The sequence below is a fragment of the Symsagittifera roscoffensis genome, chromosome 7 (assembly GCF_963678635.1).
Source record: "Symsagittifera roscoffensis chromosome 7, txSymRosc1.1, whole genome shotgun sequence".
Lineage (NCBI taxonomy): Eukaryota > Metazoa > Xenacoelomorpha > Acoela > Convolutidae > Symsagittifera > Symsagittifera roscoffensis.
Genome location: NC_087068.1, coordinates 7,760,268 through 7,832,356, shown reverse-complemented (window position 1 = coordinate 7,832,356; position 72,089 = coordinate 7,760,268). Strand labels below are relative to the sequence as shown.

General features: G+C 33.0%; 2 protein-coding genes and 2 long non-coding RNA genes across 4 annotated transcripts in view; 1 reads left to right on the top strand and 3 right to left on the bottom strand.

Annotated features, from left to right (window-relative positions):
* Window positions 1-22,477, top strand: part of LOC134851877 (galanin receptor 2a-like) — a gene marked incomplete in the record, with an annotated part of 66,385 nt that extends 43,908 nt beyond the window's left edge. The window contains 2 exon segments of the mRNA XM_063868151.1: window positions 15,929-16,135; window positions 21,778-22,477. Coding sequence (XP_063724221.1) covers window positions 15,929-16,135; window positions 21,778-22,125 — 555 coding nt within the window.
* A 6,604-nt stretch (window positions 22,478-29,081) lies between these two features.
* On the bottom strand, window positions 29,082-37,264 carry LOC134851876 (dentin sialophosphoprotein-like; the record flags this gene model as incomplete). Its single annotated transcript, XM_063868150.1, has 2 exons — window positions 29,082-32,095; window positions 37,150-37,264. Coding segments are annotated over 2 exons (3,129 nt in total), but the record flags the coding sequence as incomplete, so codon positions are not given.
* Window positions 37,265-37,332: 68 nt separating this feature from the next.
* LOC134851035 (uncharacterized) lies at window positions 37,333-42,617 on the bottom strand. Its single transcript, XR_010164211.1, has 3 exons — window positions 42,505-42,617; window positions 42,052-42,174; window positions 37,333-37,413 (listed from the first exon to the last, which is right to left on the bottom strand). It is a non-coding gene; the product is annotated as an uncharacterized LOC134851035 (long non-coding RNA).
* A 537-nt stretch (window positions 42,618-43,154) lies between these two features.
* On the bottom strand, window positions 43,155-70,847 carry LOC134850909 (uncharacterized). The gene is made up of 3 exons (XR_010164210.1): window positions 70,688-70,847; window positions 70,560-70,611; window positions 43,155-43,313 (listed from the first exon to the last, which is right to left on the bottom strand). It is a non-coding gene; the product is annotated as an uncharacterized LOC134850909 (long non-coding RNA).
* Between the last annotated feature and the right edge of the window lie 1,242 nt (window positions 70,848-72,089).

Here is a 72,089-nt window from a genome sequence, read left to right as displayed (position 1 = left end):
CTGACAATGGGTAAGTCCTTGCCTTTAATTTCCGCATTGCTATCGATAAGAATTCCAGCTCTACTTTTTAATTGTTCCGATGCAAGTTCAGTGATAAACAAAATTCTGAATCCACTTGTAGTTTGCGGAATCCGCTTACATTTGCTTATAATGTAACAAAATAATGTAACTTATTTGACAAAATTTACTTGTACGCGTTATTTGTACGCGGAATCCACGGAAGTGTTGTGAGTGGAATCCACTGACATTTTGAAACTTATTTAAAGGTTTGTCTATGTAATCTAAGAACATACAGATACGAAATTGTGCGCCCATCCAGTGCACAGTTTGGCCTCGTAATGTGTGTGCTTGTCAATTGGTTTCTTTTCTTACTGTTTACTGTTTACTGTTTACTTCCCTACTGCATGGACGGATTTAGGGGGTAGACGCCTTTTATCGGGGATTCGATCTCCTGCCTACCCAAAGGGTTACCCTTTGTAGTGTTTTGAAATATCCATATTTGGTGACTGACCCTATGGCCTTTGGCGATATAAAAATTAACTTTGAGGGGGAGCACGCGCCAAAAAAAGGCAATTTTTTGGGGAAATTTTTCCTAAAAATGACCAAAAAACCGTTTTTGGCCTTTTTGTTCGAAAGTTTGCCTACGGCGCACAAAATTTGGCTAAAACAGGCTCTTTTGAATTGTTTGGAAGAGCTCGGAAAACCATTTAGGTCGACCTAAAAAAAGATCGATAAAATTTTTCGGAAATTTTTTGAAGTTCCGCCTCCACCCGTCGAGAAAATCTCATATCCGCTCCTGGCTTACTGATTTCTTTCTTCGACCTGATTTTACTGTGTTTTCATGCAGAATAGCTAATTTATAATCCTTTAAATTTCATTTTTCTAGTAAAATAATATTTTGATACAAAAAGGGATTATAATCTATTATAATAGATTATAATAGATTACAATAGATTATAAAAGATTATAGAGATCATAAGAGATTTTCGGAAAAGTTTTATTCAATTATAATTGATTATAAGTTATTAAATTATCACCGAAAAGTTATCATTATAACGGATTATAAATGTTTTAAACATTAAAGTTAGCGCTTGAAATTAATTCTAATTTTGCTAAAAGTACGATTATTATTCTAATACAAGACTGCTCGTATCCAGGCAAAGCACTCAATGTTCCGAAAGCCTTTTAAAGTCTATGAAGCAGTAATAATATGAAAAAACTAAATGTAAAAAAAAAATGAAAAAAAATTCTAAAAAAAGTTGAGATTTTTTGTGAAAATCATCCCCCACACGCCATATTAGGTACAAACTGATAAATTTCGCTTCTAGTACTAAATCAATTATGGCAAATAAGCTTCTTTTAACCAATTTGCAACAATTTCTATGACGGATTAAATCTACGCTTACTTGTTAATAGCGCGAAATTTATCGCGCGTTAATTGTCGCAAATTGGCCAAAATGGCAATCTTTAAGCCCCCAAAACTTCACGAAAAATGATCACAGGTAAATTATCTTTGCAAATTTAAGTTCAAGACAACTATATTTTTAAAAATTCTTTCAAAAATTGCTAGTTAAAAAGAAATTTGTCTGAAGAAAAATTAGTCGAAATTTGTCTGAAGAAAAAAAAACCCACCCCAAGCACAAATATCGAAAGTCGGAACAATAATCGATTATTTTGTCTGTACAAGTATCAAAAATCGGAACAATAATGAATTTTTTTCGCTTTACTCAGTGCGGGAATCTTCTCAACTTTAGAAACCAACAGAAAATTGCATATCGCTCAAATGAAAATCTTACGAGTTCAATAACGTGACAAAACGTATTTAACCGCAACTGTGAAACAAAGACAACCATGGTTCTTGATCAACTCCGAAAAGGAAAATAGCAAAAAAAAATTAGAACAGTTTAAAGTTTTTAAGTCACTTTTTTTTCTAATTGCTTTGAAAACTATGATTAAAAAGTTTCAGCTACTATTATAGTAATAGTTCCCCCTCTGCTGATTTTTTTTCTGAAATTGATGTTCAATATAACTTCAAGTGACAACATATGCTTCATTGTAAGCTTTCAACATTTGTAAATAATGACTTTTTGAAGAAAAAAAACGTCTAATAATTATTTCCTGCTGGCGTTTTTTTTTCGTGTTACCAACAGCCAGGTTGAATCAATTGAGCAATCTCCCCCCCCCCCCATTCTCACTTGGGGGGATAAAGCGCAATAGGTCAATTGATCCGCCAGGTTTTTTTGTTCCAATGATCAGCGAGAAAAATAGGCGGCGGAAAGCTTTCTAAAACTCTTATCGTAAACGCTTTTTAGTAAAAATTTTTAAGCCACAAATAATTTATTGCGCTGGTAAAAGATGCAATAAAAATGGAAGAGTGATTTCATAGCTGTCGTCAATCAAGCGTGCATTTCCGGCTTTGAAATGAAGGCGACACTTAGAAGAATTATGAAATTCATGAATGAATTTCAATTGCGTCTCGTAATTTCAATGAGACTTCATTTTTAGTCTGTTTTTTGATTCGGTTACGCAGATTAATAATCTTTTCTCAATTTGGCGTCTTAAATTAAAAACGAGCTTTGTTTTTGAACCTTTAACCAATTGGTTATAACCTGAACATGGACTAAAAGCCAAAAAAAAATACAAAAAAAGCTCAATAATTTCAAGGAAAAAAGGCTAATTATAAGGGGTTCGTCTGAGAAGATGAAGAAGAAAAAAATCTTAGCAGTCAGATTTTTCTTTGAAATCTTCCTCCACATATTTAATTAGTTTTTGACAAAAAAGGGTCTTTTGTTAATTTTTCTTTTTTCAGCCTCATTAACACGGCTTTCAAACAAAAATTCACAAAAACCAAAAACTGATTCAGATGCGTATTAGAGGAGCAAATATATTAAATGAAAATTGTTTATAGATCGGTTTCTAATTTTCGATTTTTTTTCTTTCGCTCAGACTGATTAGCTGCTTTGGACGTGATTCAAATAAGGCAGAAATTTAGGTAAATTATTTTAAATTGCGGGAAAAGGCGGATATTTATATTAAAGTATGAGTGAAATGCAGTTTTCAGCAAATTACAAAAATGTTTCAAAGTACGTTAGTTACTTTTTGACTGAAAAAAATGGCCAAAAGTAAAGTATATGTCATTATTTCAAAACTGATAGCAGCAGATGGCTGAATTTTGTTCCATTTCCTTATTTTCTCGATTAATACGGATTTTGGGGGTTCAATTTTGATCCTTTTTAAAAAATTTAATGCAGTTTTGCATAAATTTTCCCCCTTTTGAATTGATTGACATCATAAGTGGAAAGTCATTTGCAACCATTTTGACTAAACGGATCTAAATTGAACCTTGAAAAAAAATAAGTATAAACACCCCAACCTCCTACCTCTCAAAAGACATAAACTAAATGGACAAAAAACGAAAAAGGGCTGCACATTTTTTTACAACCTGCAATCGCATTCCTTTTATAATTTGAAAATTTGAAGTACGATTTGGCCAAAACTAAATTCAAAATTAAGTAGAAATTTTAAAACTTTTATGAGCTGAAAACCGTTTCGGTTTAACTTTATCGTACACCAAACCAACATTCTGATTATCTAATGACGCTTTTATAGTTTAAACTCAAAACTTCATCAATTATCTTTTTTTCTGACAGTGATTGATGGTGAAAAGAACCACCTCTCATTCAAATCAGATTAAGATAACACTCCATCGATAATGTCAAATTATTCGACGATTATTTCCGAAATGGCTTTTTTCAATGCTGACTTATCAGGAACTCTCATTTCGTCGAAACACAATCTCAATGACGGGAAAACGCATTAGATGTTGACAAAATAAAGCAATATCTGTGATTTAATCTGAACAAGACTACTCGTATCAGGTCGAAGCCCTGAATGATCCGACTGCATTTTAAGGTCTATGGAGCAGTAATAACATAAAAAAGCTAAATATAATAAAAAAATGATTTTTTTTTCAAAAGCTTGAATTTTTCATGAAAATCATTCCCCACACGCCATATAAAGTAGAAAAGAAAAGATATCGCTCCTTGTAACATATCAGTTATGGCAAAAAAGCTTCTTTCAAACAATTTGGAACAATTTCCAAGACGAATTAAATCTCCGCTAAAGTCGAAACTTGTCTGAAGAAAAAAAACCCACCCCGAGCACAAATATTTCGTTACTTTCGTATCGAAAGTCGGAACAACAACAAAACTGCTCGTATCAGGGCGAAGCTCTGAAGGTTCCGACTACCTATTAAGGTTTATGGAGCAGTAATAATATCAAATTTAAAGGATTTCTAGGACGGATTAAATCTCGCTTACGCGTTAATAGCGCGAAATATATCGCGCGTTAATTGTCCCAAATTGGCCAAAATGTCAATCTTTAAACCCCCATAACTTCACGAAAAATGATCACAGGCAAAATATCTTTACAAATTTAAGCTCACAACAATACCTTTTGAATGATATAAAAAACTGTCAAAAATGGCTAGTTAAAAAGTCGAAATTTGTCTGAAGAAAAAAACCCACACCGAGCGCAAATATTCAGTTACTTTCGTATCGAAAGTCGGAACAAAAACTTTGATAACATTTTTTCTCTCTCTTAATTTTTTAAAATTTTACTAATGCTACTGAAACCTAACAGCCGTTTTTCGTTCTTATCTTTTTAGTTATTGAATTCAGCTGTTTTCGATTATTTTTCACTTGTCAGATTAAGTTTGATTGGAAAAGGGCAATTAGCCGATATGTCAAACATCCCCTATGTAAAACATCCGAAGTTACGATTCAATTGAGTAATAAGATGACGTTAAAATTTCAGAAACAAGACAAAAATCAATTATCCTGTTCCAAATTAGCCGATTGTTGATTTAAGTTTGATGAAGTACACATTTTTGATAACATTTTTTTAACCTTTATTTCTGTAGTGTGATAGAAAGTGGGAATTGTAGTGTGAATAATGCAGGCTTTAATTTTTGTAAAAAATCCAGCCCTCGGTCGGCAAGCTTTTCAATATGTCATCGCGACTGCGGTGGTCACCACTAATTAGGGCAACGCAGCATGCTTTCAGCAACGGGTAGCAGCCCGGGTTGACCTCCATAGACCGAAAATGCAAATCATACATTTCAGACCCAAAATCTACAAAAAATACTAATCAAACAAATTTCAAACATTTTGATGAAATGGTGTCATCGATTTTTTAAAGCACTTTTTTCTTCTTTGGACATAAAAATCAATGTATTTTAAAAAATTGTCAAAAAAAGCTAATTATTCAATTTCCATTAGAGGAAATTGCATGATTAGCATTTTTTGGTGGCGACAATTAAAGTTTTTCCCCATAATTTTTTTGTTTTTTTTTTCAACCGCAAAACGAATTTTGTAGTTCACAAAACAAACATTTTCCACGAAAAAGTTAAAAATCTGAGCTCAAATTTGAAAGGACATTTCACCTGTGATCATTTTTTGTAAAGTCATGGGAGTTTAATTATTGCCATATTTTTCGCGCTATTAACGCGTAAGCGGAGAGTTAATCTGTCTTAAAAGTCGTTCCAAATTGGTTGAAAGAAGCCTATTTGCCATAACTGAATTGATACAACGAGCAAAATCTATCCTTTTGTGTTTTATCTGGCGTGTGGGGGGATGATTTTTATTTAAAAATTCAAATTTTAGAAAAAAAAAGTTTTCATTTTATTTTATTTCATGTAGTTTTTTAATGTTAAAAGGCAGTCGGAACATTCAGGGCTTCACCCTGATACAAGCAGTCTTGTCTAATTTTGTATTTTATACTTTTTGGCGGTTAGAAAAAAGCAAAAAAGCCATTAACTGTTTCTTTTAATCACTCAGAAATTCATCGCAACCATCTCAAAATAGTTCATTAAAGCATTCAGCGAATAAAATTTTGTTTCGGTTTTTCTAATCTAATTTGATTTCCTGAAAGCTTTAATATATTTGGTCCCTTCATCATGAGAATAATCTCCTATGTAGTTGATTAAAGATATAGTATGAACCCTCTAGCTTCACTAAATTATCAGATACTGCACTCTAACAACTCATCCGTATATCAAAACAGTCAAAAGCGGTTATTTTTGTTATAGTTCATAGCGGTATTTCTGAGGCATATTCAAAACAAAATAGAAAAGATTTACATGACGAAGTTTCTATTCGGTTTAAAATGTGCTGAAGAGCTTTGGATCTCGCAATTTTGCGAAATGAGTCGAACAAGTCGCGACGCACAACTCGCGCAAAATTTAAACATGGCATTTCATATTCAAAATTTTGTCATGACATAAGTCGCGCAACGTCGCAATATAAGTCGTGTATACATGATTTGGGTCGTTCAAAGTCGTACAAAATTTTTAGTTTTTGTGAAACAATACCCATTTTGAATTACGTGATCGCAACATAACCATTTTAAGCAGCAATGGTCGCGACATTTCAGGTCGCGATGGGTCGCATAGGCGGTAAATTGGGTACATCGACTGGGGTTGTACTTCGAGAGCTTATTGTAAATTTTAAGCTCCAGCGTTGTAAACAATTTATTTTGAGCTTTAATGCCTTCCCTAACAGCTTCACTCAAACAAAAATTCAAACTAATTACGTACTTTAATTTCACAGCCAAGGTCGTAGTTTTATGATGAGATCTTCTAAGTTTGAAACCAAATCTCTTCGTTCCACGAAATTCAAACTCAAATGCCAAAACAACGTCTCAGTGCAAACCCAAACAAACATTTTAGTTTTATTTTGGTACTGTATTATAACATTTCGGTACTGTTGAACGCCTTTACATTGATATTTTTTATTCGAATTTTAAACCCTGTTTTATTTTATTATCTTAGCTTACTGCTTCGACTTTCGAAGACACATAGAGGGTGTATTTTTATTCAGACCATTTTCCAACAGAAAGTTATTCACTCTGGGGATTGAGCTAATATTGACCGATTAAAAAATTTGAAAAAAAAACATGACATTTGAAGTACTGCAAATTTGAGGTCGGGTATTGAAAAAATCATAAACCGATTTCAAAAAATGAACAAAAAAAATAAAAAATATTGTAAGTCAGCACAAACTGTACAGCAAACTTATGCTGTGCTGCTATGATTTCTTTTCTGTTAAGAATGACTTTGGTTTTATGCAAAAGCCCTTTAGCCTATACAAGCATCTAATGATTTTGATAGGTTGACAATTTTCCACCATTCGGTCTCTCCATCATGAGAACACCACTGCGCTAATAGCAGCAGTTTAAGCGGCACGCATACAAGGTGGCCGGTTTCAACAAAATCGCTATTGAAGCAAGCTAGTCGGTTTTTCTAACTCCATATACGACTCAAAATTTTTCCAATTTTTCCCCATATACGACGAGTCCCCAAACGCGTTAATTCATTTTGCTAGCAGCTAGCCATCAGAGCGCTGAAAATCAATATTGTTTCCTCTACATTAGTCAAAGCGCCTGGCGACTATCACAACGAGGACTTTAAGTTTTGTGATTTGATTCTAATACTTCTCTCAAAAATATTTCTGCCCCTAGAAAACGTCCCCACAGCTTTGTGTTTCTTCAAGGTGTTGCAATTGAAGAAAGCCAATCGATAATCAATTATTTTGAGGCTACATATATTTGTAGACTGACTTCTCAAGAAAGACAAAAACCAGATATGTTAAGAAAGCAAAATCCATTTTGTGAAATTAGTCACCAGCAAATACCGTTCATTTCCGAAACTCATGGACATGTTCATGGTCAAACAAAAAAACAGAGAAATTTTTTTGAAAAAGAAGTAGTCAGACCCAAAAAGATTAAATATTGAAAACTCAACTAGAAACTTGATCACTAACTATAATAAAGCCTGATCAACTCATCGATATCCTGAATTATATGAGGAACTGTAGTTTTAAAACTAAATTAACAAAATTCAATTTGTTTGTTTTCAATTATTATTTTTATTCATTATTGCCTAGCAGCAAAATCAATAACCCAAGTTCAAATCTTTTCTTTTGTTTTTTTAAACGGCAAACTGATTAAAATATAAACAGTGTGGTTTTTATAACTCGATCAAATTTTTGAGCTTGTGTCAAATTTTTGTATACTAAATAAACCCGATATCAAATATACTTAATTTTTTTTTCATTGCAAATTTGGAAAAAAATTTAATACTCCGGAGATTTAATTTTCTGACCTTTAGAGTTTGAATCTAAGGCATTAGCCAGTAAACCATGAGGCCAAGGATTTTGAGCTATTTTTCGTTGCGTTTTTGAATCGTTGATCTTTAATTAAAACGCTCATTGATATCTCAAATATTAAATCAATTCTGTCGGAGCTAAAATATCAAGTTCAAACATTTCGAATGATTTTAGAAGGACTTGTATAGGACTGTTTTGTATGGGACAATTTTGTATACGCAACGATGATAGTGTTTAAATAGGATCTTGTTGATTACTCAGAAAATCAATATAATCGACCTAAATCAAAGATAGACAAATTTTTTGTAATTTTTGTTGAGAATTCGACCCCTCCTAAAATCCGAGCCTGCTGTTGATTTTCTCCTCTAATTAATTTCAGTTGTAATTTATATTTCTGGCGTGCCAAGAAAAAGAAAAAAACATGAAGGTTAGTTTTTAGACTTTTACTCTTACAGCCAAACGGGACCAATTGATTGAATAATTGATTCAATCATTCTATACGGTAATTCAAGCGAAGCTGACGACTAGATTGTAATTGAGGCTCAACTTTTAAACGTTAGCTTCGAAAATAGTTCTGGATAACTTAACAAAGAAAAACAGTTTTTGAAAATATTTTGAGCAAATGTTTGCATCTTTAACTTTTTTGTGTTTTTTAAAATGTAGTTTGATTTTTATTGTTATCAAGCCCTCAAAATTTTAGTTTGCTGATGTTATCAACTTAGCGAGCTTTTGAATTCGATGCTCAATTTACATTATTGCAAGATGTATGAATTGTGACTAAAACGAGCGGAAAAATACTTTTCGTATTATCAATTCGGAGTCCTAAAAATTATAAGAATGCTTAGAGTTCTCTGAATTCGTATCGATAAATGAAAAAGTTTGACAAAATCTCAAAAGAAAAAAACCGTGGTGCATTTTTGCAAATTTCTAGGAAGTTAATTGCTCATACGCTATGTTGATGACATTTAGCATTTTTTACATCTATCAGTTTGAAAGTGTGCTGAAAATTAAGTGTCATGAAAATAATTGGGAAGAACTTCTGAGCATCATTGCATGTTTGAAAATGTCTAAGCTGAGAAGTTGACAAACGGTCTCAGGAACATATTATTCCTGCAATTTGTATAGCTTTGAATAGTGTCCCGTACTAATTCTCTAAAGGCAACATGAGTTTATAAATGAGTGACGAGAGAACTAGAAGGGGGACAGTGAGGAGTGTTGGGGTACAGTTACCGTACCAAATCCTAAGTATCTCACAGGAGATGAGAGAGAGCGAGATTGAGAGTTCTTATAATGGTGTACGTATCATTTTTTACCCAAAATGCTTGTCTACCTGGGACATGTGAATTATTACCTAAACATACAAAGGCTAATTAGCTGAATGAATAATTAGCTGAATGAATCTATTTGGTAAGGTAATTCAAATTGTCTTTTTGGGAATTGGTTTTAAATTATTTAGTTGAGACTTGACTTTTGTTCAGTTAGCAATAGACTTTTTAAGTTTCTATTGTTGTCTATAATGTTTTTGAGACGTGCGTCAATGGGCTGGATCTGAAAGAAAAGATTCACCACCAAGCCACCACCGCCTGGCTTAAACAAGTTTCAGAAAAACTTCAAATAGAAAAACTGAACCTATTTTGTCGATAATCTGATGTTAAGTGACAAGAAGTTCTCGAAACCATTTTAACCTAAATATATTGTTCGGTAGGTAATTGATAAGCCTATGCAATATTTGTACTGCTATCTAGCTGTATCACGAGATCAATAATATCAACAAGAAATTCATGATAAAAAGGCGTAAAATCATACCTCGACTGGATTATAACGTGTTTTTATCTTTTTTATTTTGACTTAATCCCGCCTAACGTTACGAACAACAACCACATGTGAAAGAAAAAAATTTTTTGAAACGGAACTTAAGATTTGTTTCAAATTTTTTTGGATTTTTGGATGGTATCATGAAATTCTATTCAAATTGTTTTTTCTAGCTCATAGAAAATTTGTCTGAAGCAAAAAAACGCACTGTGTCCAAATATTCTGTAGTTTTTTTCGGAAGTTGGAACAATATCCAAAAAACAAAAAAGGGCTTTTTTTGCTAATTTAGGTTGAAGATTTTTGTTTCTTTCTCAGAGCAGAAATTAAAAAGTCCGAGGTGTAGATATATCAGTAGCTGATAATTGACCTGCATTTTCTCAATGCCTGTTCAAGCCCAGAGGAAATTTCAAACGCGAATGTATGGGTTAAATACGGGTGGCTACACTCATTAAATTTAAGATATTTGTTGATTTCATTTGAGTTATTGGTAGTTGCGGGGTGCAATCAATTCGCATCATTCATAGGGTCCGTCCTTTGGGGTTTTTAAGGAGAGGATGGGAGGTCTTAACTGTTCCAAGGGTTCGCTGTTTCTATTTACACAAATTAACACAGACTCGACCGGCGCTCGGGTTAATTCAATTACCTTAATGCGCATACTTTTTATAATAAAGTAGCGGGACTCAAATGTCATCTAACGTCTTCAGAGAATAGTATGACGCAAAATTTTGATTGCTCTGAGTTTTTGGTGAAATTGGGACGTTAAAAATTTATGCTGCTAAGAAAATATTTTGGGGGGAAAGTAAGAGCGTATGCCATTGATTGAGGTTTTTTCTTCAAGTGGTCTATCTGTTTGAAGTCAGTAAAAAAGTTCATTAAATTTTCAAAAATAGCACAGACAATTATTAAACAACATCTAAAGAAAAATACACGAAATAAAAAATCCCTCGTCGTGGTACCAAGTGATTTTGCAACCAACAGAACAGTGGGCTGGGCTAATATGTGTTTCACAAAAAGAAAAAAAATCCGTAAATGGCCGAGACTCATTTAAAAGCGAAAAAAGTAGTAAAAATTCAAATAGAATGTCAAAAGTACTCGATTTAAAAAATTCCTTATCGTGGTATCAATGGCTTTTACTACTAATTGCACAGTAGGCTAATAGATTTTTTATAGACTGAACGCATATCTTGAACAATTTTTGCAAGCTAACAACACACGCGTAATGCCTATCGACAATCGCTTTGTGAAAATAAGAGCAATTTTTAGCGAAACAATCTTAGAACACCCGGTCGATGCAATATCAATACCTCGTCAGCAGAAAATGTTCAACCTTCCAGCTGAAAATTAAATTTTTGGTTGCCACTTTTATTCGTTAATTGCTGGTTGGAACTTTCAGTTATTATGAACCTGTTTTTTTTTTTTTAAAAAAAAAGATCCAAACATTGCAAACTTTTGATGACGCTATAATGGTCTAAAAATTACCAATTCAGCCATTTTGGGAATAAACTTGTAAAAAAAATTTAAGTTCTCACTTTTTTCGAACGAAATAACAACAATTCGCGGCAAACAACATCTGAAGCCAGAACTTGCAATAAAATTTCAATTATTCAACAAAATTTAAATTTAAGCAACAATCTAGATAAGCTGCAAGCACTGATTCACGCAAAAAAATACCCTTCAGGACTCAATGGAAGGTCGCATGCAAACCATTCCTATTTGACAGTGCCACGTTTTGAACAGAATTACAAATTTTTAGAGTTTTCGCTCTCCTTAAAGTTTTCGAGTTGCCCTTTGTTGCGAATTATCGCGCTTCCTAACGCGTAACTGAAGTGCCCATGAATCCAACCCCAGTTTATGTCAAATTGAACTTTGATAACCTAAAAGATCCAAAAACTACCAAAAAAACGCAACCACCATCAATTTGCACTTGAAAAAGCGTGTGGGAAAAATCTGAAAAAAAACAAATTCTTAACTTTGAAAAATTTTGAACACTTGATCTTTTTTGACAAAAAGTCATCAGAAATATTTCAAATTCTTCGGAATTTTCCATCACGTACCATGATAAAGAAAGTGTTGTTGTGAAATGGATTCGATTCATCAAAGATTCGTAGACAGTCGTTAAAATTGAAGAAACAAGAGTCATGAAACCGAAATTAACTGTTTTTGACCCTGCTTTTCTTCATTTAACTGACATGTCTTCTATAATTGGTTTCCCGAGTCGAGATTTTTCACCTAATTTGAAGCAAGATTTGAGCGGTTTGAGCGGTTTTTTTAGAAAATTACGCTCAAAATCTTGCTTCAAAATGAGCGGTTTGAGCGGTTTTTGAACGGTTTTATCTAAAAAAAACCGCTCAAAAACCTCGCAAGATTTGAAATTGTATGAAAATGGTATGAATAGCATTTTTCCATGAATTTGATGCAGGCAATTAAATGATAAGCATTTTCGGGGTGGGGAAATGTAAGATAAGCAATTTCGGTTTATGGAGGTTAACCCGGGGTAACATTACCTTTCGAGGCCTTTTTGTTGGTTTTAATCGGTTTTCTTTATAAGACCGCTCAAAAACCGCTTAAAAACCGCTCAAATCTTGCTTGAAAAACCGTTCAAAAATCACCGCAAGAAATGAGCGGTTTTTGAGCGGTTTTTCAAGCAATATTTGAGCGGTTTGAGCGGTTTTTCCAAAAAAACCGTCCAAACCGCCCAAACCGCTCAAACCGCTCAAATCTTGCTGAAAAACCGCTCAAACCGCTCATATCTTGAGCGGTTTTTGAGCGGGATCTCGACCCGGGTTTTCGTAAGCTGGATAACTCACGTTTTAATCTCGTAAATGTTTTGATATCGCTTAAATTAAATCTGCAACAAGAAATTTAAAAAAAAACATGAGAACTTAACTTAAAAATTCTTTGAACTATTTTTAAATTTATCTTCTTTTCTAAGTCTCCTAATTGAATAATTGTCCTGAAGGATAACATTCTGTGATTTTTGCACCTCGTAAAACCTCTCGTTACAAAAATATATTGAAGTTCGTGTGAGGTGGGGGGAAGGAAAAAGAGCCGCGGCACCGAACGACCATGGATCATAATTGTTTAGTGATTAAATTTACAATTTTACAAAATATTTATCTCATTTCCTGTTTATTGCAGGGCTCTTTTTCCTTTTTCCCCCCACCTCACTCAAACATGAATTTTATGCTCTAACGAGTGGTTTTACAAGGTTAATTATGAAGAACAAATATGTTTGTCATGGCCTAATTAGTCTTCATGTCAGTTTTCATGAAAATCGGAAGAAGCGAACAGTACCCGCACTGACAAAAATGGATTAGGATCGATTTTAGTATGAAAAAAGTACGTTGATTAAATTTAGATCAATTTTAGTATGAAAACAGTACGTTGATTAATTTTAGATCAATTTTAGTATGGAAAAAGTACGAAGATAAAACAAAAAAGATGAAGATTGATTTGGATCGATTTAAAATCGATTTAAATTGATCTTAAAACCCAGCTAAAAAATGTGATCCAAATCGATTTTAAATCAATTTAAATGCGTTTTTCCAGTCTGATTTTGTTTTTAATTTTAAGGGGATTAAAACGGATTTAAATCGATTTAAATCGATTTTTTTTGTTTGAGAAATTTTTCATTTTACATCCATAGCGTATTGTAGCATAAAAAGACCAAATAAAAAGACCCAAATATCAATAAAATTCTTTGATTTTCTTGCATATTTTGAGTTCAAAAACTGATTTATATTGACCCTATTCTTGATTCGTTTTATAAGTTTTGCCCAAAATCTGATTCATTATCATATCTTTCTATGATATAATTGCATATTAACGAGATCAAATTTTAATTTATTCTGACCTTTTTCTTGTTTGTTACATAGGATTTTGCAAAATCAGTTTTACAAAATTTTCTATAATTTCATTGCCTTTTTTCGTGCTTGAAACTGATTCATGTGGATAATTTTATTGAATTCTATAACTTCTGGCACGAGTGTTTACATTTAAAAATCGAGAATAAAAAATTCCAACATTTTTTCATAGTCTATGTTTTTTTCGACTTGTTAGCAAAAAAAATCTATTTTAGTGTGTCGGAAAATCATCGAAATGGATTTAGGTCGATTTTTCAGACACTTAAATCGATTTAAAATTTTCATAAAGATCGATTTAAATTGATTTAAAATGGATTTAAGTGAGATTCTGATGGATTTAAGTGAGATTCGGATGGATTTTAGTGAGTCGGAAAATCCATCAAAATCGATTTGAATCGATCTTTTAGACACTTAAATCGATTTAAAATTTTCAAGAAGATCGATTTAAATCGATTTAAAATCCATTTAAGTTCGTAAAATGTACATGGTTAATCGATTTGGATCGTTTTAAAATCGATTTAAAATCAATTTAAATCGACCGGAAACCATTTCTGTCAGTGTGGGTAACTTCAAAAATAAAAATTTGCCGGTGGGGGGAAAAGGAAAAATAGCCTATTGCAGTTGCTGCGTATTACGTTTCATAGTATCTATTATAGTTTATAAAGATTTCATTTTGTATATTTTTCTTTTTTTCTTACATTTTTTATTTTGTAGTTTATATTAATTTATATATTTTTCTATTTTATTTAAAAGTTGAACTAATGGGTAATTGGTTGAACGCCACCTCTTATACTGCGGGGTTGGGGTGGAAAATTGGTGGGGGAAGGGGGAAACATGGGTATATGGTCTGATGATTATATTCGTTTTTTTTAAATCTTTTTGCTTTTTTGTTATAACTGTGAAAGGCATGGCATACAAGTTTTTGCACACTATACGCAAAATTTCAGCAAAAGGATCGAATTTAGTTCTAAATATTTATTCTAAATATTAGTTCTAAATATTCTATAGACAGAATATATTAGATTATAATCATTTATTTTGGTTTTAAATTTAAAAAAATCTATTTCAATTGATTATCTTGAAAAAAAAATTTAATATCAGTGCCAAAACTAATGGATCATAATCAATTATTTTTGAAAAAAAAACAAGTTTTCAGCTTAACTATTGGTTTCAATGACGTTATAATTGATTTCGTGGTCTGAGTTTTACATCTGTAGTAGATTATAATGGATTATTTTTGTCTCGGAAATTCGTTATAATCGATTAAAATCCATGGGCGCTCATTGTGGGCAGCGGCCAGCCACCTTTGATTAGAAATAACTTTGGAGAGTTCTCTAGACAATTTGGTCTCCAAACGTTTTCTTAAAAACTCACAAAATCCTCACTACACTACAAGTTCACTATATATAGTAAGAGCAAAAAACTCAAAGTCACGAAAACTCCTGTCAGTCAAACCTTTTCGACAAAAACAACTTTGTTTAGTAACTTTTAATATAAACATTTTTTAAGCATAGAATTCATTTCAAAAATGACCGTTTTCTAAGGCAGACACAATATCTGGTATTGTCTGGTATAATTGGTATTACTCTCAGAAACTTATCCAAATAGCTAAACGGAGCTCATCATTGAAAAGAGGATTAGAGTATTATATACTTAAACAAACTCAGGTTTGTAAAACAAAAAGTTTTTTTGATAAAAACAAAAAACCCATATAGAGGTTCCAGAATCACACATGGGCTTCAAAATTAGCTTTACGTTAATTGTATTGAGACTAAAACAATCAAATGACAATTACAGGCAAAATTTATTTGTTACAATTTAAAAATTCAATTTTATAAGGGGAAAAATTCGCCCTTAATTTACAAAAACAATTACATTCAAAAAACCATCATGGAAGAACGCCAAAAGTTCTACTAAGCAAAAATTAATAAGCTTAACTTTACCAAAATGAGTTAGTTATCAATTCACATGATGGACTTATTTCGCGTTATTTAATAATTACCAAGATGAGTTAGTTGCCTATGAATTGCCAAGATGGGTTAATTATTAATTAGCAAGATTGGTTAATTATTGTGTGTTGTTTTGCAGATAAGTTTCTACCTGCAAGACACGAAGCACTGGAAATTATGTCACGCGGGTGTGTACATGTTCGGGAGTATGGCCCACGTGATGCTGTACTTCAACTCCTGCTGCAACCCCCTCGTCTACTGCTTCTCCTCAGACAGATTCAGACTGTCGCTCCTCCAGACACTCCCCTTCAAGTTCATCACCATGCAAAATAACAACCCCGCCCAGGTGCCAAATCGATATTTTTTTCACTTTTTTTTCACTCCTTTTTTTCACTTTTTTTCTCTCTTTTTTTCCAATTGTGCTTTCTGCGATCTAAGATTAAGATGTTTTTATCCACAGGGGAAAGGAACTACATACGAGCTGCTCAGCTCATCGAGAAAACCTCTGTTGTCCCCCTGAATAACGAAGATACTTACGCAGTTTTTTTGGATATCATTTGCAGAGGGTCTATGAAAAGCTATTCTAAGCCAGTCTAAACATAGTCAGTTTCTTTTATTTCCCCCAAAATTCACACTAAGTTGGTAAGTAATACTTAACAGTTTAAATTAAAAAGTTTAGTTTAAATCCATAAATAACTAACCCCCAAGCCCCCTACAATGAGGTTGTTCATAGGGATTCGAGCCTCTGGAGCTCGAAAAATTAGTTTGGTTGTATCTGGTTATAAAGTCCTCCTGGTTGTATTAGTACACATAGTTACCCCCGAACAATGAAGGTTGTCAAAGATTAATGCAAGTAAATGAGTTTTATTTTTTGTTATTTTTGTAGCCTGTCACTAGCTTAAGGTAAACTAATCGGGCGCTATTGCACAAGGACCGAGGGCGCCTAAATTTTCAAACAAATTATCTCTATTAAATTGACCAAAATTGACTGAATCTCAATTTTATGATTTTAAAAAATCTTTAACTTCTAAAATTTGATCGGGTTGGCTAGAAAAGCTCCGCCGGCATTCGGTCCTTGTTTTCTGTGGTAATTTTCTTGTATACTTGTTTCTCTTATACCATTTCGGACTGTTTTGATTCTTTTGGTTCTTCAGATAATTTTTTATCATATGCGATTCGAATGTGCATTTTTCAGAGTCAATGAACGTAGTGAAAACTATTGTAAGATGATTTTTTTGTTTTTTTTTTCAGAAAAATCTTAGAATTCGTTCAAGCTCGGTTTTGACTTTTCGCATTTCAATTTCAGATTTTTCAGCGAAATAAGAGCTTAAAAGTCATCTATTTTTTTCTTCGAAATTTCGAAAACAAGTCTGTATTTTTTTCTATTTCCTTGCGTTCATTGACTCTTGTTGAGCGCTCGTTGCCTCTATGTCTGTTTGCTGTGTTTAATTGTTTTCTAATTGACCAACTTTAATTCAAACTTTTAGTTCAATGATAGAGAAAAGATATTTTTAATAAGTATCACTTTAAGATGTTCCACTTAGTGATATTTTAGAAACAGCAATTTAGATTTTCTCAAGCGATGCATAATCCGGAATTCCATTTGGACAACCAACCCCAACCCCCCTGCCCCCCTTCCCGGCGCTCCTCTCTACGGCCCTCCGTTTCATCTCTCGGGAAAATCTTAGATTAGCCCTTGACGAAACTGATTGACAACTGATCATATACGAGACTTGCATTTGCGTTATTCTTTGTTTTGCAAAATTTCACTCTTCAAGAAGATGCTTTTATCAAACAACAATTTTACAATAGAACTTTTAATTTTTGAAAAAGAAGGTACGAGTTTTTTAAGCTTTCAATTAACAATAAAAAGAAACAATTAAATTGATCGAATTTTCCCCGAGTAGCCATTAAAAGTCTTTTTGTGTACCCATTTTTCTAAACAAACCACATCAGCTGTCATATAATTGAGTTACTATGAAAATCATTATTCAGTGAAATAATAATGTTGTCAAAAATGAGTAGCAACAGTTTTTCTGAACAATAAAATAATACAACAAAATTAGGACAGAAATTTAATATATGCTCCGAATAAGTTCATTGTTATCTTTCCAATTCACAATATCATTTTAAATTTCACATGATGTTTTCGCGATGACCGTCAAAAAGGTTTTTAACTAAACTTCATTACCTGTTATTGGCTTTTTCAACCATTCACTTAAAAAAAGGTTAAGGTAAATGGAAACAAAGCAATTCGAGGAACAACAATTCACTCTAATTTTTGGCTAAAATTCTTTTGAGTGAAGCAGGGGCGGAAAAATTTTATCGACCAATTTGATTTTCCGAGCACTCCCAGAACACTATAATGACCCTATTTTTTTCAAAAATTTTGCCTCGCAGACAAATTTTTTTAAAATCAAGTAGAAAAAAGCCATTTTCGGGCAGTTTATGAAAAATTTTAACAAAAAATCCGCCTCTGAAAGTACTAATGCACAGTTTTTTGTCCAATTTTGCTTTTTTACCAAATAGTGTTAGTATCCGATTTTTTTGATTTACTACTGTTAGTAAAAAAACGCCTTGATACAAGATGAAATTAGTGTGAAAAGTGGCAGCACGCTTACAGCATTTTTGCACTTTGATACCAATTTGCTGGTAAAGAGTTTCAATTTCTCATAACATGGAATTTGATATGCAAAGAGTTTAAGCTCATGATTTTTATCCTTACCTAAACTATCATCATTATTCTTAGTAATGAGCGTGGTGGTGGTGAAAACTTATATAGAGAGTCTTGAAACTCATTCACGCTTAAATTTGATTCTTCGCTGTTTGTTTTTTTTTCAAAACTTTAGTTCAGCTTCTGTTAAACAAAAAGAAAAACTCCACTATCAAACAGAAAAAGTGAAACAAAAAATCGCAAAAACATGATCAAATGTCTAGAAATTGTAATTTTATAAAAACTGTTCAACCTACAAAATTAAGGTATTATAGGTCAAAAAGCATCTTTCAATTATTTTTTCCGAAATTAACCCTTTTTTGAGGTTTTGTAAATGTTGCTGCTTCCTAAACTTGATGATCCTTGCACATAAACTTGTTACTTCAATAAAGAGTTTATACTTTGAAAACAGTTTTTTATTTTTTTCTAAAGTAGTTTTTTATTCCGCGAAAAATTTTTTGAGAGCTTCGCGGATTCTCGGACACAAATAAGCCTGCTCGCACGCTTTACTCGCTGAAAATTGAACTAAAACTCAAAAATCAGTTTTTTTCGACACGGAAATTTTTTCGAAATTTTATTCAAAATCTTTCATAGCAGGGCTGAAAGGGTTTTAAAATGACATAACACTCAGGTCAATTCGATGATTATTTGAGGGTGATTGATTTCCTTGACAAAAAAAAACAAAAAAAGCCTGCTCGCTCACTTTATTGGCTCAAAAATACAGTGCTGATTTAAATTAACCGGACAAAACGCGTTAAACTTGAAATTTAAAACCCGTTTTTCTTAAATTGGGTTGAGTTTAGGTGAAAACTTATGAATTCAAAACTTGCTTAAAATTTCAGCAGAATTAATATGGTGTAATTTGTTTTGCGAAATTCGGGCCCAAAATTTTACCCCAAAAATGGATCATTTTGGCTTTTCTTAGTTGATCAAAAATTACGCCGAAAATACCCAGTCGATCACAGACATAATTATATCAAAGGGAGCCTCTTACGTAGCCCAAAAAACTTTATGGAAGGTATTTTCTCCAAAAGAAATTTGGAAATTGTTTAAAAATTGTTTTTAAATAAAAAGTTGGTATTTTAAATAGTAAAATCGACCTTTTTTGTCTATCAAACAAAAATAAATTAACTTATACAACATTTTGGAGATTATACCCTTTATAAAGTTTGTTTGGCTACGTAAGAGGCTCCCTTTGATATAATTATGTCTGTGATCGACTGGGCATTTTCGGCGTAATTTTCGATCAACTAAGAAAAGCCAAAATGATCCATTTTTGGGGTAAAATTTTGGGCCCGAATTTCGCAAAACAAATTACACCATATTAATTCTGCTAAAATTTTAAGCAAGTTTTGAATTCATAAGTTTTCACCTAAACTCAACCCAATTTAAGAAAAACGGGTTTTAAATTTCAAGTTTAACGCGTTTTGTCCGGTTGATTTAAATCAGCACTGTACATCATCACTCGAAAACATTAATCGGGTTTTTCTCAATCTTCAGAAATTTTTGAGAATTTGTTTATGTTGTTTAAATCACGGCTGAAAAGCCTTCAAAATGATACATCACTGACCCATTGCAATGATTATTTGTGATACCTGAAAAAAAATGAAACACACCTGAATACGAAGTTCGATTCCAGTTTCAATGGTTGGAACAATTCGAACTGAGAGTACGCAAAAACTTATGTCAAACAGGTGGAGACAAGTTAAAATTAAAATTCATAGAAGAAACAACGATAACGACGTTCATATGAGCTTATTAATTGAAAGTCTCTTCAATTTTACTTTTTTCTATGGTTTAATTCTAAGTACAAAACGGCTTTTTAATTTGCTTGGTGATTGGTTTTGGTACTCAATTAGTTTTTAAGATTGGGGTACCTTAAAAGTTAAGATTTTTCGAGATGTTTTTATTCAAAATAAAATAGGTGGAGTTAAATTAAAGTAGGGGAAATTTACGTGTTCAATGTGTTTGAATGCACTATAATTATTTTTCTGAGCAAAAAACGTTTGAGGAAGAGAATGGTTTTTACCCTACATAGAAACCCTCTCCAATAACAAAAAAATCCACCCCGCAGTCCAAATTTCCGCCCCAAAACATAATAAAGGCTAAATTACATCCTTTAACAGCCTTTTCTACTGTAAAGGCTATAGTATGCTGGTGCACCTATGATGATAGAAAGCCAAGAAGTTTTCAAATAACCCTTTGATTTGCAAACATCCATCCGAGCTATTCTAGTTTTTTCATCCGAGCTATTCGAGGCAAGTTAATTAAGAGATGGAAAAACATTCACAGCTTTGCGATTATGAAACATTTTTTAAAGCCACTTTCTAGAATAAAAATTATAAGGAAATCAAGAAAGCATGATTGGCTCTACCAAATTTTAAAATACATGTTCACATAGACATCAAATGGCCAGTTGTTGGTCCTTATTTTTTCTTGTTTGTTTCCAATTACTTTTGACTTATTTTTATAAGTCAGAAATAATTTGAAAAAAAAAGAGAAAAAGTATGACTTGCCATATTTTAAAAACTTAACTTATCGTAAAATCACTCTCAAACACTATAAGTTTCGAAATAATGCAACATTGGAGTCTTTCATAAGTGACTCAGCTCTGTACCAATTGTGATAAAACTGTGCGAACAAAATTTTGCTCGTTCACAGTTTTTTGCTAATTATTGGGATCTAAGTTTATCCTAATCAAAAGACCCAATCAAAAAGACCTGAATTCGTGGCAATGAAGATTATATCAATGATGAACTTGAATTAGTGACTCTTCTTGAGTTTTCTTGACTATTTCATTTTTTTTTTTGAAAAAAAATTCCAAACCATTTCCAAAAATTAAACTAAAAGCAATAATTAAATTTCAATGCAATGATTAGATAATCTTTTAACATTAACAATCAGTTTAAACATAAATTTGGGCATGAAATGGAAATCGTAATAAGAAGTTGGAGGCAGATTAGGTTCAAAATTTGAAGATATTACGATAGGAGAGTTTCATTCAAAATTATTCTTTGATTTTATGTCTTCATAATTAATTTACCATAAAGTTATGTGCAACTGTTTTTCTCTAATTGCTTGCAAGTAATTACGTTTGCGATTTTGCTTGTAGTTTTGAGTCTTGGTCAATGAATTTTTTTTGTCAAAAAAAACGATAAACTTTGGCATGTGTTGAAAATTATAATCAATGGCAAGTTGACAATTACCAAATTTTGTTTATTAATCTTTTTTTTTAATGAAAAGAGACTAAAAAACAGCTTGAAGTATTGATTTAGAATGAAGATGCGACCCAGACACAAGCGTCAGCGGGAGCCATACAACTGAATAAGAAAAGCTCCGGCGGGTCCCTGGTGTCATACAAGAAACGACAGTCGAACGCAACTTTAGCCACTGCCGCCAAAAACCCCCCACCCGAAACACGTGAACACACAATGAATAACCAACAGAGTGAGGGGGAGAAAACGAAAAAAGGAAAAAGAGTGTCGATCGATGTTAGTCCTTCTGCAAAAAACAAAGACGATAAAGCGGAAGTTGAAATTGAAAACGATTCACAGGGTTTGAACGCTAAGGGTAAAAACTCTCCATCTAGAATCAGAAACAATTTTGAAGTATCGGCTGTTTAATAAAAAGTTGAAATTGCAAACTTTTGATCAAAACAATGTATTGTTGGTGTTTTTTCGTTATTTGATGTGTGCTTTTTGATATATATTTAAAGTAAACTTTGGAAATTATGATAATAATTGATGTTGCTCTCTTAGTATTATATGGAGCTATAAATGTGGATAAATATTACTTTTGTGAAGATGTGTTTTCCCTGGTGCTTAATACTTAAATTCAATTCCCTTCCAGCCATGCTGGTCAATTTTCTTGATTTCGAGTCAAAAACTTTTTGATTTTGAAAAAATATTTAATTGTTATTTTTTATATGAAAAGATAAACCAAGTTTCCTTGGCTACTGACGAATTATAAATAATATTTCTGATTTAAAAAAAAAAACAATTTTCTACCGACGTTTTTCTGAGTAATTTTACACTTAGGTGGTGTTTTGGTTCAGAATAATTTCAGCAATCGACATTATAGTTTTCAACAAAATTTCCGCAATAAAAATCAAAAGAGAAAAACGATGATTTTCAGTAAACCTATGGTGGCTTAAAAAATGCCAAGCTGCCATGACCTTGTAGTTAAATTGTGATCGGTAAAAGTGTATCTCTGATGATGAAGCGTGAGCGTAAACTGTGAAAAGCTCGGCAATTTATCCCGCACCCAAAGGTTCCAGATTGATTTCAGGCTACCGAATTAATTGTTTTATTTCATTAGACGACTCAAGTTTTTAAAGCTTGCTAATTATTTTTTTGAGGAAAAACAATCAAAGATCAAAATTAATCAAAAAACTTTTTTTAAAGAATTCTTTATTTTTCGATTTTTTTCGCGGCTAGTTGAAGAACAGTCAGGAGCCCCGAGAACAGAAAACAACCTGCTTGTACTTTTAGGCGGATCTTTTTTTGCGAGGATGCTGGCTTCAGGGTTTTTTGTGAATTTGTCGAAATTTCTTAGTTTTACCGGATTTTCTCAGAGCCTGTTTTACAAATTTACAAGAATCAGAAATTATACCGACTATGGTAATGAACTCAAGTTGTTTAACCGAATTGAGTAAAAAAAATTTCAATTTTCAATGAGTAAAAAAATTGTTTCGGGATGGTTCTTTATTTTCTGGAATAATTGTTTTACAACTATTTGTTTGTGATGGGTTTTTGCACTCCGGTATTGCACTCTACACAAAAAAATGCAAATCATACAATTTCATAAGAATAACAAGGATAGCCGGTTACTGTGCAAGTTGCACAGAATGTTCAGACAGTAGTGTTTAAAACAACAGAAAAATTCTTATCGAATTAAAGTAGTTTTATCTGCTTGGTGTGATAAAAGGATCGGAAATCAAAAACTAGAGTATAGGCATATTCTACATTCTCAGTAAAATATGCAAAACGGAAAACATTTTGTGGAAAAATTACTCAAAAAAATCAATAAAAAATTCAAAAATTTTCAATTTTTTTCTTGCAGGATTTTGAATTTTTGGGTTTTTGTTTCCAAAAAGGCGCTAAAATACTTGCAAAAACTAACTTTAGTAGGACTTTAACGCTTAATTTTAGCAATTGTAAGCTTTTGGTCTATTAAAAAACATATATTTTAAACCTGCTCATTCACCCTAATTAGACAAAAAATCAAACATTTCAAACGGTTTTTCTCGACACAGGGATGTTTTTTCGAATTTTGTTTTTGTTTTGTTTGAGTCAAGAAAAAAATTAAAATTAGATATCACTCAAATCTCTCCGATGTTTGTTTGTCGTAGCTGAGTTTGTGTGAAAAACAGAGAAAGAAAGAAAAAAAACTCACCCGAAAACAAATTTCCTCCCAATTTTTTATATGGTCAGAATAAAAACTTATTCCTAGCGGTTTTATTTATTAATTGTGTTTTTTCTTTACATCCAAAATGTGTATAAACTGACCAACAATTTTATACTCTAAATGTAATGGCTTTACAAGTAATTTTGGAGATACAGCAAGTTCGGAGTTTTTTGCTTTAAAACATTGGTCATACTATTTCCTATAAAAAAATTTGTGTGACAAAATTTTTTTTGAAACAAAATCAAAAGTGGGAAAACAATGTTAGGTGCTTAATCGCAATCTAGAGTGCATGTTTTGTGAAAATCAGAAGTCTTTAATGTTGTTTTTATAGTATGAAAAATTTTTGTAAAAATTGTCAAAAAAACAAGCCATAAATTAACAAACTACAGGCCGCATCAAGTTTTCGAAATTAATTTTTTTAGCCATCCACAAAAATTTACAATCTGTTATAAAATTATGTGAGAAATTTTAATATTAAATTGCACGGCGAATATCCAAGTGCTGTTTTTATGTGGTTCATGTAACTCAACCTCTTGATTTTCTCATATGAGAAAGCCTCTGGTTATTGTTCCATACAAAAGTAACATAATATTTGTGCTCGGGTGGGTTTTTTTTCTTCAGACAAATTTCGACTTTTTAACTAGCCATTTTTGACGGAATTCTTTTAAATCATTCAAAAGGTATTGTTATCCTGAGCTTAAATTTGAAAAGATATTTCACCTGTGATCATTTTTCGTAAAGTTATGAGGGTTTAAAGATTGCCATTTTGGCCATTTTGACCAAGTTGGGACAATTAACGCGCGATATAATGCGCGCTATAAACGCGTAAGCGGAGATTTAGTCCGTCTTATAAATCGTTCCAAATTGGTTGAACGAAGCTTATTTGCCATAATTGAATTGTTACAAGGAACGAAATCTATCTTTTTGTACTTTATATGGCGTGTGGGGGGATGATTTTCATAAAAAATTGCAAATTTTAGAAAAAAAATTTCTTTTTATTTTATTTCATTAAATTTTTTTTAACCTTATTACTGCTGCTCCATAAACCTTAAAAGGCAGTCGGAACATTCAGGGCTTCGCCCTGATGCGAGCTTCGCCCTGATACGAGCAGTCTTGTTATGTTTACAGCTATACACAAAAAATTGAAGCAAAACTCAAGTTAATTATTTTCTTTCAAATAAAGAGAGATTGCTTGTAACACAATTTATCAATTTATTACAACGTTAACAAAACTAGTCAAATATTCTCAGACTGCGAAAATAGCCACTCGTAAAGTTATCAGACAAATTTTTAAACGTGTGAAATTGAACATGTCAATCCGGGATATCTAAAAATATTGCTGCTTTGAGCTCAAATCTAATGATCATGGCGGCATAAGAAAGTCGCTTTGGGCAACATTGGATTGGATAATAAATACATGTCAAATTTCTTCAAGCTCGTAAATTATTCGGCGGGTTAATCTAGCTCAGAAATTATTCCAAATTATTTTGTGCAATCAATTGATCCAACAACAGTCTTCAATTCAAAGTTGAAAATTTAATAGAAAATTATCAGCTAAATTAAAAAAAAAACTGATGCCGAGTTATCTATGCAGGGTCAGATGTGGGAGTTTATTGGAAAAAGCAAAACTGATCATAAAACTGTTCTTGAAATTTTCGAAAGCTCTTTTCATAAAATTCAATCAATGAGCTGTGCGCGTATGTCTTTAAAATGGCATATTTCGCGCAGGAGGGGGGGGGGGGCAGACACTTTCTTTCTGGGATTTGACACCCTGCCGACCCAAAGGGTCCCCCTTTACTATTTTGAGATATCCAATTTTGGCTGACGGACCCTAATTTTTCCCAAAAGTGCCTAAAAACGCTATTTTTGGCCTGTTTTTTTAAAACCCGCCCACTCTTCCTCGCGAAAATTCTTGGATCCGGTCGTGACTATAGAATTGTGAAGCAACTTTTGGACCTGGTTAAATAAGGTTAATAAAACAGCAGGGCATGTCATTTTGATTTTTTTTTTAAATTTCAGCAAAACTTAAGATCTAACAGCCAAGAGTAATTGCCACAGTTTTGTGTTCTTTTTTAATGGTCTCGAATTGTCATGATTAAAGCCACAACTTCATTTGCCGGACTCCCTATTTTTCTCACAAATCATGAGTGGTTTGTTTAGATTTTAGTTGCGCTTGAATTGTACTATGCGTTAATAATTTTTTTTCTCTAATGATGGAGGCAGAATAATGGGGTAAGTAATTTTCACCTTTTCCCTCTTTAATTTGCAATCAAGTAATCTCTATTAGTTTACAGAGCTTACAATCATCAATTTCAATTGCTAATGCTGTAAAAATTGTCAGCTGTTTCCGTAGAGCATGCTTGATATCGCCTTATCAGAATCACTCTAAATTAATACAATACTACTCGTATCAGGAAAAAGCCCTGACTGCTCCGATTATCTTTTAAAATCTATGAAGCAGTGTTTGTTTTTAAGAAAAATGATGAAGTAACAATCAAAATTGAAAAATAAATTTGTACAAATAAAAAATTAGAATAATATGAAATAATATATAATAGTAATATATTTAAAGAAATAAATTTTAATAGACTTTTTTAAATCATCCCCCCACACGCCATATTAAGTACAAAGTGATAGATTTCACTCAAAGTAAGGTATCAATTATGACAAATAACCTACTTCAATCAATATGGAACGTTCCTAAGAAAGATTAAAGAAAGTGCACGCGTTAATAGCGCGGGAAAAAATCGAGCTTAATTATCAAAATTGGCCATATTGGCAATCTTTAAAACCCCATAATTTTACAAAAAACACTCAAAGGTGAAATATTTTTTCGAATTTGAGCTCAATACAATAAAAACTTTCGAATGATAAAAAAATTAAACAGCAAAAGTTGCTAGTTAAACAGTCGACACTTGTCTGCTGGAGAAAAATTATTGCGTCACTTACTTCGAAACAGGGGCGGATTTAGGGAGAGGGGCGGCGAACTCCCCTTCTACTTATAGATTCGACCTTCTAGCGACTCAAAGGGTCCCCCTTTTGTTCCTTTTTAAGAAATCCTATTTTGTCCGACAGACCCGAAAATTGTTTTAAAGGCATTTTCGGTGCCAATATATATATATACTATTTTATTTTAAGGGGATCGCGCAAAAAAACGTAATTTTTGTCGAAAGTTTTAAAAAGTGCTCAAAAACTACTTTTTTCTACCTCTTTTATTCAAAAATTTAATTTCGCCCCAAAAATTCTGCCCAAATAGAGTCCTTATAGAGCTGGGGGACCGCTCGGAAACTCAATTCCATCAACCTAAAAAAAGCCGAGAAAATTTTGAAAATACGCCCCCTCCCCTCGAGAAAATCCTAAATCCGCCGCACTTGCTTCAAAAAACGGATGAACAAGGCTGCTCGTACCAAAACAAAGATCTCAAAAACTCGAATACTTTTCAAAATATCACCAAAGGAAATTATTCAGAAAAATGACAGAAAAATCGGTATCCAAAAATCATATAGCTATATGAAGTTCAACATGGTATGTTACGCATGTAGCAAAATATTCAGAACACCAAAAAAACTTGCTTAATTCAAAATGGAACTATTTCTAAAACGGAATGAATCTTGGCTCAGGCGTTAGTAGCATTAAAATCATGGCGCGTTTATTATCCCAAATTGATAAACTTAAAGCACTCGTAATTTGAAAAAAAAAGACCACAGGTAAAGTTATTTTTTTTAATTGTCTGGAGAAAAAAAATAAGCATACCGAGCAAAAATAATCCGTCACTTTCTTCGAAAGTCGGAGCAATTTACTGCGAAATCCCTAAACAAATTGAGCCAAAAAAGTAGCAAACAGTATAGCACTGCAAAACTTTGCGGCTTTTTATGCAATTGCTACAATAGCATTAACTCGGGTTATTGTAGTAATAGTTTGTAGTAATGCTTGGTGAAAAGGCTCGCTACTTTCTGAGAAGTGATGAGTTTACTTTTAGCTATACAAATCGAAGCTCCGAAAGCTTCTGCCAAAATTTGTTTCTGTTTTGGACTGATTGCTTTTTTTCGAAACTTCTGAAGCATGAAACTTAAACATAGTAGAAAACAAAATACTGTTCTCCAGTTTTTGTAAGACTCGTATGAAATTATGGAAACCCTTATTTTGCTCTACAAAAATTGTTTCTTTTTTCTTCGCTAAGACAAAATATCGCATGAAACTGTAGTAAATTTATTACTGTTAAAGTAAGTTTCTATTAACGAGTTTGATGCCCAATTTAGGCAATGATGTTTTTGTTTAGTGAGTGCGAACTTCATTCAAAAGTTTTTAAAAATTGTTTTTAACAGTTCGACCGAAATTCGATCAAATCTAATTGTGAGCAGTTTTGAGTGTTTTTTTTTCGCAGTGTTTTGAACAAGAAGTTTGCCATTGATTGTTCCCTTATTCTTACAACATATCAAAAAGATAACATTTAAACTCGTATCTAAAGTTTTTTATCAACTAAAACCACATGTGGTGGTGGTCAAAATTGGTCCCATTGTGGTCTTGCTTTCCCATGAAGGAAGCTGAGGGAGCCCAGTTTTCAGAAAAAAAAAAGAGCTGATTGAGCCCAATTTGAGCTATAGGAGCCCAATTTTTAATATTATGGGCGCTCAATCAGTTTCCTAATTTTAGTTCAAATAGACAAAACAAACAATCGCTCTAAGGATTGGCTGAAAAAAAAGTAGCACAGATGTCTTGGGAAATCAATGAGACGGCTCGAGTCACTCAAGAAAATTGTTTTTCTAAAAGGGACTGAATTAGCCCAAATTTTGGTCCTTGATTTGTCAGGGAAGGGGATGAATGAGCCCAATTTTCTAAATATTGGGCTGCTAATTGGGCGCCATTGGATCAGTTTTTTCTGTGATAACTAGTGTTCCAGTCGTACTAACAATTGAGATCATTTAGCCCTTTTCTTGGAAAATTGTAAGCAACGGCTTCGACCCGGTGGTGGTGGGGGGGGGGGGGGGGTAGATGGGCTATTTCGAATGAAACAAAATGCAATTAACCAATTTAGTTGCTGGTCACTTAAAACCAAGTGATATCAAAACTAAATTCAGTGCAATATAAAACTACACAGCTTTGCAAAACTATTTCGCTGAAATTAAGAAGGGCTGGAAAACAATTTAAAACTTCAAATTGACATTTTGTGTTTTCAAAAAGCTTCCTCATGATATGTCACACCGGATCTCGGAGTTTCGATATAACTTCCATCCATGATTCGACTCCTTAATTCACTGATGTCAAGCCGCGATCCTTTTTCCCATTTGTTAACAAATGGTGGACGACTATAAAATGAGTTAATAACAGGAGAGCTTTTCTCAATTGGAGTGCTTGTCAGCCAGTCGCTTGATAAAAATTGCGCAATTTTAGGCGCGTCTGTTTCATTTATAGGCGAAGGAAGTCCAGACATATTTGAAACGTATCCTGAAGAGTTAGCCGGCTGGTCGAAATCTGAAATCAAATCGACTGGAATAACTGGAACCAATTTGTCCAATGAGACGTTGTTCACAGACGATTGATAATGTTCAAAGGCCGCTAGTCGTCTTTGATCAGAAAAAGATGCAGTTTTTCGATATCTTCTACATTTCAGCCAAGCAATGCACGATATGAACAGTATGATAACTACGACAACGCAGGTACAAATTATTAGAAGCGCCCAGCCGGAAAGATCTTCAAGAACCCCTGAAAGCCCAGCCGCCTGAACTTCTGCACTTGGCACCAAAGTTGACGAATCAGTATTTGAATTTGACCCTCCTACGTTATCATCAGTAACTTCACTGTTTCCTAAAACTGTCGTAGTGTCTCTTGTTACTGAATGATCTTCTGAGCCAGCTCGAGTTCCGGTGTTATCATTGTCATGGCCCGTGTTAAAAATGCCAGCAACTGATGTAGTTACTGGAACTGAATTTTCACTTGAGCCTGCTGGGGTAGCTCCCATCGCGTTGGTATTGCCACCGTTTTCATCACTGGAAACTGCTCTAGTTATTGGAAAAGATTCCGCGCTGGAGACGGTTGAAGTTTCTCCATTGTCGCTGTTATTACCAGTGATACCCTTACTAGCAGCTGCTGTAGTTCCTGGAAATGAATCAGCACCCGAGTCAGTTGAAGTCCTTCCATTGTCGCTGTTATTACCAGGGTTTCCATTACTAGCAGCTGCTGTAGTTCCCGGAAATGAATCGGAACCTGAGTCAGTTGAATTCCCTCCATTGTCGCTGTTATTGCCAGGAGTTTCACTACTAGCAGCTGCTGTAGTTCTTGGAAATGAATCGGAACCTGAGTCAGTTGAATTCCCTCCATTGTCGATGTTATTGCCAGGAGTTTCACTACTAGCAGCTGCTGTAGTTCTTGGAAAGGAATCGGAACCTGAGTCAGTTGAATTCCCTCCATTGTCGCTGTTATTGCCAGGAGTTTCACTACTAGCAGCTGCTGTAGTTCCTGGAAATGAATCGGATCCTGAATCAGTTGAATTCCCTCCATTGTCGCTGTTATTGCCAGGGGTTTCACTACTAGCAGCTGCTGTAGTTCTTGGAAATGAATCGGAACCTGAGTCAGTTGAATTCCCTCCATTGTCGATGTTATTGCCAGGAGTTTCACTACTAGCAGCTGCTGTAGTTCTTGGAAAGGAATCGGAACCTGAGTCAGTTGAATTCCCTCCATTGTCGCTGTTATTGCCAGGCGTTTCACTACTAGCAGCTGCTGTAGTTCTTGGAAATGAATCGGAACCTGAGTCAGTTGAATTCCCTCCATTGTCGCTGTTATTGCCAGGAGTTTCACTACTAGCAGCTGCTGTAGTTCTTGGAAATGAATCGGAACCTGAGTCAGTTGAATTCCCTCCATTGTCGATGTTATTGATAGGAGTTTCACTACTAGTAGCTGCTGTAGTTCCTGGAAATGAATCGGAACCTGAGTCAGTTGAATTCCCTCCATTGTCGATGTTATTGCTAGGAGTTTCACTACTAGCAGCTGCTGTAGTTCCTGGAAATGAATCGGAACCTGAGTCAGTTGAATTCCCTCCATTGTCGCTGTTATTGCCAGGAGTTTCACTACTAGCAGCTACTGTAGTTCCTGGAAGTGAATCGGAACCTGAGTCAGTTGAGTTCCCTCCATTTTCGCTGTTATTTCCAGGGGTTTCACTACTAGCAACTGCTGTAGTTCCTGGAAATGAATCGGAATCTGAGTCACTTGAATTCCCTCCATTGTCGCTGTTATTGCCAGGGGCTCCGTCAGTAGCAGCTGTTGTAGTTCCTGGAAATGAATCGGAACCTGAGTCAGTTGAATTCCCTCCATTGACGATGTTATTGCTAGGAGTTTCACTACTAGCAGCTGCTGTAGTTCCTGGAAATGAATCGGAACCTGAGTCAGTTGAATTCCCTCCATTGTCGCTGTTATTGCCAGGATTTTCACTACTAGCAGCTGCCGTAGTTCTTGGAAATGAATCGGAACCTGAGTCAGTTGAATTCCATCCATTGTCGCCGTTATTGCCAAGAGTTTCACTACTAGCAGCTGCTGTAGTTCCTGGAAATGAATCAGAACCTGAGTCAGTTGAATTCCCTCCATTGTCGCTGTTATTGCCAGGGGTTTCACTACTAGCAGCTGCTGTAGTTCCTGGAAATGAATCGGAACCTGAGTCAGTTGAATTCCCTCCATTGTCGCTGTTATTGCCAGGGGTTTCACTACTAGCAACTGCTGTAGTTCCTGGAAATGAATCGGAACCTGAGTCAGTTGAGTTCCCTCCATTGTCGCTGTTATTGCCAGGGGTTTCACTACTAGCAGCTGCTGTAGTTCCTGGAAATGAATCAGAGCCTGAGTCAGTTGAATTCCCTCCATTGTCGCTGTTATTGCCAGGAGCTCCGTCAGTAGCAGCTGTTGTAGTTCCTGGAAAGGTACCATCGCCCGAGTCGCTCGGGATGCTTCCATTGTCGTTAATATTGCCAGCAGATGTTGTAACTCCCGGTACTGAGCCATCCTCCGAACCAACTGTACTACCATCAATGTTGTCGGCACTGGTTTGATCGCCCGGTGCTATTGTAGTTGCCGATACAGAATCGTCGATCGAGTTACTGGTTGTTCCATCACTATTACTGTCATTTCCAGCCTTATTGTCATCTACAGTTATTGTAATTTGCGCAAGTGTCGTACTGATGGGTTCTGATGATGTATTCGAAGCTGAAAAGCACAGACAGAAATTGCAATATGCAATCAAACCTTAACGGCTATAAAGTTTTTATTTCACTTTTATAAAAAATAAAAATAACTTCTTGATTAAATTAGTATACATATAGTAATAATTTGTAAAGTTATGATAAAAGTTATGTTACTGCGAATGGAAAACACAATAAACGGCTAACCGATGAGTTGGAAATTTTCGATGGAGATTACATTGTGCTGAACAATTCATTATTAATTTATTTCATTAGTATTTTTTTCAATGAATTTGAAAAGAGCCAGAGGAACATGAACGAGAGTGAAATCTTACCCTGAAAAGAGATTGAAACTTAGTTCAAACCAATTAGTGAAACCAGTCACAGAGCAAGTGTCACAAAACCTTCCGACCAAATAAATTTAAGATGAGAAGAAAAAGTCAGAAAAAATTGTCAAAACTGAAAAAAAAACTTAAATCAAAAAAGTTTAGAACAGACCAGCTAAAACAAGTAATAACGCTGCGAAAATGATTGAGTATTTGTACAAGGGGTGATTTTTTTTCTCCAGAAAAATATCGACTTTCCAACTTGCAATTTTTGGCAAATTTTTTTATATCATCGGAAAAATATTGTTGTCTTGAGCTCAATTTTAAACAAACATTTCACCTGCGATTAATTTTTGTCAATATATGGGGGTTACAATTTTGGCCATTTTAACCAATTTGGGATAAGTAGCGGGTAAAGTATGTTGTGCTTATAACGCGTAAGCAGATCTTTAATTGTTCCGACTTTCGGAGAAAATGGAATATTTAAGCTTGCTGTGGTTTTCGTTTTGTTAAGTCAACTTTCGGTAATCGAAGTAATCGTTTTTAACAAAATTATTTTTACGGCATTGAAGATATTGACTCCCTGAAATCAAATATTAAAAGATAATTTACCTCCGATTGTTTTTACAACATTCTGAGAGTTTGAAAACAGCCAATTTGACATGCTATACGTGCCCCACACGTTATATAAATGCTAAATGATATATTTTGCATGTAGCAAAGTATTAAAAATTAAAAAACCAATCAGCATGCCTCAATTCAATTTGGAATTTTTTCGAGGACTGATTGAATTTCCACTAACGAGTTAATATCACGAAATATATCACCCGTTAATTGACTCAGATTGGCAATCTTTAAACCCACATAATTTTACGAAAATTGATCACAGATGAAATACTCTTTTAAATTTGAACTCAAGACTTTTCGATTGAAATAATAAAGAACCGTCAAAAATTGCAATTTAAAAAATCGAAATATGTCTGGAAAAAACCACCCCGAGCACAAATAATCCGTCATTTTCTTCGAAAATTGTTGGAACAAAAACAAAAATTCCTTACTATTCTCGTGACCAGGGTATCAATCTTGAAAAAAAGGGAGAGAGTGAGAGAGGAGCAGCCCATTTAATTTTAAGCAAGCCTTCATTAACCCGGCAATTTTTAAACCGTTTTAAGCCAATTAGGCAAAAGTGGTGTAACTTTTTGTTCGTCTGTTTTAAAAAAAAAATAACAGAATCTTTGTGCTCGGGGTGTTTTCATCTCGAGCTAAATTTTGACTTTTTAAGCAGTCAATTTTGACAAACATTTTTATGACAGCAAAAAAATACTTTTGTCTTAATTTCAAACTTAAAAAATATATATTTCATCTGTAATTATTTTTTTATGAAGTTATTGGGGTTAGAAGGAAAATTTGAGATAATTGACGCGTGAAATGTTTTGTGCTATTAACTCGTAAGCGGAGATTTTATCGGTCTTATTTCATTTTGTACCTTATTTTTTATTCGCAAAGTGAAACATGCACAAATGTATACTCAATTTGAAACTTTGCAAAGCAAAAATTCTGTTCGAAAAAACTCATTATAAGGAAAGTGGTGTTTATTCAATTTTTGTGAAGCTAGAGGGGTTTAAATAGAGCCAATTTGGCCAGTTTGTGATAAAATTTAGGATAAAAATTTTGAAATTTTTTTTATCAATTACTTTAAAGTAAACTACTACATAGAAATTAAAATGCAGTCAGAACATTCAAGGTTTTCAAGGTGTTGACCTGATACGAGCAGTCTTCCATTCACATCGAAATGAGGCGAGTCAATCGGACACTTAAATTCCTTAGAAGATTTATGTTGAAATCATACATTGGCTGTGGAAAGAGACGGAAAATAATCGAACTCGTCTTTTTTCAATTTCTAAATCTATATTCAATACTTTTCTTTTTACAAAACGTATTCTAGAGACGTATTCTGGCAATCAGAAGATCCAAAACTTTCGTCTGACACGAGAAACACTACTTTTAAATGGTTATGCTTTTTTAGTTCCGTTGCGCATGCGTCAAGCAAGAGTGTTATAATACACATGAATCCAGGGGCGGATCTAGGATTTTCTCGAGGGAGGGGCGGATTTTCAAAAAAAACGAAAATTTTGACGACTTTTTTTTAGGTCAATTAAATTGATTTTCCGAGCTCTCCTAAAGCAGTATAAAAAAGCAGTTTTGGCCAAATTTTCTGCGCCGCAGACAAATTTTTGAAAAAACAGGTAAAAAAGCCATTTTTGGGCTCTTTTTGGAAAATTTTGACAAAAAAATCGCGTTTTTTTGGGCGCGCGCTCCCCCTCAAAGTTAGTATATAATGGCGCCGAAGTTGCCTTTAGAAAAATTATAGGGTGTGTCGGCCAAAAATGGATTTCTGAAAAAGTACCAAAGGGAGGACCCTTTGGGTCGGCAGGGGGTCGAATCCCTGAGAAAAGGAAACGTCCGCCCCCCCCCCCCCGCCCCCCGCCCCTAAATCCGCCCCTGCATGAATCAATGTTGCTGCTTCTCCTATTTTGTGCGAAACAAACAATTTACAGCTAACTGTCGCTCCGGTGCTAGGTAAAAAAAAGACGACAGGCCATTAAGACGACAAGCCAGTAAGACGACAAAAAAGGGTTATTACATGTAAAAAGAGCAATTCGAATTTAAGTGGTTCATAATTCTCAAAAATGTAATGCAAAGAATTGCGCGTAGCGTTGTTTTAAAATGCCATAAAAAATTGTCTTCTTAATGGCTGTCGTCTTACTTGCTGGTCACATGTCGCTCGATAAAATTCTCGGAAGAAGAATTTATACCTGTCGCATGTTTCATTTAATAGCCCTCAGTTTATGAATCATTGCGTCATGGTGAGTTTACGGTAAACTTCTAATGAAAAGCATAACTTATCAGATCTGATGCAGATCTGTAGCAGCTGCGCACATGCATAAAATTGATATGCCACAGATGTCATGCAGACCCGAAAAATGCCTGACAAATAAATTTATCAGATCAGCAACATTTTCAAAACTGGGATAGACTTTTTGCAATTGTTTGCTTGTTTCCAATTTACTGTAAGCTTCATATTAAAATGTAATTCAAATTCATTTTACATACTTCTGAAAAAAGTCAAAGACAAAATTGTTTCCCCGCTGGGCGTGTGACATATTTTTCTAAGACTTTACGGCATAGTTTCATCAGAGGGCTTCAATTAAAAATTTGATGAAAAAACCATGAACCTGAAAAATTTTGCTGCTGGTGCTGAAGTTTTTCTCTTCAACCATATCTGAACACCTAAAAATCTGCATCACATTTTTGGCATATCTATTTTATGCATGGGCACAGCTGCGACAGATCGCATCAGATCTGATAACTTCGCTTGCATGCAGTTCTGATCTAGTCTGCATCCGACATGATCAGATCTTGTTGACGGATGATCAGATTTTGTTTTAATCGGATGTGCATTTTCTGCTCAGGTCTGGTTACCTGATGAACATCTGGTCATGCGTGATGCACCTTTGGTCATGCAGAAATTAGAACTGCTAAAAACTGCGATAATCGCAACTCTGAGCAGTTATGTGACAGCTGTGTTCATTAGTGACAACGTGGTAGACATGCAATGCTAGACATGTGACCAGGCCTGGAAACTTATTAAAACTTAGGTACGAGTGAAACACTATTGAGGGACGCAATCGCTTCAGAGATCCAATAAAGTTAAATAATATTGAAAATCTCAATTTTAATTGAAACTAACTGGTTGATATAAATTTGATTTAAAATAATTTAAAAAAAGCGGCTGACCCACAATTAGCACAGAAAAATTCGACTATCATCATGCACTCAATTTTTTTTAGTGAAGAGAAATTTGAAACATCGATATCACAGCTGTTCAAGAAATTGTACAAAAAAAAGAAATTTGGAGTAGTTTTTACAGTTTTTAATCTAAGTTTTGTTATTTACATTACCAAAGAAAACCAAATGGGTATATTTTGCGTGTGGTACGGTTTTTTAGGAGCAAATAGCTTGCCTCAGTTCAACATTTGAAGGACTTAATTTGCCGCCTTCAATTTAAGGAAACGAAATATATTGCGTGTTAATTATCCCAGTTCGAAATCAGCCGTTAAAGTCCCAAATTGTTTTTTGAGCTCAAGACAACAGGTTTTTTCAATGGGTCGATTTTCAATTTAACAGGAATGCTCGTATCAAGGCGAAGCCCTGAATAATCCGAATGCCTTGTAGGGTCTATGGAGAAGTAATGACGTGAAAAATTTGAACATAATCAAAAAATGAAATTTTTTTAATTTGAGATTTTTTGTAAAAATCACGCCCCACATGCCAGATCAAGTACAAAGTGATAAAATTAGCTTCTAGAACTAATAAATTATGACAAATAGCCTGCTTTAACCAATTTGGAACGAATTCTATGACGGATTAAATCTCCGCTCACGCGTTAATAGCGCGAAATATATCGCGCGTTAATTGTCCCAAATTGGCCAAAATGGCAATCTTTAAACCCCCATAACTTAACAAAAAAGGATCACAGGTGAAATATCTTTTCAAATTCAAGCTCAGGATAGCAATACCTTTTGAATGATATTTTAAAAATCTGACAAAAAATGGCTAGTTAAAAAGTCGAAATTTGTCTGTAGAAAAAACACCACCCGAGCACAAATACTCCGTTACTTTCGTTACGAAAGTCGGAACAAAAAGATTTTAAAATAAAGATCATAATAGGGTAAACTCGGTGTAAGCTAACCAGTGAACTGGATGAGTATCTGGTCGGTGTAGAAAGAGATATCTTGACAGAAGGAAGCCACACTCACTCTATACACTTCACCGGCCTCAATGTTACGCTCGATCTCAATCAGAATAAATGAATCAGACGAAGACGAAGAAGAAGAAGAAGAAGAAGAAGAAGAAGAAGAAGAAGAAGACGACGACGACGACGACGACGACGACGACTGGTTGAATTCAGAGAATGGGATCTCTGTCTGGAATAAGCGACCCAGAGTGTCTCCAGCTGGAAATGCAAAACTTTAATCTTTAACCAAATCTTAAAACCTAAAAGTTTCATCCGTAACTGAATCTTGTATCCACCTAAATATTTGATTAATTGGTTTTTTTAAATTTAGTTTAATTTTTTTTGACGAGTTTTACACGTCTGGCTAAATTTTTTTTGTCTCCTAACACTCCATGAACAACAAAATGTTTGCCAAAATTTTCAGCACGCCAAAAGGTTTTTTAATTTATGTGTAATTATAGCGACTAAGAATTAAATTGGGGGTCTTAAAGCGCGCTTGTTAAATTCGTTCTTAAAAAACATACGAAAAATACAGAATTTCAACTTATTATGGATTATTTTTTTTGTCTAGAACGCATATTTTGATCATCAAGTTTTGTTTCGATTTAAGAAACGCTGGCAACGCAATTTCTTCCTGCTACTATTGGTGAATTCTGCCTTGAAAACTTCAAAAAAAAACTTGAAAAAAGTGTACTCCAATTGTTTCAACGGCATCAACAGAAAGTCAACATGAGCTTCTGGTTTTTTTTGTGGTAAATTACTTGAATTTTTTGTTATCAGACAACCTTGATTAGCCTTTAATTTTCCCATTGCTTTTCAAATACTTTGATAGCTTGCAATAAAACATATTTGAAATTTAAAAACTTCGTTTCAAGGCTGCTGGTGGGCGCGCTACTCAATCGTCGCCACTTAAAGGGCTCTAAGACTCGTATAAAGAATCAGCATCTGTTGGTAAGCTCGCATCGCTTTAAGCAATGGCAATAAAAATACATTGAAAGTTGTATTTTAAGGCGAGTTTTCTATTGTTGCGAGCTGTTTTTTGTTGGAGTTTGTCATACTACGGGTGTTTTCATCTAAATTTGTCTTAATGAAAATGACAAAAAAATGATTTTATTCAATTTATAATTGTTTATAATTTCCTTTTTTAAAATAAAACTCTTATGAAATAAAATGCTTTTCAATCGATTAGTTATCCATTTATTTTCGAGACAATTATAATCTATTATATTCGATTATTTTCATTCAAATTTTTTGTTTTGCAGAAAAAGTTCATTATAATCGATAATAGTTGATTATATATTCTTTTGTTAGCCCAATGTGTCTTCGACCATAGATCTGAAGTGCTAATATTCTATGCGTTTTGTAGACGTTGGTTTATGTGAAAAAGGTGAAAGCTGTTTTAACAGTTTTCAAATCAATTAAAATTTATAGCGTTTTTACATTTTCAATCTTTCAAGACTGCAGTTGTTTTTTGATCCACAAATTAAATTTTTCAATCAACAAAGTATCAGCAGATTACTTTAGTTCATGATTTGTTTGGAAAAGTGAACCTACCGCGGGAACCTTTCAACTAACATGAAGGGATCTCTATGAAACTTTTTGTTTCGCGGTAAAAAATTTTTTTTCAGATGAACCAAAGTGTGAAAAGATATCTCAATTATTAAAATTCTTGACCGAAAAAGGAATTATAATCTTTTACAATAGGTTATATAAAATAACAAGAGATTATAAGAAATTAAAAGAGTTTTTCGAAAAAAAAAATTTATAATCAATTATAACTGATTAAGATTTTTTTTTGTCACAAAAAAATTTATCATGATAATGGATTACAAATCGCTTGAATATCCAAATTTGGCTTTTATATTTAATTAAATTTTAGTTAAAAGTACAATTATAATTGTAATAAAAAAAATAATTTTCTCTTTTTACTGAGTGCGGATTTCAGTTGAATGTTTTTCTTATGATTAAACGAGTTTTTATGACTTTTAAGAGCCAAGAGCTACGACAGAATAAATTTTGGAAAACATCTATTAAAAAACAGAAACTGGTAAAGTTTTTGAAACAAAACGAAAAAAAATTGGTTTCTTTTTCCGATTTTTTGAAACTTTGCCTCAGGTGATGAAGATTACCGAGAGATGTCCTAAGCCTCTAGTAGGGTAATAAATCTGGTTTGCAACAGCTTCTGGGTCGACAAGTCACTGACCCGTTAATAGCACGGGTTAAAGTATAGCACCGTTAAAATCTCTTGGACTTTAATTGTTCCAACTTAACCAAAACGGCAACCCGTATCCAAGTTTAAGCGTAAGTAATCAATTATTATGATGAACTTGAATTCATTTATCCAGAACTGTTACAATATCAAAGAAACTAACGCAATACAGTCTCTGGAAGGGCTGTTAAAAAAGCAAGAGAACAAATAGAAAAGTGGGCTTCTTTTTAAAAAAAGGTTTCCAAAAAACATGTTATCTTTAATGTCATTTTTGCAAAAACTTTGTGAAACTTTTTAAATTCGCTTGCTTTCAAGCTTTCAATATCTTTGGGAATTAGATGAGACTCTTTTATTATTATATTATATGTTCAATTTAGGTGTCTTTTTAGAACGTTTTTCATGATTGTGCTGTGAAAAGGCATAATTGGTAGCAAACCCTTGCTGGAATTACGAGTGACACGACATTTTGTTACTATTTTTCAAGAGCTCATCCCTTTTTTTGTTTTTTATACTTTGAAAAAGCTCCTAAAACAGTTCATACAGATGATTTTCATAAACACTTAGAGTTTTTTTCTGCTTTTTATCTCCTTGACCGATTCCAATTTTTTCTTAAGATAAATGGTTCACAAAATCCGTTCCTAAAATTTGTTTATTTCTTCCAGATGAGTTGTATACGTGTTACTAAACACTAATATCCCTTAGTAAAATACTCATTTACCATATGATATATAAAATTGAGGCAATTGTGTTTTTAGAAAACAGAACCGAGCCTTATAAACTATTTATTAGAAGATGCCCAATTTTTTGGTCATTGTTGAAATGTGGTCAATAAAAATTAAATCGAGTCAATGTTTATACCTAAAAGCTTACACGCACTAAAACTTCCAACCCCGACATGATTTCTCCACAAGCATTTTTTGACCAAAATTTGGATAAAAAATACATATTCAATTGCCGACTATAACTTTTTCATTTCGAAATTAGGATTTTTTTTAGGTTAAAGGCGCCTTTTTCTTTTATCTTGTTTCTTACATCAACTGGACGATATCTATAGACTTTATAGATTTCCAGTGCATCCTTTAACTCAACCATGTGTCACAGAGAGCAACAACCGGGGGTTTCACTTAAAATCTACTTATTGAACAAACCTACTGGTCACGATGGCTTCTAAGAGAACGTATGTTGAGAAAAAATGAACCGCCTCCCTTTAAAGAGCCCATTTTATCCGCCTCAGTTATCTCTTCATATCAAATCACTGCAAAACAAACGAAAAGTACTCAAAACAAACGACTTTTTCAAGGTGCCAAACAAACGAAGTGTCAAGGTAAGTTGAACTTTTCTGTCAAAAGTTTTCTTAGCTTTGGTTACCAGCACGCTCTGTTGATTTTGTATCTTCGAATCGTTTTTGTGCTGGCTCGTTGTCGATCGTCAAATTGTTGTCACTAACATACTTCTTCCAACAATCTTTTTGATCTTCCTTAGATCTTTTTCGTGTTCTCAAAACTTTCCTTCGCAGTTTCCACGATTTTAGGTGCCCTCCCGAAAACATTATCTGTTTTCCCCCATTCTTTTAAACGGCTGTTTTTGCCAAACTAGCGACGTGTTCTGCATTTTTATTGGGTGGGAAGACACTGAATCTTTAACATATTTGGTTAAAATTTTTAACCCGGCAGTTTTCGGAAGTCCTAATCAAACTAAATTGCCCATATTTGTGTTTTCATACTGATTAGCAACGGCAAGACGCTTAATAATGTAGAAACCATTTAAGTCAATAACTCCTAGCGTAGATTGCATCCTTGTTCCCAAAATAAAAGAATTAAACGCTAATAGGGCCAACTGCTGATGAAAATAATGGGTGATAAGCTTTAATGCGAACCGATGAAATATCCTAAACATCAAAATCTTAATTTCTACGTTTTTCGCTTTTTATATAGACACAACTACCTTTATATTCGAATATTTTATCCCTGGAGGGACCGTATTTAGTTGGTTTGACTTATGCTTTTTCTGTTAGTTTAATGAGACGCTCAACTAATTTTTTGGTTTTTTTTGTTTTGAATTTTTAAAAGTTTTTGATTTTCGAAAACTTGTTTTTCAAAAGGTTGTGATAATCATTTATACTGAACTGTAATCGCATGAAAACCTATCATCAAAACTAATTGCTTTCATTTGATTAGAATTGTTTATAAGTTACCTAAATTGAGCATTTTTTAGCATTGAAAGCAAGAGATTGTAATCGATTATCAATTGATTATAATAGAATTTTGTAAAAATTCACTAGGACCGCTACTGAAATCATAATATAATCGATTTTTGACTAACAAAACTGGATGCGGGGATCTTTAAAAAGCCATCAATTTCCAAACTTTGGTCGCATCACCAAATATCTTTTCAAATAAAACACGAAAGAAAAAAAAATGTTTTGAGGGAGAATTTATATAGATTTCTAGAGTTGAGCTAGAGATTTAACTAGCTTTCAGATGGTATAAGAATTTGAGCTCAAGGCATCACTAGCTTTTAGATGGCATAAAAATTCTGTTCAAATGTGGCTAGATAAAAATCGAGACTTCTGTAAAAAAAAAACTACTTTTCAAAAGTAGGAAGAAAATTTTAAATGAATGAATATTGAGAATATTTTTGTTTCGCACCTTCATTAATGTGTTCAGCTACAACATTCGCTTTGTGAAACCTCTGATCGTCTTTGAGGATTTTGAACACGATTGAAGACGAGGTCTGCTGGAAATCCTCATAAGAAAAAGTCACTAGAGGGCCTGGAAATAAAAAGGTTCAAAATTGAAGTCTCTTAAGTTGTGTTAACTACCCCCCCCTATTTGGTACATTAAAACGAATTCCCCTATTAAGAAATGTTGAACAGTTAAGCAGATACAACTTTTTGTACCTTTGTCACGAGTCCCCCCCCCCCCCCCTTTTGCAAAAGGACGGCAAGTAATTAACAAGATCTTAGCTCTTGAACAAAAAGCCAGTAGCAGTTTGTCGGCCTGAGACTTGAAAATTAATGAAATTTATTCCATCAAACCAGTTCGGTAAATTTCGCCCGAGTACGAGTTGAAAAGCAAAGAAATTGTTTAAGAACTAGCCACCTGTGTCAATGAACTCCTCATTGCTCGGCGGAGAAATCACGTGACCAGTTTCGTTCACTGCTTCTGACGTCACTTGGAATTGGGTGCAGCTCTCGGCTACCGTCGCCAGCAGAGGTTCTATATTATGGAACCCATTCAACTTTGCGAAGGTTAACAATTTTATTTTTCTATAAATAATCTTTAATTATGTTTCATCTTCGAACTATGATTATCGAGTTTTACGATTAAAATTATTTTTGTAACCGATTCAAGGCTGCGGCATAGAAATTGGACTTGGTTATTAGGTTTTTGGAAGTTTCACTAAATTTTCATCATTGTAGTCTGAAAAAGAAAAGTTTTTTTTAAAAGTTTTTGTAAGTCACCGGAATTTGTGATTGGACAGGGAAGATAGTTCTATTTCTGTGTTGCTGGTTTCAGCTGCTCAAGTTTCTGAGTTAACGATCGTAAGCTAAACAAACCCCCCGTAAACTAAATATGGAGAAAACTGTTCACGTGATAAATTTTTTCTTTTTCTTTTTAAGTCGCCGTTATAGTTCAGCAGTTTGCCTCTTAACTTTTCTACAAAAATTTTCTGTTTCTTAATTCAGGGAGAGATTTTTCAATTATACTCCAACTTTTTATTGAGCTTAAAGTCGAATAGATTCCTGTTCCGACTCTTTCGAACACTCGGGTGGAGTTCGGGTCTCCGAGAGTTGCGACATTTTGGAATGTGTATCGGTAGCCGAAGAAGTCTGGTAGTGTTTGCACTACCTGTGTTTCCAGAATGTAAACACCAGGAGAAGTTGTTTTGCTCACAGTAAGAAATAATGCTGAAAAAATATTTATCCGATTGCATTCAATTTGTGGTTTCGTTCAGTATTGTGTGGTTTCACACAACAGTGAGCCGACGCTCTTTAGGATTATACCAATAAATCAATCAAATAATCCGAAGATTTCTAAGAGTGCCTATAGCAGTATTAATGAAGCGCTAATTTCAACACTGGAACCTGATCTAAACTACATTTTATGATTGGATAAATTAGATATTTTACCACTGTAAAGTATTTAATATTAACCAATCATGATCCATCTAACTAACAACCCACTTATTTGTAAGTGCTGAAATTACTTGTAATTTCAGCACCAGAGAGATTTGAATTTAACTTAGAAATTAGTTGCCTCTCCAAAGGAACTTAAGCAGCCGCAATAAACCAGTATACCCTAGATCTATTGAGCCTAGCAGAGACTAGTTAAACAACCTGAGACTAGATAGTATAAGAGTAAGATTAGGATCGGTATTAGACTAAGAAGTTGCACGAATCTATCCGGCCGAAAATAAGATAGCGTGACGAGCAGACGGTGTACCCTATCCGAAATTACTCTATGAATTAACCACATCGGTCCTAACTTATCTGGTGCGACCATAAGTCTCGAACAAGACCTTAATAGCTTAGAATTAACCAAAAATATATTAGAATTTAGACAAAACATTTTTAAAATGTTATACGACGATAATTTAATCGAAATGTCTCTACGACTCAATAGATCAGAGCCAATATTCCGAACGATAACAGAACTACCCGGAATTGCAAGAAGACCTCGAACCAGAAACGACATACGACAAAGTAGAAACTTACCAAATAGTTATATGATAGTACGGCAAAGCCAACACAGACTTTTATATTTAGAATTTTATTAGCAATGAATTTAGATTTTCATTTGCAAACATAAAATCTTGAAGTCAATCTTCATAATCATCTCAGGCGCTAAACAAAACTATTAATATACAATAACGATTGATAAAAAGATCTCAGATCGTTTTCCTAAAATTCTGCAGTATTATATAAAACATGTTTGGAAAATATTTATTGAAAATCAAAACAAAAATTAGTAGCATGACAATAAACTGTTAGTAATCATAAAATCATCAGTTGTCCCAGCTTCATCACCTAAACATAACAGCATTCATAAGCTCACTAATATCATTAAAAAACTAAATCTTTTTCTTAAACAAATTTAAACCATTTTAAACTTAAATTCACTTAATTTTAAAATCAGATCATCAAGGCTTATCCTTGGATCTTAATTCATTTTCTATTTAATTAAATTTAAAACTTGATCATCAAGGCCTATCCTTGGATCAAAAAGAACAATTTTGTTCTCCCCCACCCACTTAGCTAGTGTCTAACGACCTCAAACGTCGATTCACTATCCAACCCTTTCAAAAAACCCAAGACTAATAGAAATTTTTAAACAAAACCAATCATTCAAATTAGGATAAACAGTGAAGAACTTCGGTTATTCATCCTTCACTTACTTGAACCCTCCTCTTATCAAGACCCAGGATAAATCTTAGACTTAGTAAGTTTAAAATAGTATCTAACGAACCACTGGCGTTCTAATTATACCTGAAACTTGTGGATCGATTTACTATTCTCCAACCCTTGAACACAATCACTACCCCTAAGTAAGATTAAGTAAGTTAACACCTTAGCTTATACTAGCCACGAGAAAGTAAAAAATCATTCTTCGGAATCGATATACTTTTCTCTCCAACCCTGAAAAAATAGACCCAGGTTAAGCTAACCAAAAAAAAATCGTAAGAACTAACAGTTTAAGAAAATAGAAATCATCTAACAACTTTTGCATCCGTCATCCTAAACCTTATGTCAATTAAAAATCTAGGAAACAAACAAACAATCGTTTTACACAACTGTGAAATAGATAACAAAAAATACGACCTTGTAATCACACCTCATACACAAACAGTTGGATATATTAGAACAAAACGACAAACACTAAAAAGGAAAATAATAACCAAACAAAGACAAATAACACGAAAAAGATTTTCCAAAAATAGAAACGCATTTTCAGAATCAGAAGCCAGCAATTTAGAAGAACTTTATAAATTAAAAGAATCTATAGATAAAAAATTGCCCCATTCACGATCAATTATATTTTTCCGACTCAGAAACAACTTCAAATTCATCAAAAAGAGGAAAAAGAAGAATAAAAAAGCAATATAAACACAAACCAGTACATTTATATAATTGGAATCAACCAATTAAACACATCGATAATTACCTATTAACAGTCATTAAACAAAAAAATGAGCCAAACACACACTCCAAGTGAAGATAGTCCAGATGATGACGATATCTACCCCTTCCTCGTAGATGCACCCGATAATAGAGGACAGCATAATTTTTGCAAGAATTTACTCCTAATTATATTTGAACCCGGAATCAGCCCATGTAAAGCAGAGTTCCCAGATGTAAAAATCAAAAGACAAATTATTGATCACTATCTGAAAGATATATGTAATTTGACACAACAATACGGAATCTACACCATAGAATTCAGCTCACCAAACCCGAATCACTGCAAATATGTAATTCAAACAGACGACCTTGATTTAGAATTTTCAAAAGTATTCTCAGAATATATAAAAAGCATACAATATAATAACTCACAAAGAGCAAACTCCATATTTACTAATGAAGTTTTTGTAATAATTTATAGTTATATCTCAATATCTATATCTCAAAACGAAATCCCAATCCCAAATGTCTCACCGACAGAGACATCTAAACATATAAGGGTACGACATGAAATCACACTATTTTCAACTTTCCTACATATAATTAAAGAAAATTTCACTAAAGATGAAGTTTCACAACATACAAAACATGACTTACAAAAAATTTTGGCATGGTTTATAATAGATTATTTCACACATAATATAGATTTCATTTCACAAGCAAGAAAAAAATTTAGACCTCAAAATTCAAACGATGATACCGCCATCACAGAACAATCAGACTACGTTTGGGACCCCGAATGGTCTCATTATGTTTTCATAAATATCCCACAATCAATCTCAAGTCAAGCAATAAGTACAATATCTTATACAAGAGATTATGTAAGAGTAGTACCATTAACCATTGATGCAACACCATTAAACTACAAAACATTTTTACCTGATACGCGAAATAACAGTTTAAATTCGACCGTCATACACAATGAAAACCTTAATGGAACTAGGAATCTCACTCATCAAGATATTCAGACACCATCACACTTCATAAATGAAGAAATTGTCCAAACAACAACAACTACACAACAAAGTATTTCACCGATACGTCCAAATTTAACAACACCAAGAAATACAAACACTTCACTAGCACAGGTAACCTTACAATCAACCGTTAAACCTTCGGTTGCTCCAAAATATTCACAAATGGATTATCAAACATATAGACCCATGACAATACCGTCAAAAACACGCAGAACGTTCACAAGAAACAATTTTGCGGAACACAATTATAATTACACACATTCATCAAAAACAAACTATCCCCCACGAAAAAATAATAATAATCAGATAAGATCTCGATATTGGGATAATCCAATGGCAACAACCAACTCAGTAAACTTTCAAACTAATTCACATCCTCCACAGGATCGTAGTGAAAACTACACATTCTTTCAACAGAATAAAAATAAAAAATAAGCACCTCATCAAACGGATTACCTATCCTCTGATGATGATTATTTACAACCAGATATATTTGCACCATATACCCAAGAATATCGCGGACAAGGAGAGCAAAAACCATATACATATCATAGAATTTTTTCTCCACATCAAATAGATACACAAAATCAACAACCAATACAAATGCAAAACCCAATTAATACACAATCTTTTCAACCAATTCAGCCACAAAACCCAATGATTACACACTCGTATCAACCAACACAAATGCAAAATGAAATACTACTTCCATATTACCTTCAACAACACGAAATAACAAAAAATCAACTTTCAAATTTTTCACAAATGCCAAATGCAGCAGAATCATTACAAATGACAATGAATCCATACCTTATGGGTGGATCATCAATAACATCAAACAAACCATTAATGGTATTCACAGGAACAGACCCTGAATATTCTGTAGAAGATTATTTAAATGCAGTAACAGCAAATTTAATTTTAAATATAGGACCTGAACCAATTAATACGCCACTACATCAAAACTGGATACATCGACGCAGAGCGTTGATACAGACAACCTTAGACGGCGCAGCCCAAAAATGGTTTTCAGTATTGCCTATAGAAATAAAATCAAATTGGAAAAGATTTACACAAGAATTTTCAAAAATGTTTGACTCCGAAAGAAACAAACAACAACAAAGAATTTTATGTAATGAAATTCGCAGATTACCAAATGAAACCATCAAACAATTAGCAGTACGTATCGAAACACTAGTTCGAAAAGCATATTCATTAAATACACACGACTATAAAAACACAAAAATGACAGAAATCTTAATGATGACCTTAACACCTCAATTAAGGAAAATAGCAATAAAAAAGAGAGCATCCCATCCCTCCTCAATTCGAGAGCCCAATTTAGATTTTCGAAAACTAGTAGACAAACTAGAGCAAGCGGAAATCACAATGAAACTTGAAGAAACAGAAAATCTGAAATTACAATACGTTAACCGAATTGAAACAAATACCACAAATATCAACAATATACAGGAATCAGATACAGACCTCGTTGAAAAAATCACTGAAATACTCAATATTTATGGAAAAACACCCAAACTTTAAAGGCAAACCATCTTTCAAAAAATGGTGTAATTATTGCCGACGATACGGACATAGTATTTCTGAATGTAGACAAAAACAATAGGACAATCAAAACAAACCTCAAAAATATAAAGAACCAAATAAATCGTTCTATCAGTACATGAAAAAAAATCAAAATCTACCGAACAAAAATGTATACAGCAACAACAGTTCAGGAAAACCACTTCCGAACAATACCAATTACACGAGAACTCAATCACCATATAACTCAAGTTATAGAGGAAGATCACCAGAACGAAGAAATACACAAAATTCATCACAAAATCATTACAATAGACCAAATAGTCGAAATAACTACTCCAGATCAAATTCAAATACAACACAATTTGTTTCTAGATCTAATTCCCAATCAAGGAATAAATACTATCCAAACAATCAATCACGAAACTCATCATATAATAGAACTAGAAACTACTCCAATAATCGAAATAGAAGTTATTCAAACAACCGAAATCAGAATTACCCGAATAATCGATCAAGGAATAACTCATATAACAGATCAAACTATAACAGATCAAACGATAATTATCAAAACAGATCACAAAACAATTCACAAAATCGACATTCAAGTTATAATAATCGTTATAGAAATTATTCCCATTCACCACACAGAAATAATAACCATTATAATAAGTCCAACAATCGCCACAGAAGTAGTACACCTAAACATCAAAGACATATAAATCAAGTACAATCAAATCCGGAAACAACATCAGACCCCCCAGGTATTGATGACACAGTAGATGATACACTACAACTAAATCAAATAAACTGTGGATCATCAGATTCAGAAAGTGATACAGAAAACACTATCTCCATCAATATGATAGCAGTTGAAAATGACTACGAACCTATTATATATGAACAACCTTTTTCATCACATATATATGAAAACCAATTAGAACTCCTTCACAATTATTATATTGAACCCATCCAATCCACACAAACGACACAAGAAACTAACGAAATCAACACTACAAATCAAACAAAGAATTTCAACCACCAGATCTTGAAATTGATTTTTTAATTGATTCAGGAGCAGAATCAAACATAATAAACATTCTCACATGGAATGAGATAAAAACATTACACTCAAAACTAACGCCTCTTGAAACCTCCAGTAAACTAGCAACAGCACAAGGATCAACATTGGTAAACTATGGAAAAATTCAATTATTTTTTCTCCCCACAAGAACAATAGAGCAGAATAAAATTTTAAATAAACCATTTAAACAAATATTTCATATCACTGATATTAAACACAATATCATTGGAATACCATTTATCTCTAAATATTTACCAACAATTAACATCTTGAATAGTAAAATAATAATAAAAGATAAATACACAAAAACAAAAGACACATCCCTAACATTTTTTCAAAGATTAAATAAACAACCACCATTCTTTTCAAAATTTTATCCAATATATAACCAACAAAGAAAACACCTGAAACTACTATCAGGAAACATATATAATTTTTCAATAAAACAAGTTCACCAATATGATAAAAAACAAAATAAACAACAACTCTATATGTCAGATTTTGAATTCAAACCTATCCATAAGTTTTTCAAAATCACAATCTCATCCATAAAATATTTGAAAAACTCGAATTCAGATATTATTTCTCTACATGTATACAATAATACACCCTATCAAGTAACATTACCTTTAGGACTTTTAGGCTATTGCGAAACCAACGCTACGATATCACCAATACACGAAAAAGCATACCGCGTAAATAATATACTCCAATTATTAGATATTTATCAATCCACAATTCTTAATGAAGAATTATCCATAAATAATATAATAAGTAATGAAAAAAGAAATACAGATTATTTCACAAAAACCCCATATTTAAAACCTACATTCAACATAAATAACTATACAGAGAATCAACAGAAATTTTTAATAATGTTTAACTTCCAACATTCACAAATAACACAAGACGAATTTGATAAATTAGCCAAACAGCTAATAAAATATTCATCAGTCTATGCAACATCCAAATTTGATGTTGGCAAAATCAGCTCATCACTACATCTCCCATTAAAACCTGACGCAGTTTTCAAAAAACAAAGAGCAAGTAAAGTACCAATTCACTTACACGATAAAGTAAACAGATTACTCGATATTTTAGAACAATACAAAATTATATCACCGGTAAACAAAGAAGAACAACCAAAAGGTAACACATTTATCAACCCTGTTATCATCCTTTGCAATAATTTATAGTTATATCTCAATATCTATATCTCAAAACGAAATCCCAATCCCAAATGTCTCACCGACAGAGACATCTAAACATATAAGGGTACGACATGAAATCACACTATTTTCAACTTTCCTACATATAATTAAAGAAAATTTCACTAAAGATGAAGTTTCACAACATACAAAACATGACTTACAAAAAATTTTGGCATGGTTTATAATAGATTATTTCACACATAATATAGATTTCATTTCACAAGCAAGAAAAAAATTTAGACCTCAAAATTCAAACGATGATACCGCCATCACAGAACAATCAGACTACGTTTGGGACCCCGAATGGTCTCATTATGTTTTCATAAATATCCCACAATCAATCTCAAGTCAAGCAATAAGTACAATATCTTATACAAGAGATTATGTAAGAGTAGTACCATTAACCATTGATGCAACACCATTAAACTACAAAACATTTTTACCTGATACGCGAAATAACAGTTTAAATTCGACCGTCATACACAATGAAAACCTTAATGGAACTAGGAATCTCACTCATCAAGATATTCAGACACCATCACACTTCATAAATGAAGAAATTGTCCAAACAACAACAACTACACAACAAAGTATTTCACCGATACGTCCAAATTTAACAACACCAAGAAATACAAACACTTCACTAGCACAGGTAACCTTACAATCAACCGTTAAACCTTCGGTTGCTCCAAAATATTCACAAATGGATTATCAAACATATAGACCCATGACAATACCGTCAAAAACACGCAGAACGTTCACAAGAAACAATTTTGCGGAACACAATTATAATTACACACATTCATCAAAAACAAACTATCCCCCACGAAAAAATAATAATAATCAGATAAGATCTCGATATTGGGATAATCCAATGGCAACAACCAACTCAGTAAACTTTCAAACTAATTCACATCCTCCACAGGATCGTAGTGAAAACTACACATTCTTTCAACAGAATAAAAATAAAAAATAAGCACCTCATCAAACGGATTACCTATCCTCTGATGATGATTATTTACAACCAGATATATTTGCACCATATACCCAAGAATATCGCGGACAAGGAGAGCAAAAACCATATACATATCATAGAATTTTTTCTCCACATCAAATAGATACACAAAATCAACAACCAATACAAATGCAAAACCCAATTAATACACAATCTTTTCAACCAATTCAGCCACAAAACCCAATGATTACACACTCGTATCAACCAACACAAATGCAAAATGAAATACTACTTCCATATTACCTTCAACAACACGAAATAACAAAAAATCAACTTTCAAATTTTTCACAAATGCCAAATGCAGCAGAATCATTACAAATGACAATGAATCCATACCTTATGGGTGGATCATCAATAACATCAAACAAACCATTAATGGTATTCACAGGAACAGACCCTGAATATTCTGTAGAAGATTATTTAAATGCAGTAACAGCAAATTTAATTTTAAATATAGGACCTGAACCAATTAATACGCCACTACATCAAAACTGGATACATCGACGCAGAGCGTTGATACAGACAACCTTAGACGGCGCAGCCCAAAAATGGTTTTCAGTATTGCCTATAGAAATAAAATCAAATTGGAAAAGATTTACACAAGAATTTTCAAAAATGTTTGACTCCGAAAGAAACAAACAACAACAAAGAATTTTATGTAATGAAATTCGCAGATTACCAAATGAAACCATCAAACAATTAGCAGTACGTATCGAAACACTAGTTCGAAAAGCATATTCATTAAATACACACGACTATAAAAACACAAAAATGACAGAAATCTTAATGATGACCTTAACACCTCAATTAAGGAAAATAGCAATAAAAAAGAGAGCATCCCATCCCTCCTCAATTCGAGAGCCCAATTTAGATTTTCGAAAACTAGTAGACAAACTAGAGCAAGCGGAAATCACAATGAAACTTGAAGAAACAGAAAATCTGAAATTACAATACGTTAACCGAATTGAAACAAATACCACAAATATCAATAATATACAGGAATCAGATACAGACCTCGTTGAAAAAGTCACTGAAATACTCAATATTTATGGAAAAACACCCAAACTTTAAAGGCAAACCATCTTTCAAAAAATGGTGTAATTATTGCCGACGATACGGACATAGTATTTCTGAATGTAGACAAAAACAATAGGACAATCAAAACAAACCTCAAAAATATAAAGAACCAAATAAATCGTTCTATCAGTACATGAAAAAAAATCAAAATCTACCGAACAAAAATGTATACAGCAACAACAGTTCAGGAAAACCACTTCCGAACAATACCAATTACACGAGAACTCAATCACCATATAACTCAAGTTATAGAGGAAGATCACCAGAACGAAGAAATACACAAAATTCATCACAAAATCATTACAATAGACCAAATAGTCGAAATAACTACTCCAGATCAAATTCAAATACAACACAATTTGTTTCTAGATCTAATTCCCAATCAAGGAATAAATACTATCCAAACAATCAATCACGAAACTCATCATATAATAGAACTAGAAACTACTCCAATAATCGAAATAGAAGTTATTCAAACAACCGAAATCAGAATTACCCGAATAATCGATCAAGGAATAACTCATATAACAGATCAAACTATAACAGATCAAACGATAATTATCAAAACAGATCACAAAACAATTCACAAAATCGACATTCAAGTTATAATAATCGTTATAGAAATTATTCCCATTCACCACACAGAAATAATAACCATTATAATAAGTCCAACAATCGCCACAGAAGTAGTACACCTAAACATCAAAGACATATAAATCAAGTACAATCAAATCCGGAAACAACATCAGACCCCCCAGGTATTGATGACACAGTAGATGATACACTACAACTAAATCAAATAAACTGTGGATCATCAGATTCAGAAAGTGATACAGAAAACACTATCTCCATCAATATGATAGCAGTTGAAAATGACTACGAACCTATTATATATGAACAACCTTTTTCATCACATATATATGAAAACCAATTAGAACTCCTTCACAATTATTATATTGAACCCATCCAATCCACACAAACGACACAAGAAACTAACGAAATCAACACTACAAATCAAACAAAGAATTTCAACCACCAGATCTTGAAATTGATTTTTTAATTGATTCAGGAGCAGAATCAAACATAATAAACATTCTCACATGGAATGAGATAAAAACATTACACTCAAAACTAACGCCTCTTGAAACCTCCAGTAAACTAGCAACAGCACAAGGATCAACATTGGTAAACTATGGAAAAATTCAATTATTTTTTCTCCCCACAAGAACAATAGAGCAGAATAAAATTTTAAATAAACCATTTAAACAAATATTTCATATCACTGATATTAAACACAATATCATTGGAATACCATTTATCTCTAAATATATACCAACAATTAACATCTTGAATAGTAAAATAATAATAAAAGATAAATACACAAAAACAAAAGACACATCCCTAACATTTTTTCAAAGATTAAATAAACAACCACCATTCTTTTCAAAATTTTATCCAATATATAACCAACAAAGAAAACACCTGAAACTACTATCAGGAAACATATATAATTTTTCAATAAAACAAGTTCACCAATATGATAAAAAACAAAATAAACAACAACTCTATATGTCAGATTTTGAATTCAAACCTATCCATAAGTTTTTCAAAATCACAATCTCATCCATAAAATATTTGAAAAACTCGAATTCAGATATTATTTCTCTACATGTATACAATAATACACCCTATCAAGTAACATTACCTTTAGGACTTTTAGGCTATTGCGAAACCAACGCTACGATATCACCAATACACGAAAAAGCATACCGCGTAAATAATATACTCCAATTATTAGATATTTATCAATCCACAATTCTTAATGAAGAATTATCCATAAATAATATAATAAGTAATGAAAAAAGAAATACAGATTATTTCACAAAAACCCCATATTTAAAACCTACATTCAACATAAATAACTATACAGAGAATCAACAGAAATTTTTAATAATGTTTAACTTCCAACATTCACAAATAACACAAGACGAATTTGATAAATTAGCCAAACAGCTAATAAAATATTCATCAGTCTATGCAACATCCAAATTTGATGTTGGCAAAATCAGCTCATCACTACATCTCCCATTAAAACCTGACGCAGTTTTCAAAAAACAAAGAGCAAGTAAAGTACCAATTCACTTACACGATAAAGTAAACAGATTACTCGATATTTTAGAACAATACAAAATTATATCACCGGTAAACAAAGAAGAACAACCAAAAGGTAACACATTTATCAACCCTGTTATCATCCTAGCAAAAGGAGAATCATTAAAAATAGTTCTAGACGCTAGATACCTTAATTCACTAATAGACGAATCAAAATGCAATTGGCCTATTGAACCAATACAAGTTATTTTAACAAAAATAAACGGAAAACACTTTACAACCCTAGATATGAATAGTGCATATAATCAAATGCCACTAGATGAACAATCGCGACGCTTAACACAATTTGTTATTGGAAATCAGCAATATGAATTCAACCGCCTATTCTATGGAATATCCATAGGACCAGCAGCATTTTCAGCTTTTATGAGCAAAATTTTTAGACCACTAATACTCAACAAAAACGCAATTACCTATTTAGACGATGTTTTTATGCAATCACAGACAAAAGAAGAAATGTTCAATGTTTTAGAACACTATCACAAAATACTTCAGAACGAAAATCTGAAGGCCGCCCCCGATAAATCACACTTTTTTTTAACAAGAGTAAAATTCTTAGGACATAATATAGAAAGAAAAACAATCACTCCATTAAAATCACGCATTGATGCTATTCAGAAGCTCCAACCACCAACAAACAAAAAGAAAATCCAAGAATTCCTTGGAATGTTAAACTTTTTAAGCAAATATGTCTATAAAATGCAATTATACCTAAGACCATTCTATAATATACTTAGACAACAAAATAATTTTGAATGGAACACAGAACATCAAGCACGATTTGAAGAAATTAAAAAACTCTTAACTGAACAAATTTTGAATACAATTCCAGATCCAAATCAACCATTCTATGCAATGTGCGATGCTTCGAATTTTGGCATCGGCGCAGCATTATTACAATCACACAATGGTACAAACAAAATGAACCTTATATCAGCAAATTCTCGATTATTCACTCAAGCAGAGCTACGACTCTCAACTCTAATGAGAGAATGTACAGCCATAATATATACACTAACAGAATATGAATTTCTGAATCCAATCCAAATCACCGAGTTTATAGATTTCAATTAATTCTAATTACTTACATATAGTTTGGACAGCAGGAAAGATTTCAATTACTTACATATAGTTTGGACAGCAGGAAAGAATCTTGCATTACCAGACACTTTAAGCCGAAATACACCACCTGAATTACTTACACGTAAAACTACAGTTGAAATACCCAAAGATATAAAATTCTACCTTGCAGAAAACGAAACATCACCCCAACTAGAATGCAAATATGCAGTAAAAACTGACGTTGAACAATCACAGATAAACAATCTACAACACTTCCCACTTTATTTAGATTGCCTAAATAACCACTACGAAGTTGATCTACTTGGAACATCAACTTTTAAACCAATTCCATATTCACAATGGATAAAAAATAACACCCAACAAAAAAGAGTAAAACAACACCCGCATAAAAAAGACCTTTTTCCATTAATTGAAAAAGAAAATCTAACTGATAAAATAAATTTATCAGGACCACAAACAAACGATTCAAAATACACAATAAATCAAGTTTTTGACCTCCATGACCCACTTGATACAATTCCTTTATCTAAATTAGAAATTGAAAACATTTTTCTCCCCCCAACAGATAAAATTACAATTAATACTTTGAAACAATATCAAAATCTCGACCCAGTAATTAGACAACTAAAATCATGGCACAAATATAAAACTAAACCCGTCAAGGCAGATACAACTATTTTAGAAAATAAAACACTCCTCAGATATTTTCGAAAATTTAATAATACAACAATTAATGAAAACACAGACCTTCTAGAATACCAATTAAATGAATCTATAGTTCCCTGTCTCCCTCTAAGTATGATTCTGATAGCTTTTAATATTTCACATACACAAAACATTAAAGGACACTCTGGATCAGAGAAAACATATTCAAATTTCATACAAAACTTTTATTTTCCAAATGCACCAATTTGGATAAAAGTACTATGCAATGATTGTATAGTATGTCAGCTAAATAAACCTTATCCAAATCAAAAACTAATAGCACAAAAACAAGATTTTAAAGGACAAAGTTTGTACTTTAACCACCGTATTTCATTTGATACAAAAGGACCAATTTCACCCTCATCCGAAGGAAACTCCTACATTATGGTAATTGTTGACGCATTTACCCATTATGTAGCACTTAACCCAGTACCACATTGTAACGCTTATTACGCTTACACAACACTTTATGAACACTGGATAGCCAAATTCGGACTACCAGAAACTTTAGTCACAGACAACGGTACAGAATTCATAAATAATGAAATCATCACAATATGTCATTTATATAACATCAAACACAAACCACGTACATCTCACGCACCTTGGACAAACGGCTTAGTCGAAGGTATGAACCGTTCACTACAAGAATATCTTAGATGTATCATCAATGGAAATGATACAAGATACACCGAATGGTCAGTAGATGTAAAACTATTTCCCTTAGCATATAATTCACAAATCACGACAACTCTAGGAATGTCACCATATGAAATGGTTTTTAATCAAAAGCCACGCAAACCAATTATGTTTACAGCAAACTCTCATAAAAATGCACAAAGTTATTGTCAACCGAATAAAGACTCAATTTGTTATAACCTACCTTTACACACACACGATGAAGATCATTTTCATCACCCACAAATTCTTAAATTAGCCTCCGGTACACACACCGAATGGATTTTAAACAGAGATAAAAAAAACAATGAAGTTTACCAAAAAGTAACAAAAAAGTTGTTACAAAAGCAAAACATTAATGAACAAATAAATTCACGCTTTACACCAGCCTCCGATTTAAAAATTGGAACATTTGTTTTAATACCCAATTTTAACACTCAAAAAGGAATCGCTAAAAAATTACAACCCCTTCGTAAAGGACCATACCAAATAATTGCCAAACCCACTGATGTCACATATAAAATCACCGACTCAGACCAAAAAGAAATTGTTCAACATCGAAACAACCTATTACCTTATTACCCAAAAGAACACGCACTACGCTAACTAACTCAACTATATTCTTTCACAGGTTTAAAAGTTATTCAAAATAACCCACATATGGAAAATAAAACAAAGGAACAACATGACATTCACCTCGAAAACCAAAATAAAAAATCAACTACAACGAAAAACAATACAAAAAAGCTAGATCAAAATACACCTCAAAAAGAAAGAAACAATAGAAAAAAGACAGAAAAAATAATACCCCAAGAACAAATCGACAAATCAGAACATAGAGAGTCATCACGACTTAGAAATCAACCACGTAAAAACTATAAAACATTCCACAATCTAAAATATTAAAGAAAGTCAAATTTCAAAAACAGCTTTAATTTTATATTTAATAATTTTTGCACCTCTGAAATATTTTGAACTTTCATTTTTCAAAATAACATGCTGACAAACACGCAGCGATTCTAGTTCATAATCATAGTTCATCCAATCCGTCACTTTCTCTAACTCTAACACAGATCAACTAGACGAACGATATAAAACTCCAGGCATATCTATAATTATAACTTTGCGACCTCCAAGTCAAAAATAAGCAAACCACCCCAACTTGACAACTAAAATAAATATCACCATAATATCATAACCCTCCCTTATCTAATAACCCAAAGATCAACAATATTTCCCCAACTCAGACCTCAAATACCCCCCAAAACAAATCTGTTAACTTAGCCTAAAGTAAAAGAACGACCATTTTAATTAGCCTAAAGTATAAAAATCTCAAAAATACCCCAGATCATTTGACAAATAAAAATAAAGAAAAAGAAGACCTCCCAATCACCATAAAATTTGCCCCCAACAATTTTTCACAAAACTCAACCCACTTGTCAAAAAACCAATAAATAATTCGACCACACTTGAAAATTGCCTCAAACAACAAAAAATATTCGATCGAGAAGCCATTTCTTAAATGCTCTTCTCTCGACCAGTCAACATAATTCTTAACATTCTCATAAACTTTTTAACGATATTTAAACTTTTAATCATATTTCTTTTTGATACCTTTGAATCTTTTGTAATAATCTTAATCATTTTTTGCAATATTTTTTTAATTTTCTATTCCATATTTGAACTATACCTCCAGCTTTCAAAAGCTATTGACTATATCCACAGGTACGATTCACAAAATTTATCTAAATGATACGAACATTTTTAGTAGAACAGATTTTTTCTTACTATTTGTAATTTTTATAACATTTCTATCATCCCTCATCTTGACAATATGCAAATGTATAAAGAAAGCAATCATCACATTCGCCCTAGCAACAATCCTCCTAATTCTTTTTCTAGAAGAATACTATAATAAACATAAATTTTTTCACTAAAAGAATAGATCAAAACCTATCAAAAATTGCTAACCAACAGTCACACAGTCAGTCTTCACCGACATCATCCCAAGATAACCCAACAACACTTTCAACTACCCAAAACCCCCAAACATCTACACGAATTTCCTTTCAAGATAACCCATATACCTTTGAAGAACGACACGCTCGCTTATCAGAACCACTAGAACCAGTTCAACGACAAGCACCTCTAAGTGAACCAACATATAACTTATACCCAACATTACCACAAGAATTAAGTAGAATACGAAATCCTAGTCAAAACCAAAATACAGTCGAAATAAATAGACAAATTATACATCCTCGACGAAACAGAAATTTTCAAACTCCCCGAGTTCATTTTGATATACCCCAATGACCATCACAAAGTACTCCAGAAAACCCCATCGGTATATTACCAGAAACCCCTACGCTTCTTTCACAACGTAGCACCTCAAGCCTACCCTCAGATTACTTAGGTTCAACACCAACATCTGAACAAATACGTGAAAATCCCTTTAACCCTACAAACCAAACATCACGACTACCATATTGGACAACACATTCATTCACACAAGGTGAACCAAATTTAATCAATGATCCAATAGATATTTCAACGGATACAACAACATCCTCATCACTACCAGAAACATTATCACTACCATCAACACCATCAATCAGCCAGATTTCACCAACGCCTTTTAACTTCAATTTCCCAAATAACCTCGACGCTAGATACCGAGAACAATCATCAACAAATATTCCTTTAAGACTAGACTGGAATACATTCACAGCACCTCCACCATTATTTGGACAACACCCAGAAAGTAACCGACTCCACAACTGGGCACTAAATAGACTACAATATAGACAAGACATCCACGAAGACATTCGTGATCATAACATCCAAATACTCCAACAAAATAGTCTACAATTAAAATTTGAAATCACGGTTAAATTAAACAACATTACTCAATATCCCTATCCATTAATCCCACCAAATATAACAGCTCAATCCCTACCACCACCATTTATAACAACTGAAGTAATATACAAATACGACAGATATACCAAAAAGACAATTGGTTACATCACATTTTATAACCCATACTCAGGATTGTCATACACATGTATATTCTAAAAATATTATTTTTCTCCATTCTTTTTTCTAGTAACCTCCAATCAAAACATAAACCCTTCCCCCCGCACAGGACCCCAAGATTTATTAGTAACACATTACGATTGTGAAGAAAACGAACAAAAAACACTACACAAATATGCAATAAATCAAATATCACAATGCGAAACAGAACCACAAGCCATAGAAACAACAAATGTCATAGCGACACTTTATTCAAAAGCCCGAGCAACAACAGTTATAGGATATAAATTCACAGCAACATTTTCTGAAAAGAAAGTACATTGTTCACAAGTCTCTAATGGAAATAAAAACCGACTTGACCACGAATCATTCTACCAGAGTAATATCGAACGACTTTTACATCTCCATCCCGAAGATTGTAAAAACGAGTTACTCAGACTAAATATCACAAAAAATAAAAACACAGATAGAAAGTTAGTTTATTTCTAAGTTTTTTCAGATTCTGTACATCAAGCAGAACTTGAAAGATATCAAGGACATATAAAATTAGATGAAAAATACCCATACAATGGCGCACACGGAAGATTAACTTATGACATACACGATAAACACTGGGTACCACATATTGGTATAAATAACCCATCAAAATGCAAAGCAGACACAAAAAATAAAGGATACCAAGAAATAATGTTTTTCGATTGGAAAATACAACTCGAAAAAATACAACTCACACGCAATTTATCTGACAACAATATGATCTATCAAGGAATTAGATTACCTTGTAAAAACGATCAAGGCTATTGTGACCCTACAACACGAACACAAGCAACAATTGTTTGGTTCCCCGAAGACACATGTACAACATTTCAAGTAGCAAAAATACACGCTCGTATGATAAAATTTCACGAAAAATATTTTATACAGTCAATTCCATATGAACAAGTAAATCCATCACGAAAACAAAGTTCTAATTTTAGGAACACAATATAGAAAATAAATTGACACGTTTTCAAATATATCAAGAAACAGAACTTGCATGTAAATACAGAAACCCACTTCACAAAACACAATACACTGAAATATTAGTTGAATACGAAAAAGGATTCGACATGACCACTGGAAAAATAAAAATCGACCCATACGCCACAATTCATCCTATAAACGAAGGAACATCATATATACCAGTTAATTTTCAAAAGAGTAAAGGTCAACCTGGTGGACATCTAAAACCCCATGACACTAGAAGCACACGTTTACAAGAACTATCACTAATGAATAGTACATATTTCGGTAATATTCACTAGGATATTCACCTAGATATGAAATCAGACTACACAATTAGCCGCATTTTTCAAGAAATGTCACTCGCTGAATTAGAAACACTTCACCAACTATGCGAATTAGAAAGGACACAAATCCTCCAATCACTTGCATTAGCAGTATTAAAAATACCCTACGCAGGATATTTACTATCAGGCAATAGATCAAATTTTTTAGACTACGAAGGAAACATTTTATGGTTTTATACCTGTACCAAAAAAGTATCACCACTATATGTTTTTGAAGATAAACGATGCTATAAAAGAATCCCTATCTTTTATAAGAATAAAGTACATTTCGTTGACACACTTTCAAGACGAACCTATTTCTGGGATACCGCAGTCCCATGTGGATCAGAAAATAGCCACAATGTAGTACAACTGAACCCTGATGAAGATAAATATTACCTTCTTACCCCATATCCCACATTAATGCAATCACTCAAAAAATTTTCACCTGAAAGCATTAGAGCTATTGCTCGAAACCCAAATATTGACCTACAATCAATTGGAATATATTCAAAATCCGATATCCAACATCACATTAGAACACAACAATTCCAAGAATTATTAACACAAATGGACACTATACAAAGACAATCAATTGACCAAAACTTACGCAAACTTGCCGAAACCGCAGGATTTGCAGATATTTATACACAAGATTATAGCGGATATTTTAAAGACATTAAAGACTATATATATCTAAACGGTGAAAAATACCGACCACAAGATATCTCACCTATAAATATTTTTAGCTTTGTTACACTCAAAAATGAAATTCTTGATTTTCTAGGATGGCCCTATTACATCTTAGAAAAATTAACTATTTTATACGCAATGTTTAACTTTATAGGATTTCTTTTTTCACTCTTAAAAGGAATCTACAATACATGCGCTATACACACACAAGTAAATAGACAAGCAAGTGTAGCACGCATACTATTTGCAGGATTTTTTGGAATTTTTTCATCATCAATAAACAAAATTCTTTTAGACGCACAAATAAAAGAATACAACACAAAAATAGCAACAAGACAGAACACATATGACGAAGAACATAACAATGTAGACATAACGCCTACAGCACCACAGTTATCACCCCTACCACATAACCATCCATTATCACTAGTCCCACGAAAATCCCACCCAACCAACCTCAACACTCCAATTACAATAATTCCACTTTTTGCTTTCCCGCCACCCGATTTCCCAACCAATAATATAACATCAGGCATGAATTCAGACACTAATTCACATATCTCAGTTTTATACTCCATTTCACAACTCAATAACCCAAATATTGAAACTCCTGATGAATTTGCAGACTCTGAACCATCTCCATCCAATAATTTTCAAACCAACCCCTCAGTTTTTTCAAAACCCCCTTTTCAACCAATTCCACCAAATAGCCTACTCCCATCCATTTCTACACCCTCTTATGCTTCACAAGTCACCCCAACCTACTCTTCACTTCATTCAGACCGATCATCCAATTCTCCAGACACCCCCCAAATCTCCCAAGAACTAGATAATTTTATCACCCTACAACAACAACCCTTCCACCTTGACACCCCCACTATAAACTAGATTTCATCCACAATAGAATCATCAAACCCACCTACTCCTACACCCTCTTCAGCTTATACCGCATCATTAGCACCATCATCCACATCCACCGAATCATCAATTAGCACTAATAGAGCTTACCGCACTTTCAAAAGAAAATTCCCAAACCATCCATTTCCAACAAAACCAGGAACAGCCCGTGAATATATTAATCATCCAAATCACACTAACACGAAAGATTTTTTAGCCATCACCTTACCATCATTTCCACAGTATACTTTGAACACCCCTAACGACACTAACGACACACGTAGTTTTGTAGATGAACAAGTTTTAATGCCTACACTTCATTGGACATCATATTATCATTTTACTAACCCCCTTTGCCTACCTTTATCTAATACTCACATCGATATAGAAAGAAATCAAGATATGCTATATCGACTCACTACACAACTAACACATAGACAATTTACTTGTATAGGATATAAAAAGTCACTAAAAACATACACTGCACCCCGAGCTAACGAATATACGCTAGAATATTACGATCATAACATCATCCGAGGTAACCAAGTCCAATTTTTAGATGATGACCGTTTCGCTAACCCACAAATCACAAAAAAATTCTTCATTAAAACACCATATGTATTTACACTCAATATATTTGATCGCAAATTCGATCACATCATTTCTGAAGCACTAACCGACACACAAGCTTACGAAAGTTTTAAAAAAAAATTTCAATTATTTTCACTAACCTTCCATTTCCTTGCACCACATGAACGAGATTTGCACTGCTCACACGACATTATGTTACGCACTAAACAAACCCACACATATACATATTATCGCTTCATACAAAATCACTTTGATCTACACACTCCATCAAGACAACCACACCACCGTTTTCAATTTATTAACTCTAAATACACTTCACCATTTTTTCTTAACTTCACATATTGCATCAAAGATACTAACCTTCACGGTATTCTTCGCAATTATGATCCCATAACCCAAATGTATATTTTTTGTCCCATCACGAAGACCTTCAACGCAGAAGAATCCAGACCCTTCCTTATCCCACATGAATTTATTCAACCTATAGAAATCCCGATATTAGAATTCATCCACAACACTAAATACAATCACAAATTATATCATCTCATCCAAAACACACCTTATGAGTTTGCAGTTGGCACTGAAGAACTAAAAACCATTAAAGCACTTCAATTGCTTTGGCCACTGCTTCAAACTAAAAACATCATTCGCATACTAGCAAAATTACTAACTAATTCCGACATAATACACGACATCTTCCCCCACGGTTTTTTCGACTAACAGGTAAGTATAATTTATACATGTTCTTAACTAATAAATTCAAATTAAAAAACTAACCATTCTTTATCCATGTCTTATTTAGATTTTTAGTCTTCATCTCACGATCATCTGCAAAATACACAAAAGAAAAGTAAAAAATAGAAAACTTCCTCAAATTGTTCAAAACTCTATTAATATTTTGCACCAGCTAAATTAAATAAAATTCATACCAATGTAGTAAATTAATTTATAAATTGTTTCCCCACAAGCAGTAAATCTCATAATAATGAAAATTTGTAATTTAATTTTTCCCAAAAACTAGCAGTAAAATTGAAATTCTACGTAGTAAATTGATAAAACGAAAATGCAGTACTAACCTTTTGATATTTCTATTCACTCGCGCAAAAATTCTATCCAAACTCGCACAGCTCGCCCACGAAGAATTGTTTAAATAATGAATTTCAGTTTCAAGCTTTCACACTCAACAACTCTAACACACGATAACACGTTCTAACTTTCCTTTAACCCGGTTGGAAAGGAATTATATACTAAACAAAACTAACCAATGCAGCTTACTAAACACCACAAATCATAGAATAACAGCATGACTAAGAAAAGGAAACCAACGGTACCCAAACCGGATTAACCCAGTTTAAAACTGGATAATTTATTCTTTTGAAGACTATTATAAAGTCTAAGAAAGAAATAATAAAACACAAAAAAAGTCGAAAGACAAACCCATACCAAAAACAATTTGATTTTTGGAAAAAGGACACAACCAACGAAACATAAGAAAAACCGCAATAAACCCAACATAAAACGTTATAACATAACAGGACCTCTCACAGAAACCGCACGAAATCATACTCCCACTCCTGGCCTAACCCACCAGAGAGGACGTCCTGAGCATGCTCTATAGCCGGCCTAACCCACCGCGCTACATCCACGCTTTGTGACCACACTCCTATTTTTAATAAGAGGTACTCAAGGGTGAGTAACTCTTCAAAATAACCGAACTAAAACAAAAAGCTTTTGTGAAAACAACTAACCAAAATCATAATTAAAACACCAAACTAATAAAAATTTTATAAAATGTAAATTACACCTTGCAGTATATAGATCAGCATACAACACCAAAGACGAACATCCAAAGACAAAATGACCCCACTACACTCGAAAAAGAATGGCCAACCACAATCAATATGCCGCCCACAATCACAACTCAAAGGATTTAGAGTACGACTTGACTTCGCAGAAAAGGACTTCATTGAACTAGACCAATGACCACCTCGATGTTCAAGTATACGTACAGATCCGAGAAACCAGGCATCCCCTCCGCGCACAATCTTCACGCCATTCCCAGACAAGGTCAACCCAAAAGAAGTTCTCTACATGAAACAGAAAAACCTGTCATAGCCAACCATTCTGAAATCAGATTTGAGTTTGTTGCGAAAACCCAGTCGTTGTCATGAGAAGACACAGCGATTGAACCTGGAACTTCTCTAACAAGAGAACCCAGAAGAAATATGATGTTCGCCAAATACCAACGTCCATCATCCATCCTTTGAATTGCAGAAAGACTATTCTAAAAAACTCTGTAAAACCCGGATGGGTGGAACCTGATCTAAACTACATTTTATGATTAGATAAATTAGATATTTTACCACTGTAAAGTATTTAATATTAACCAATCATGATCCATCTAGCTAACAACCCACTTATTTGTAAGTGCTGAAATTACTTGTAATTTCAGCACCAGAGAGATTTGAATTTAACTTAGAAATTAGTTGCCTCTCCAAAGGAACTTAAGCAGCCGCAATAAACCAGTATACCCTAGATCTATTGAGCCTAGCAGAGACTAGTTAAACAACCTGAGACTAGATAGTATAAGAGTAAGATTAGGATCGGTATTAGACTAAGAAGTTGCACGAATCTATCCGGCCGAAAATAAGATAGCGTGACGAGCAGACGGTGTACCCTATCCGAAATTACTCTATGAGTTAACCACATCGGTCCTAACTCAACACTTTAGGTTCTCGGTTAAAATACTTCTCAAAGTTTTGCGGATTTTTTAAAAAAATTTTCTCGGCCACGTACCTTGTAACAACTTACAAAGCTTTCGCGCAACCTTTTATTAAAATTTGGTGTTTTGCCGCATGCATCTACAAAAAAATACCAAAGCACTCATTCAGAACTATTACAACAGCTCGTGAATTTCAATCAATTCAAAGTCAAAATTTGAAAAAAAAAAACAAGCTCCTTTTTGCCAGGCAGCTCCATAATTTGTATACGCTAAAGAAGACAGTGTCTAAAACTACCAGATGTAAAAGCCCGTTTCAAAATTTAAACATCTTATTACGGATAATCAAAAGAACAAACGGTGAGAGTGAGAGTTAAACAGTAAAAAACAGCTAGAAGACCACTAAAAGGTGTGAATAAAACTAAAACGAGTCATTTGTTGTTACGTTACAAAATAGGTTTCCTATATTATAATCCTGACATTTTGTCAAAAATACCAAAAAAAACCTACCTATTTCCAATTTAATACAATCAATCACAATTTTTAGACTGTTATTTTCTTGATGACGAAAAGCGCCAAGAAAATATTTGATCAGTAAAGCACAATCCATTTTTTTAAAAGTTTTTTCTGTTAAAGATTCCATTTCTCGTTTGTTAGGCAAACTCCAAGTACAAAGAATTTGAAATAATCAAATAAGTTTAAATTCGAGCATTTAAAGGTTTATTTCTCACCCAGTATCAAAATATATAATATAATATTCGCCTCTGCAGTAAAATCTTACAGGCAGTAAAATTGGTAGCCATTTAAAAAAATTATAAACTTATTACACCGAAGACTTTAGTCAAGGTGTTATGGTATCGTGTAATGGGTTTTTTTTTAATGTTGTCTGTTGTCAAGTGTCGACAAATAACGTCCACAGTTATCAATTATCATGTGGGCTGGACTATATCGCGCTATGTCACGTGATTGCGTATGTTTGCTTCTTTATTTGTTCATCTTTATTTATTTAATTATCTGTTCTTCTATTTATTTAATTATGTTTAGTTTGCTTATTTTTATTTATAATTTATGTATGTACATATTTATTTTTGTTTATTTTTATCACGTGTTTTGTTTATTTATTTAATTATTCTTTCTTTCATTTAGTTTTGCTTTTATTATTTCTGCGTGTGTATTTATTTAATTTATTTATTTTCATTTATTTATATTATGGGTCTGTTTGTTTGGTTATTTGTTCATAAATATTTTTTCATGTCTATTTAATTATTTGTACATTTCACTTTTGCTTTTATTTATTTGTTTAATTATTTATTTATGTATTTATTTATGTATTTATTTATTTATTTATGTATTGATTTATTTTTTTTATTGCTTATTTATTTATCAGGTGTGTTTTGTTTATTTGTTGATATTTATTTCTATATTTATTTAATTATTCTTTCTTTCATTTAGTTTTGCTTTTATTATTTATGTATGTGTATTTATTTCATTTATTTATTTTCATTTATTCATGTTATGGGTCTGTTTATTTGGTTATTTGTTCATATTTATTTTTTCATGTCTATTTAATTATTTGTACATTTCACTTTTGCTTTTATTTATTTATATATTTATTTATTTATGTATTCATTTATGTATTTATTTATTTATTTATGTATCTTTTGTATTTTATTATAGCTATAGAAATTGATCTACAATGCGTAAGTACGACATTTAGTTCTACGATTGTTATTTCAGGTCCTTTTGTCAAAATTTCAGGCTCTTTGTCAATATAGCAAAATTTTGGTGTATATATGTGTTAGTAAGATTTTTAGTTCTACAACGTTTATTCAGGCTCTTTGTCGATATAGCAAAATATTGGTGTATACATGTGTTTGTACGATTTTAGCTCTACAATTGTTATTTCAGGCTCTTCGTCAATATAGCAACATTTTAGCGTATACATGTGTTAGTACCATTTTTAGTTCTCGAACTGTTATTTATTTATTTAATTATCTGTTCTTCTATTTATTTAATTATGTTTAGTTTGCTTATTTTTATTTATAATTTATGTATGTACATATTTATTTTTGTTTATTTTTATCACGTGTTTTGCTTATTTATTTAATTTTTCTTTCTTTCATTTAGTTTTGCTTTTATTATTTCTGCGTGTGTATTTATTTAATTTATTTATTTTCATTTATTTATATTATGGGTCTGTTTGTTTGGTTATTTGTTCATAAATATTTTTTCATGTCTATTTAATTATTTGTACATTTCACTTTTGCTTTTATTTATTTGTTTAATTATTTATTTATGTATTTATTTATGTATTTATTTATTTATTTATGTATTGATTTATTTTTTTTATTGCTTATTTATTTATCAGGTGTGTTTTGTTTATTTGTTGATATTTATTTCTATATTTATTTAATTATTCTTTCTTTCATTTAGTTTTGCTTTTATTATTTATGTATGTGTATTTATTTCATTTATTTATTTTCATTTATTCATGTTATGGGTCTGTTTATTTGGTTATTTGTTCATATTTATTTTTTCATGTCTATTTAATTATTTGTACATTTCACTTTTGCTTTTATTTATTTATATATTTATTTATTTATGTATTCATTTATGTATTTATTTATTTATTTATGTATCTTTTGTATTTTATTATAGCTATAGAAATTGATCTACAATGCGTAAGTACGACATTTAGTTCTACGATTGTTATTTCAGGTCCTTTTGTCAAAATTTCAGGCTCTTTGTCAATATAGCAAAATTTTGGTGTATATATGTGTTAGTAAGATTTTTAGTTCTACAACGTTTATTCAGGCTCTTTGTCGATATAGCAAAATATTGGTGTATACATGTGTTAGTACGATTTTAGCTCTACAATTGTTATTTCAGGCTCTTCGTCAATATAGCAACATTTTAGCGTATACATGTGTTAGTACCATTTTTAGTTCTCGAACTGTTATTTTATGATCTATGTCAATATATCAAAGTTTTAGTGTATACATGTGTTATTACGATTTTTAGTTCTCGAACTGTTATTTCATGATCTTTGTCAATATATCAAAATTTTGGTGTATACATGTGTTAGTACGATTTTTAGCTCTCAAACTGTTATTTCATGATCTTTGCCAATATAGCAAAATTTTGGTGTATACATGTGTTCGTACGATTTTTAGCTCACGAACTGTTATTTCAGGCCCTTTGTCAATATAGTAAAATTTTGGTGTATACATGTGTTAGTACGATTTTTAGTTCTAGAAGTGTTATTTTATGATCTTCGTTGATATATCAAAAATTTAACCTATACATGTGTTAGTACGATTTTTAGTTCTAGAACTGTTATTTCAGGCTCTTTCTCGATATAGCAAAATTTTGGTGTATACATGTATTAGTACGATTTTTTGTTCTAGAACTGTTCTTCTTCAATTATTAGTTGTTCAAGTTGTTTGGTTTTTGCTTCAGTTTCTATGCCTTCGGTGTATTGCGCGTAGCGCCTATGTTTTAATTTAGTAACCACCTTATGGAACTGTCCGAAAACATAACTTTATAAGTTAATACTTACTATAAGGCTCATAACTTAAAAAGAAAGCACAAAATCATTATTTAAACGACTTCAAGGTAGAAATTTTTTGCAGAAAAAATCCACTTAATTTTTCGAAAACAGCTTCTTCAAAAATATTCAGTGATTATACAACAAACATCGGTTTCATGGTTTTTACTAAACTTCCAAATGTTGCTTCCAAAACTTTTTCTAACAATAACATCTGCTATCAAGTCAGACAAAAATGATACAAAAATCATACTTGGTAGCTTTTTTGATTGACTTTTTGAAAGTTATGGTTAGTAAACAATGAGGCAAGAAAAAATCATCAAGTGATAATTATTCAAATTGAAGAAGCTGACGGGTAAACGTATTTCAAGAAGATTCATTACTTGGGGCGCATTTTTGAAGTTATGTCTAAAAAAATTGAGGTTTTTTGTTTATGCCAAAGGCAACTTTCTGATTACTTTAGGGCTGGTCAGTCAAAACTGGGTGTTACAAATTGTACTTTCCCAAAAATTCAGCTCTGATTGAAGGTTTTTGGATTTGCTTTGCAGAACAGAACGGCTTTAATAAGTCTTCTAATAGTTATTATGAAAATATGAGAGCTGGTGTAAACTTACTGGAGGATGAAGCATCAATGAATGAACAAGATAACAGGACCAGCACGCATTCCTGAAATCAAAGTGGTTAAGAACTAAAGAACTGTGAAATTTGCTTTTGAGGGTAAAAAATCACAGGCTTAACTTACCTGAAACATTGTCGATTTTCTTTATATTTGAAAGCAGAAAATCAAATCAAAATTTTGATCAACGGTACGCTTGTACAGGCTGGTCATATATTTTTCTAATGCAGATAATTTTTTGATTGATGATTTGTTAAATACAGTAATAAACCAGACAAACGTAAGAATGATTGACAATCGAAGCTTTATTAAAGGCTCATTACATTTGAGTATTTTAGTTTTTCATTTTTATAGTTGTCAAAAGGGCGGAAACCTTGTCTGAATTTTAATATTTTCTCGGAGGGGGGATGGGAGTAGATGTCGTAAAATATTACCAAAGGGGGACTCTTACCCGAAAACCACCCCTTGTGTCTAACAAAAAGATTTCTTAAAACAAAATAAAGATGCATGTTTGACAATATTTTATGCGCCACATGCCAGTTTTTGAATAACAGGATACCAAAAATGCGCTTTTAACCCCCTTTTAAAATTTTTTAACCCCCCTCCCCTCAATTTTAAAATAGATAGGCGCCAAATGCTCTTTGAGAAAAATTTTAGGGTGGGATGACAGGGGCGGATCCAGGATTTTCTCGAGGGGGGGGGCGGATTTTCAAAAAAAAATCTAAACAATTTTGTCGACCAAATTGATTTTCTGAGCTCTCCCAAAGCAGTACAAAGACCCTGTTTTGGTTAAAACTACTGCGCTTCCAGCAAAATTTTGAAAAAAACAGGCCAAAGAAGGCTTTTTTAGGCACTTTTTGGAGGCGTTACCCCCTCAAAATTAGTATATATTGGCGCTAAAGGCGCGTTTAGAAAAATTTTAGGGTCCGTCATCAAAAATGGATATCTCAAAATAGTACAAAGGGGGGACCCTTTGGGTCGGCAGGGCTCGAATCCCTGAGGAGGGAGGCGAAATACCCCCCCCCCCCCCCGCGCTCCCTCCCCTAAATCCCCCCTCCCTAAATCCGCCCCTGTTGGCTTGGCATTTGTTCATTTACAAAAGTAGAAAAATTTAAAGAGTTTTATGATTAAGAACCTCAATATAAAAACAGCTCAATAATTAAGCCATTTCTGTATTTTCGAGTTGTGGAGGGACTCTTAACATAAATCACATGACTGTAAAAAACTGTCAAATGTCTGCAGCAAGTCTACTTTTTTTTAAGCTCGAAGACCATCAAGTGATCACTTATTACGATTAAGTATATGATATGTTGTTATGTTTTCACGTTTTGGTTTAATTAGCAAAACAATTGCCACTACCACCGAAACGCAAACAAGATTGCTCGTATCAGCACGAAGCACTGAGTGTTCCGACTTTATTTTGAATTCTATAGAAAATTGTTTGCTTTCAAAAATGGATGAAGTTTCTTTTAGATTTTTTCGGAAAATCATCCCCCGCTATGTTGAGTATAAAGTGAGGTTTTTGCAT